Genomic DNA, 72,089 nt, shown 5'->3' on the forward strand with positions numbered 1-72,089 from the left:
GCAGGGCACTTACAATGCAATTGAATGGAGGAGGTGTATTCATGTACATTTGTATCATGTATGCCCCCTTCACATTAATGTCAAATGCATGGCTACTAGGGAAGTGGTCAATAGTGGGATTCCCTCCCACATGGGTTTGCTAAAGGCATGGAATTAACAGACCTATACACAAATTAACCTTCTAAAACATTGCCCATTCTTTGAGCTCTCTCTAGCTCTGATTTCCCCAATTCCAATAAGGGTCTAACTCTTACCATAATGTCAAGTGTCTTTTGAAAAGGGGAAAATATTGTTGAAGAGTCATTGTTTTGACACTGAGAGTAGACTATATCGGAAAGAATAAATATTATTGATTCAACAGCAGCATTTTTATCCTTATACAGAGTGGTATAATAATAATAATAATAATAATAATAATAATAATAATAATAATAATAATAATAATAATAATTTCAAGTAAGTGTGTGGACATTAAACCAGGAGTAGCTGACACAGTGCCTGCCAGATTTTCTTGGTCTGCAACTCTTGTCATTCCTGACTATTAATCATGCTGGCTGAAGTTGATGGACATTATGGTCCAAAAACATCTGGAGGGCAGCAGATTAGTTATCTCTGCTTTAAACTATCAAGGCTTAAAGAGGTCAGCCATTTTAGTTGGGAAAACTCTTTGCATTTTCTGAATCTAGAACAGGGATGGGATGCAGGCAACTAAACTTTCAAAAGAAGAGTAAGGTTTTGCCAGTTATGGGAAAGTTAAGGGCCTCTCTACTAGGACTGCCAGCTTTAAGATTTAATCACAGTGATTAATCAGGGGGGAAATGTAGCAACGTTCTAAAAATTTGTCCTCAGTTAATTAGTGGGGCTGACAATAAGAGAAGATGCCAGGAGGTTGTCTCTTGAATGGTCTGTCACATTGTCAGCTGCAAAGAAACAGCAGTTTCCGGCTGCATTGCTAGGCTAAAAGCCCACCAAGCCAAATGTTTAAACTGCCCTATCAGGGGCATGCAAGTGCGAAGGGCCTGGATGGCAGAACAGAGTAGCAAAGATGGGCCATAAAGCTTCCAGCAGAGGTCTAGGGATTGCCTCTTTGATAAATTACCATCTTAGGGAGGCCTTCATCCTTAGCACTACCCTGTTGAAATTTCAGCTGTCCATTAGGAGCCTGAATACACCCAGTGCTTGAGCCAAAGTCCACCTACAGTTCTAATCAATAAAGTTGTGGCCAATGTTTACCCCAGATTGTCTGTTCCTTTACTCCTAACTATTGCTCTCTCACCTTCGTACTGGGGAGGGGGCGCTGTGACTGGGTCTGCAACACCATCTGGCATGGATTTAACATGCCTTTCTTTCTGTTAAGCTTATTGTTTTACATTTTCAGCCATATCCAGGGCTGTTTATCAACAGGAACGTGCTGGAACTCAGTTCCAGCACCTCTCAGGTGGACACCATTGCCATTCTAAGACAATGAAGGAGGCATTCATCATGAAATCCAGCACCTCCCCCCCCCTTTTCAAAGAAAAATAGCACTGGTATCCATACTAAAAAACAACAACAACAAAATAATAATCAAAAACCAACAATGTGGATAGTTATATTTCTGGCATACCCTTCTTTTATCTAGACTTTTTAATAAATAAATAAATAAATAAATAAATGAAACCTTCTTAATCAATAATTAAAGATATGCGATGCTCCCTCTAAGCGATGTGCACCACACATCTTTAGCGCTGAGTGCTTTGACACCCAACTGTGTCTCTCTGCGGGAATTGTCCTTTTCTGTCCCCTTTTTTTGATTAATGTTATGCTCTGCAGAAATGATGCATGGTGATAATCGTCGCTAAATAATCAGCCGTCAATACTGCATGGAAACTGGGGGGTGGGGACAGCAGAAGTATGCTTATCACTATTGTTGCGAAACAATTAACAATGCAACATAACTGGAAGAATAAGTCATCTTCTGGCTGGAAGAGAAAGCAGGATGTGTAAGCACATGTGTCATGTGTGGTCCTGAGCATTGTCCAGGAAGGTTTGCCTCATCTATATAGGAGTTGGGCCACATGGTTCAATCGTGGTTCTTTTTTATAGTGGAAAGAGACAAAAGCTGTCTGGGTAGCTGAAAACTAGAGATTCACATGCACCCATGAACTGATCAGAGAGGTTCTGGGAACCTGGTGGAGGTGAGACAAAAAAGAGAGGACTTAGGCCGGATCCTAAGCTTGTTCATTTTGGTCACATGGCTTGGTATAAAACACAGTGTAAAGGCTTATTTTCTTTCTGCCAGGATTAGATACAGCAGCAGCAGCAGCAGCAGCCCCATTGCTGAACTGGTTTTGAATCTTTGACTGGACTTAACTGCCCAGTGTTCCTTTACCTTTACCTTTTACCTGTGTATACAACCCCTATGCCAGGAGTAGAAACCCTTTTACATTCTGAGCACTGCATTCTCTCTTGGACAACTTTCTGAGGGCCACATGCCAGTGGTGATCAGGGCAAGAGGCAAAGCAAGGGGTGCAGCCCTTACTTTGCACAGTAGGTTACATTCTAGCCATGTGAAGCCAAATGTTTCTACTCACACGCCTACATTCTCCATCCAGGGAAGCAGGAGGCATGATCACAGTGCAAGGACACATTTAATGCAAGGAATAGCACTTCAAGAGGGGGCCGAGTTAGGTTGATGATGAGTGTGTCATATGGGTGCTGCCTGGGCAAAGTCCCAAAGGCCAGATAAAGAGGCCTGGGGGCACTTCAGTCATCCCCAGGCTTGAGGCTCTCTACTCTAACCCTAGGTTGCCTGAAATGGCACCATCAGATGAGTGCTGCCCTCCACAAGGGCATCCCTCTGTGCATTGCCGGCATGCTCATTTGGGTATCACCTTAAGTGTGTGACGCAGCCCATACACTTCATTTAAGAGAAGAGAAGAGGTGCCTGCAGTGAAGCTGCAATCTCCCTGCATATGCTGCGAAGAGCATTTTGCGTCTCAAATCAGCTAGCTATTTCCTGATTAGGCGTGACAGCTCAGTTGCTGACATTCTTAATTAACTTGTGGGATAAAATATTTCCTCCAGGGGATAAGAAACAATTTAATCTCCCAAGACTGGGATTTATCTGGGACAGAGAAGTTTACTTACTCTCTTACCCTTCAAAAATGGCTGTGTCAAGTTATTTTTGGCTCGCACTCATTTGATTATCCATTACTACTATGAAAGTCAATGTGGGGAACCCCTACATTGCCAGGGGTTTATGAACTACAGCTCCTATCATCCATGGCTATTGGCCCTACTTGCTGGGACTGATGGGAATTATAGTCCAGCAAAATATGGAGGGCCAGAAGTTCCCTGTCAGGGAACTGACATTGGAGCGAGAGGCGAAGAGAAGGCTCCCAGATGATGCTGGCGAAGGACCCAGCAGCAGGGGGAGAAACAGCTCAGTAGAGGGGGAAGCTAATCAGCGCAACACCAGGGATAAAGGGGGGCAGACGGGGGAATTGGAGAGAGGGCTCCAGGACTCTTCACTGGACATCAGTGAGGAGAGCCCAGGTCCTCCACTACCCACGCCTTCCCTGCGCAGAAGACTCCCGCGCAGTGAGAGGAGGAGAAGACTGGGTGTCAAACAACTTTTATGTTGGAAGAGGTTCAAGAAACGCCCACTGACGGATTCTGCCAGTGACTGAGGCAGCCACGATGAGAAGGGGCTGTGCAGTCAGAAAGGTTTAACAAGGCAAATTAACCGAGAAAGGCACCAGTTTACACACAAGTAACTCATACCTATTACATTCCCCATGAGTGGACTCCCGCTCATTAAGAGGATGCTTTCAGCATTTCTAAGGTGGTACAGAAGCATAATTGGGGTTATTGCTGACGTATGTAAACTCTAGGCCTTTGCTCAAGTACTGTGGCTAGCATTGATAATTAGGAGATTTGAATCAGGACATTGCTAGTTTAAAACACATTCTCTTTACTGCAGCTACCACAAGCTATACTATAATATAATCATGGCGTTGGAAGAGAAACCATGGATCATCTAGTCTCGTGGTTCCCAATATGGGGCACATGTCCCAGAGGGGGGGCAATTTGATATTTTTTTTTGGGGGGGGGCAATTCGAAAATGAGTTAGATCAAGTTAATGGCCTTTTAGGCTTCCTCCATGTGAATAGGAGTTCACTTTTTGATTCATAAGAATTATATGTGACGGCGGGGGTGGGGGTGGGATCAGGATTTTAGAGATGCTTAGGTGGGGCATGGCCAAAAAGAGGTAGGGAACCACTGATCTAGTCCAACTCCCACAATGCAGAAATATACACCCGTACGGGGTTTGAACCCATGACCTTGGGGTTATCAGCACCACTCTTTAACCAGCTGAGCTATCATTTTGACATCTTGAACCAAATAGTCTGTTGTCCAGAAATGCTGTTGTCCACTCCAAAATTCAACATACTTGTGACAAATCAATTCAGAAGTCATCCTTGACTCATGGGTGGAACAGCCTGGTCCTACCACTTTTATTTCGCCAAAGTTGGCTGAGTAAAGGAGGGTGTAAATTACATAAAGGGGGTGGGTGAGTGGATTTAGACTGAATGCTAAGCCCATTCACGTAACCTGGCAACCTGGTGCAAAACACTTTTAAACACTTGTCTTTCCCGTGTTTAAGCAAGACAGCACAGGACAGAAGACCTGTATGCAAAGCAGATGGTCCAATCCTGCACTATGGAGACCACTATCCTGCTTTGAAGGATGTGGGGATGGTCTCCCTTTGGAAATGGGCTGCAGGAAGAATGATGTGAAATCTGCGAAGAGAAGATGCAGCCCAGATGCAGGTGGAACAGCAGGTGCCTCCAAGTATTGACAGAGGAGCATCACCTCTCAGGAGGGGCCTGGTCCAGGTGGGAGGGTTGCCATGGTGACAAGGACCTGCCCTCCTTTGTGACAACTCTTTGTTGTTCTTGTTGTTTAGTCGTTTAGTCGTGTCCGACTCTTCGTGACCCCATGGACCAGAGCACGCCAGGCACTTCTGTCCTCCACTGCCTCCCGCAGTTTGATCAAACTCATGCTAGTAGCTTCAAGAACACCATCCAACCATCTCATTCTCTGTCGTCCCCTTCTCCTTGTGCCCTCCATCTTTCCCAACATCAGGGTCTTTTCCAGGGAGTCTTCTCTTCTCATGAGGTGGCCAAAGTATTGGAGCCTCAGCTTCACGATCTGTCCTTCCAGTGAGCGCTCAGGGCTGATTTCCTTCAGAATGGAGAGGTTTGATCTTCTTGCAGTCCATGGGACTCTCAAGAGTCTCCTCCAGCACCATAATTCAAAAGCATCAATTCTTCGGCGATCAGCCTTCTTTATGGTCCAGCTCTCACTTCCATACATCACTACTGGGAAAACCATAGCTTTTACTATACGGACCTTTGTTGGCAAGGTGATGTTTCTGCTTTTTAAGATGCTGTCTAGGTTTGTCATTGCTTTTCTCCCAAGGAGCAGGCGTCTTTTAATTTCGTGACTGCTGTCACCATCTGCACTGATCATGGAGCCCAAGAAAGTAAAATCTCTCACTGCCTCCATTTCTTCCCCATCTATTTGCCAGGAGGTGATGGGCCCAGTGGCCATGATCTTCGTTTTTTTGATGTTGAGCTTCAGACCATATTTTGCGCTCTCCTCTTTCACCCTCATTAAAAGGTTCTTTAATTCCTCCTCACTTTCTGCCATCAAGGTTGTGTCATCTGCATATCTGAGGTTGTTGATGTTTCTTCCGGCAATCTTAATTCCGGCTTGGGATTCATCCAGCCCAGCCTTTCGCATGATGAATTCTGCATATAAGTTAAATAAGCAGGGAGACAATATACAGCCTTGCCGTACTCCTTTCCCAATTTGGAACCAATCAGTTGTTCCATATCCAGTTCTAACTGTAGCTTCTTGTCCCACATAGAGATTTCGCAGGAGGCAGATGAGGTGATCAGGCACTCCCATTTCTTTAAGAACTTGCCATAGTTTGCTGTGGTCAACACAGTCTAAGGCTTTTGCATAGTCAATGAAGCAGAAGTAGATGTCTTTCTGGAACTCTCTAGCTTTCTCCATAATCCAGCGCATGTTTGCAATTTGGTCTCTGGTTCCTCTGCCTCTTCTAAATCCAGCTTGCACTTCTGGGAGTTCTCGGTCCACATACTGCTTGAGCCTTCCTTGTAGAATTTTAAGCATAACCTTGCTAGCATGTGAAATGAGTGAAATTGTGCGGTAGTTGGAGCATTCTTTGGCACTGCCCTTCTTTGGGATTGGGATGTAGACTGATCTTCTCCAATCCTCTGGCCACTGCTGAGTTATCCAAACTTGCTGGCATATTGAGTGTAGCACCTTAACAGCATCATCTTTTAAAATTTTAAACAGTTCAGCTGGAATACCATCACTTCCACTGGCCTTGTTATTTGCAGTGCTTTCTAAGGCCCATTTGACTTCACTCTCCAGGATGTCTGGCTCAAGGTCAGCAACCACACTACCTGGGGTGTACGAGACATCCATATCTTTCTGGTATAATTCCTCTGTGTATTCTTGCCACCTCTTCTTGATGTCTTCTGCTTCAGTTAGATCTTTACCACTTTTGTCCTTTATTATGGTAATCTTTGTACGAAATGTTCCTTTCATATTTCTGATTTTCTTGAACAGATCTCTGGTTCTTCCCATTCTGTTGCTTTCCTCTATTTCTTTGCATTGCTCGTTTAAGAAGGCCTTCTTGTCTCTCCTTGCTATTCTTTGGAAATCTGCATTCAATTTCCTGTATCTTTCCCTATCTCCCTCGCATTTTGCTTGCCTTCTCTCCCCCGCTATTTGTAAGGCCTCGTTGGACAGCCACTTTGCTTTCTTGCATTTCTTTTTCCTTGGAATGGTTTTAGTTGCTGCCTCCTGTGTAATGTTGCGAGCCTCCACCCATAGTTCTTCAGGCACTCTGTCCACCAAGTCTAAATCCTTAAACCTGTTCCTCATTCCACTGTTTATTCATAAGGGATTTGGTTTAGATTGTATCTTACCGGCCCAGTGGTTTTTCCTGCTTTCTTCAGTTTAAGCTGGAATTTTGCTATAAGAAGCTGATGATCTGAGCCACAGTCAGCTCCAGGTCTGGTTTTTGCTGACTGTATAGAGCTTCTCCATCTTTGGCTGCAGAGAATATAATCAATCTGATTTCGATGTTGCCCATCTGGTGATGTCCATGTGTAGAGTCGTCTCTTGTGTTGTTGGAAAAGCATGTTTGTGATGACCAGCTTGTTCTCTTGACAGAACTCTATTAGCCTTTGCCCTGCTTCGTTTTGATCTCCAAGGCCAAACTTGCCAGTTGTTCCTTTTATCTCTTGATTCCCTACTTTAGCATTCCAATCCCCTATAATGAGAAGAACATCCTTCTTTGGTGTCACTTCTATAAGGTCTTGTAAGTCTTCATAGAATTGGTCAATTTCAGTTTCTTCAGCACCAGTAGTTGGTGCATAAACTTGGATTACTGTGATGTTAAAAGGTCTGCCTTGGATTCGTATCGAGATCATTCTATCATTTTTGAGATTGCATCCCAGTACAGCTTTCGCCACTCTTTTGTTGACTATGAGGGCCACTCCATTTCTTTTACGGGTTTCTTGCCCACAGTAGTAGATATGATAGTCATCCAAACTGAATTTGCCCATTCCCGTCCATTTTAGTTCACTGATGCCCAGGATGTCAATATTTATTCTTGCCATCTCATTTTTGACCACATCCAACTTACCCAGGTTCATGGTTCTTACATTCCAGATTCCTATGCAATATTTTTCTTTACAGCATTGGACTTTCCTTTCGCTTCCATGCATATCCGCAACTGAGCGTCCTTTCAGCTTTGGCCCAGCCGCTTCATCAGCTCTGGATCTACTTGTACTTGTCCTCTGCTCTTCCCCAGTAGCATGTTGGACACCTTCCGACCTGAGGGGCTCATCTTCCAGCGTCATAACTTTTATATGCCTATTGTCTTTGTCCATGGAGTTTTCTTGGCAGGGATACTGGAGTGGCTTGCCGGTTTGGTCAAAACTCTCCACTATGACCTGTTCATCTTGGGTGCCCTGCTCGGCATAGTTCATAGCTTCTCTGAGTTATTCAAGCCCCTTCACCACGGCAAGGCAGTGATCCATGAAGGGGTTCAAGGTGAGTACAGCCACCTTTTTTTCTTCTTCTTTTTGGTAACAGAAAAGCACTGAATATAGGGATTTATTTTCAATCCTCATTACAGGGGGGGGGGGAGAAGAGAAAAGAAAAGAAGCAAAAAAAGAACTTGCAATCAATACACGCACAAACACACATCTGATAAAATTCTATTGTTGGATCAATGGCTGCACAAACGGTGGGAATTTCTCATTATTGAGAAAGTGCCACATCAATTGAGTGAAACAATGGACCTTGCTAATCCTGAAGACTTCCTTCTAACATGGAAGCATTTTCTAGCCTGCAGATGCAAATACGTTCTTCAGCTTCACAGCCCCCGTTACTTGGGAGGTATTTTGAGTGCTACAAAGGCACACATTTCCTAAAGCAGAGTTCCCCAAACTTTGGTCTGTGAGCTTCACTCAGGTGGCCTGCGGCATACCCACATTAAATATTCATATCGACTTCTAATTGTATTCTTACTGCCCTTTTTATTTCTTATATTGTATTTTTTTTAATTACAATTTGGGTTTTATGGAATGTAAATTGTAACCCAAGAAAATGCAACGAGAGAAATAAAAGGAGTAATTAAAGCACAATTAAAAATCGTTCCACTCCTAGCACAGCACATGATGATTGCTGCAACAGGCGGGGGAATTATGGGGTCCTCTAAGGCCATCAGCAGTTTTCAGGTTGTCCATGGGAACCACTGTCCTAAGAGGGGACAGGGAGTAGGACTTTTTCCCCACTCAGATTTTTCAGAATGCTTATGAGGCGTTCTCCTTAGTGGCAGATTGCAATAAGAGAGAGAGGGGAAGGAGTGTTTTCCTAGTCATGGTTAGCCAATGAATAGAGTTCTGTCTGCATTGTTCTTCTTCTTCTTCAGAAGAAGAGTTTTGATTTGATATCCCGCTTTATCACTACCTGAAGGAGTCTCAAAACGGCTAACATTCTCCTTTCTCTTCTTTCCCTGCAACAAACACCCTGCAATAAAAGGTAAAAATCCCCATCTGCCTATGACCCTGCCTACCACTAATATGTGGGCCCCTAGAAGGCTATCCTGAATAGTGTGCCCCCCCAGGCTGTAAGATGTACCCCAGCTTGGTGCAAAAGAAGAAAAGTCTTTTCCTTTTCCTTTCTTCTTCCCTGCTATTTAGCATAATATAACTAATCCACTTTATTCTCTACCAGTCTCCAAAATCCACATTAGTGGCCTCATTTCCATTGATCAAATAAGTGCAAATTCCTGTTTGGAATTCATCTAATGTTGCTGAATCCATTTAAGGCTTCTTTAATAGTGTTAAATAGATTTAGCAATTTGGATACGATCAGTGCTTTCTCCTAAATTACAGATTTCCCTCCCTTCTCACATTGTCCCAGATTTTCCTTTAATTCACATCCAGAGTGTTATTTCCAATAATGCAGCATATGATTACTCTTTAATTAAAGTAAAATGAAAAATCCACTGTGAAGAAAATGGCCGGGACAAAATCTCACGTCTTTGTTCTGTACTATTTTTTTTTTTTACAGTGAAGGAAATCAGCATTGCTTTGAAATGGGGAGAGGGGGGAATCAGCCTACATTTTGCATTTATCACATGGGAACAACTCAGACATATATATATTACCTGGCCTCTGAAATGTATGTACCGGGTAACAACTGTTTTTCTTCCTCATCACAAAATGCATTTCTACACCAGTGTCACCCACTGCATGTAGGTTTTTGCCAGTGGACAGCAAAAGAGGTTTAAAGAAGCTCTCAAGGCAAATCTTTGAAAATGACAACTGGGAAACATTGGCCTGCAAGCACTCCAGTTGGAGAATAGCCTCTACCAAAGGTGTCATGGACTTTGAAGAAGCACAAACTCAGGATGAAAGGGAGATTGAGCTAAGAGGAAGGCACATTTGAAAAATCCTCACCATGATCATAGCTCAGAAACCTATGTCCCCACTGTGGAAGGACGTGTGGATCTAGAACTGGCCTCCACAGTCACTTACGGACTCACTGCTAAAACTGTGATTATGGAAGACAATCTTACTTGGCTACAAGTGATAAAGAAAGAAAGAAAGAAAGAAAGAAAGAAAGAAAGAAAGAAAGAAGAAAAGAGTTTAGATTTGATATCCCGCTTTATCACTACCCGAAGGAGTTTCAAAGAGGCTAAACTTCTCCTTTCCCTTCCTCCCCCGCAACAAACACTCTGTGAGGTGAGTGGGGCTGAGAGACTTCAAAGAAGTGTGACTAGCCCAAGGTCACCCAGCAGCTGCATGTGGAGGAGCAGGGAAGCGAACCCGGTTCACCAGATTACGAGTCCACCTCTCTTAACCACTCGGTCCAGTGCCGAGGGCCTTCTGGTGGTTCCCTCACTGCAAGAAAGAAAGATGTCTGCAGATGCTCCATGTAACCTGGAAGAATATATGTCACTATATGTTTTTGTATTGTGGCAGCCAGATTAGCAATATCTAAACATTGGATAACCTTTTTATTAAATGTTCAAATTTTAAAAATTCTTTTAAGCAACACTCAGAACAAATTTCTCATACCCACTGACTTCCCCTCCACTCCTCCATGGTGCTCTTTTCTTACTATATAAACCTGCTCTATTACTTATATTTTACCCATTATATACATTGATTCTAACTTATTAAATTTTGCTTCAAATCAAACATACGTTTTGCCATAACCATGATTCCCCCCCCCTCCAAAAAAAATCTAAACCTTGGAGGACTTCATCTGGGGACCTGATTCTTGAATGAACCTCTCAGATTTGGTCTTTGATGCAGAAGTTGGCATATAAAGTAGGTGCAAGAAGAAAGAACTGCACAATAGATACATTTTGTGATGTTTGGCCAGACTTCATTTCTTCTTGCTCTAGTTATCTCTTGCTTGGACTACTGCAATGTGCTCTACGTTGGGCTACCTTTGAAGGTGACCTGGAAACTACAACTAATCCAGAATGCAGCAGCTAAACTGGTGACTGGGAGCAGCCGCCAAGACCATATAACACCAGTCCTGAAAGTCCTACATTGGCTTCCAGTACGTTTCCGAGCACAATTCAAAGAGTTGGTGTTGACCTTTAAAGCCCTAAACAACCTCGGCCCAGTATACCTGAAAGAGTGTCTCCACGCCCATCGTTCAGCCCTGACACTGAAGTCCAGCGCCGAGGGCCTTCTGGCAGTTCCCTCACTGCAATAAGCAAAGCTACAGGGAACCAGGCAGAGGGCCTTCTTGGTAGTGGCGCCCGCCCTGTGGAACGCCCCCCTCCCATCAGATGTCAAAGAGACAAACAACTAACTGGCATTTAGAAGGATCTGAAGGCAGCCCGGTTTAGGGACGTTTTTAATGTGTGACATTTTAATGTATTTTTAATCTTTGTTGGAAGCTGCCCAGAGTGGCTGGAGAGGCCCAGCCAGATGGGCAAGGTACAAATATATTATTATTATTATTATTATTATTATTATTATTATTATTATTATTATTATTATTTATTTATTATTATTATTAATTATATGTGTGTGTATCAGTGACTAACAAAACATACGTTTAAAATTCCTATTGCAAATTATTGCTTCAGCATCTGCCGTCATCAGTTGCTCTGATAACAATGATGTCATTTCAAAGGTGGCAGTTATAGATCTTTGAGGACAGAATGCTCAGGAGACCTTCAGACCTTCTCTGAAGCTAAGCAATCCTGCTGCTCTCCCCTGTGTTGAAGCCAGGCAGTGTTAATGTGTCTGGCATGTACATCTAAAGGTTCTCCCTTTCTACTAACATTTTTGGATCTGTTGGCAGCTCCAGAGCAATTACTGCCGGGCTGCGGTTCTGAGAATTCAGATGTTTACCACCAGGGATATATTAGCCATATGCATGCTCCTAATAGTTAAATCGATTTTTTTATTTTTAAGAGAGCTATTGTATGTCAGAAGAAAGCATGTTAAACTTACACCGGAAACCCATGGCTGCAAAAACCCTGCACTCTCTCTACACAACTGGGAGTACCGTTCCACATGACCGTTTCCATTCACTTCAATAGAGGGACCGCTCTCCTGCACATTTTTGGTGAGTATTAGTTGACTGCTATGTGAATGCTTTACAGTAATGGGTGTCCACAGGAGGGGGCAATGGTTAAATGCTTGGGCCAACTCTGTACTTGCCTCGTGAGGTTGTTATGAGGAGGATTAAGCAAAAGACCCAATTCCAGAGAATACAGGCATTGCTTTCCAAATGCAACAATGATATACAGCAACTACGAACCCATGCTAACGATTTTCCAATCATGCTTTAGCTAAACATTCCTGAGGGGCTGTTCTGTTGTTCTCATTTATTTGTTTTACCCCATAATTGCCTTCCATCTTTGTCTGTTTAAGACAACAAGGAATAAAAAGGCGCTCATAATTGAATTCAAGGAAGAAATGATACCATGCGGATTGATGCCAACCTTCCCCTGAGATAATAACATGGTGAACACAAGAATACAGCTGAAGGATCATGTATTTTATTATGAGAAGCATCATTCAAAGCAACTGGGAAATTAGTAAGAATCACCACATTTCAGTATACTAACATGGTGGTGCAGTTCTATGAGTTATGCATAATAGTAATTTTGTGAAGAACATTGCAGAATTACAAAGCCTTTTAGGAGTAACAGGTGACTTAAATGTGTCTAGTAAAGGAGAATGATATTGGCTTCACTTTAAGGAGAAAGTGAAGCTCTTTATGGATATGATTAGTTGTTCTTGTGGTGCTGGAGGAGACTCTTGAGAGTCCCACAGACTGCAAGAAGATCAAACCTATCCATTCTTAAGGAAGTCAGCCCTGAGTGCTCACTGGAAGGACAGATCCTGAAGCTGAGCCTCCAATACTTTGGCCACCTCATGAGAAGAGAAAACTCCCTGGAAAAGACCCTGATGTTGGGAAAGATGGAGGGCCCAAGGAGAAGGGGACGACAGAGGACGAGATGGTTGGATAGTGTTTTCGAAGCTACGAGCATGAGTTTGACCAAACTGTGGGAGGCGGTGGAAGACAGGAGTGCCTGGCATGCTCTGGTCCATGGGGTCACGAAGAGTCGGACACGACTAAACAACTAAACAACAAAACAACAACAAAGTTGTTCTTGAAAAAGGCATAGATTGAAGCATTTGTGTCTCAGGGTACTGCATCAGTTATTACTGTTTAAGAGAAATGTTCAGCTGCACTTTAGTCCATCTTCACATGAAGAAGAAGAAGAAGAGGAGGAGGAGGAGGAGGAGGAAGAAGAAGAATTCAAGTTATTTGGACAAATTGTAAACATTTCAGAGATCTGAAAGTGTCTGTGTGAGAGCCTCAGCTAATTTGTAGGCTTGCCTGTATTAGGTCCTAATTTCCAGCATCTGTAGCTAAAGAATCTTGGGTAGCAAGGTTGAAAAATGCATTTACTTGTGTCTCTGCTGCCAGTCAGACTTGACAGTACTGAGGTGGATGGACCAATGTTGTGACTTGGTTTCAAGTAGATTCAGATGTTCATGAACCTTTGTGTAGGCTATATCACTGCAGGTGGGAGCTCATGGCACTGAATCCTCTACCCTTCAAAAAAAAAAAAAAACCCCTACGTCCTGCTCAGCTGGCCACAGGGACACTGCAAGGAGTTGACAAACTGAGTTTTATCATTCCCCTGCAGAACTCACTTCACCATCGACCCCATTCAATAAATGCCATGTTTGCCTTTTCATGCTTCCTTGAGGGCTCAAAGATAGAAATCCCCTGCTTTGTTACTCATCTCAGCTGACTCCATGCTGGGAAATTGTGGCCAGTGAGTTTTTCATGATGGTAGTCTGGGCGAAGGGCCTGCATATTGCTCATGGTGCATGGATGAAATAAATGGGAGACCCCAAACAACTCAGTGACACCTCAGCAGCTCTGCAGTTTCTGCTGATATACTGCGTCAAGCAAGGGAAGAAGCTTGTTAGGTTGGTGAATGAGCAAACACTGGACCTAGGACCATCTGTCTACTTTGTACTTTACCACTAGGGAATAGACCTACAGTGGGCCTCTTTAGTTTGGATATGGCTATATTGCTATTCTCTTTGGAGGTTGAAACACAGGATGAGGTAGAAGGTAGTGTTCCACAGGCCAAGCACCCAAGATGCAACAGACAATTTACCATTAGTCTAGTTCCCATGCTGTGGCTGTGGGGTTAGGGAGTGACTTTGCATAGTGAGAATTTCGGGCTTTTGACCTCCTGCTCACATTTCTATTTGGCATCCTTGGCAAAAACACCCACTGACTTCCATCGCAGCTATAAGGCAGCTTGTGGTGCTGGCCTATGAGCTTTTTCTTGTGATATATGTCATCTTTATTCATCAAGCTGACATCTTGTTCCTCCACACAGGGGGCACTAAACAGTGCAGAGTTTAGTAGGAGCTTTGGATCCATAGCAGAATCTGAACCACGATTCTGGAAACTCCATAAGATCTCCACACTTTCTTCTTACCTAATGGACGTGAAGCTTGATGTATGGTGTTCTTGTAATGGTAGTCCTTTGTACTCTGTCTAGAGTGTTAGCTATTTGCATGCTGTCTGTGTTTCTGCTGCTAGGGGACATGAGTTCCTACCTGCAGAAGTCCTTGAGGTCTATGGTTTGTCCATTGCTGTTTGCCCTCCTACCCATTCCATGGTGGTAGCCTGCACTGGAAAAGAAGCACCTTCTTGCTGCATGCTTGTACTGTATATTGTATATACATGGAGGTTCAGGACACAGTGACAACGCTCTGCATTGATTGGTGTCTCCCATACATGTCCAATATGGAAGGCATTACCAGCTGGTGTTGGTGTGTCTGTCAGGGTTGCTGTTAGCCCCTTGTTTCTGTAACTGTTGTGGCGCTTCTGACTTCAATCATGATTCCATTATGTCAGGATTCCATTCAGAGCCATGGTTCCTGACGTAGACTGTTGTTTATCTGTTGTTTAAAAATAAATTGTAACTTAGAAATAACAACAGTAGTCACTTACAAACAACCCAGTTCTCACAAAATATCCAACGGTTTGGGAAAGCATATAATTAAGATTGTCTCCAAAACTTCAGCTAAACTATTTCAAGTAATTAATCACTTGTACTCATTTTTTTGTTATGTATTCAAAGTTTGATATACCTTTAAACAAGTTTTTTTTAATAGACTGTTAGCTTCCCTACTGTTGCAATTTCCCACATCTTCAGGAGCTATTCATCTTTGGCCAGTGAGCTATTTGCTGAGTGTTTTGAAAAAACAAGTCTAGCAATCAGATTACATATTACTTCCTGATTACTTTTTGATGCACATATAAACTAATATGTCGAGACTGCTTTCTACACTTTTGAGATATCAAAGCTGTGAAGGTTGAACATTACTGAATAATCCAAGTGCCCAATTCAGAATGCCAAAGATTTTTCAAAATATAGCAACTGTAATTCCAATTTCTTTGGAGCTGTAAGAACACTGAGGCTATGTTTTGTAGCATCTTTTGATCAAATCCCACTGGGACTTACTTTTGTGTAGACACATACAGGATTGTGCTGTGATTCTCTTTTCAACAGTGCCATCAATAAGCCTGTGCAAAACAGTAAAATGATAAACATGGATCAGGGCCTATCTCCACCATTGTTGTTCCTCACTGAAACCATTGAAAATCATTCCCACTCATTGATGTCCCTTCTACCCATTCATACAGATCTTAGTTGGGCTTTAGATGTTCACATCCATGATTTGTAGTACGCTGCTGGGATCACATTCTGGGTCTACCTCTCCTGTCTTGGAAAGGACTTTACCATCACCCCCTGGACCTTTCTTGCTATCATGGAAGCAGGACCCCGCAACACACCACCTTTCTCTGTCTCACTCCAAAAGCTTGTCTGAGAGCCTTTCACTTGTCTTGTTATTCCCTGCAGCTGGTTTCCTTACTTCACACCACTTCTGATACACAGACCTGTCACTTTCCACAAAACAGCTGGGGCTTTGGCGGTGAGGACTGCTGTTTCAAGTCTTTCATTACATGTAAAATCTGGCCAGTAGGAAATTGGCAGCACAAAGCTCTTTGGCAATGGTAATTTGACAGGGTTTCTATAATTCCTGGGACCTCCCTGCTCAAGCTAGAGACCAGCTGGATCTTGCTCGTCTTGGTGGGTCTTGCCATAAATTGCTCCCTAAGCATACTTAGGAATTGTGCTGCCTGTCTATTGCTGATGTATGAACCTGCATCCACATTTTGTGCTGTAATCTTCTTTGGAAAGAAAGAAAGGAAGGAAGGAAGGAAGGAAGGAAGGAAGGAAGGAAGGAAGGAAGGAAGGAAGGAAGGGAGGGTCTGGGGAGCTGGGGGTATAACTCTCTTTCTGTACCCTATATGAAAGTGCTGTCTGCAGCACTCCTCTGATCATTTCATAAGTTCATGGGTGAACCAGTCTCTAGTTTTGGGGTGGCAATATATCTCTTTCCTCTTTCCACTATTAAAAAGGAACTGCACTTAAGCTTAGTGGTCCAGTTCATATATGGGAGAGGCAAATCTTCCTTGCCATTACTCAGGACCGCATATGGCAAATAGGCCTACACATCACATTTCCTATTCTAACCAGGTAAAGGTAAAGGGACCCCTGACTGTTAAGTCCAGTTGCGGATGACTCTGGGGTTGCGATGCTCATCTCGCTTTACTGGCCGAGGGAGCCGGTGTTTCTCCGCAGACAGTTTCCGGGTCATGTGGCCAGCATGACATAACCCGCTTCTGGCGAACCAGAGCAGTGCACGGAAACGGCGTTTACCTTCCCGCCGGAGTGGTACCTATTTATCTGCTTGCACTTTGATGGGACCATCGGCTGGGTGAGGACTGCAGGGCCTGCTCCCTTCCAGGGCCTTCTCCAACTGGCCCAGGGGGCGTGGCCCAGGCCCTTTCTCCCGGCTATAAAGGGACTCCTGCTGCAGGGAAGCCTCGGACCATCGGCTGGGTGAGGACTGCAGGGCCTGCTCCCTTCCAGGGCCTTCTCCAACTGGCCCAGGGGGCGTGGCCCAGGCCCTTTCTCCCGGCTATAAAGGGACTCCTGCTGCAGGGAAGCCTCGGACCATCGGCTGGGTGAGGACTGCAGGGCCTGCTCCCTTCCAGGGCCTTCTCCAACTGGCCCAGGGGGCGTGGCCCAGGCCCTTTCTCCCGGCTATAAAGGGACTCCTGCTGCAGGGAAGCCTCGGACCATCGGCTGGGTGAGGACTGCAGGGCCTGCTCCCTTCCAGGGCCTTCTCCAACTGGCCCAGGGGGCGTGGCCCAGGCCCTTTCTCCCGGCTATAAAGGGACTCCTGCTGCAGGGAAGCCTCGGACCATCGGCTGGGTGAGGACTGCAGGGCCTGCTCCCTTCCAGGGCCTTCTCCAACTGGCCCAGGGGGCGTGGCCCAGGCCCTTTCTCCCGGCTATAAAGGGACTCCTGCTGCAGGGAAGCCTCGGACCATCGGCTGGGTGAGGACTGCAGGGCCTGCTCCCTTCCAGGGCCTTCTCCAACTGGCCCAGGGGGCGTGGCCCAGGCCCTTTCTCCCGGCTATAAAGGGACTCCTGCTGCAGGGAAGCCTCGGACCATCGGCTGGGTGAGGACTGCAGGGCCTGCTCCCTTCCAGGGCCTTCTCCAACTGGCCCAGGGGGCGTGGCCCAGGCCCTTTCTCCCGGCTATAAAGGGACTCCTGCTGCAGGGAAGCCTCGGACCATCGGCTGGGTGAGGACTGCAGGGCCTGCTCCCTTCCAGGGCCTTCTCCAACTGGCCCAGGGGGCGTGGCCCAGGCCCTTTCTCCCGGCTATAAAGGGACTCCTGCTGCAGGGAAGCCTCGGACCATCGGCTGGGTGAGGACTGCAGGGCCTGCTCCCTTCCAGGGCCTTCTCCAACTGGCCCAGGGGGCGTGGCCCAGGCCCTTTCTCCCGGCTATAAAGGGACTCCTGCTGCAGGGAAGCCTCGGACCATCGGCTGGGTGAGGACTGCAGGGCCTGCTCCCTTCCAGGGCCTTCTCCAACTGGCCCAGGGGGCGTGGCCCAGGCCCTTTCTCCCGGCTATAAAGGGACTCCTGCTGCAGGGAAGCCTCGGACCATCGGCTGGGTGAGGACTGCAGGGCCTGCTCCCTTCCAGGGCCTTCTCCAACTGGCCCAGGGGGCGTGGCCCAGGCCCTTTCTCCTGGCTATAAAGGGACTCCTGCTGCAGGGAAGCCTCGGACCATCGGCTGGGTGAGGACTGCAGGGCCTGCTCCCTTCCAGGGCCTTCTCCAACTGGCCCAGGGGGCGTGGCCCAGGCCCTTTCTCCCGGCTATAAAGGGACTCCTGCTGCAGGGAAGCCTCGGACCATCGGCTTGGTGAGGACTGCAGGGCCTGCTCCCTTCCAGGGCCTTCTCCAACTGGCCCAGGGGGCGTGGCCCAGGCCCTTTCTCCCGGCTATAAAGGGACTCCTGCTGCAGGGAAGCCTCGGACCATCGGCTGGGTGAGGACTGCAGGGCCTGCTCCCTTCCAGGGCCTTCTCCAACTGGCCCAGGGGGCGTGGCCCAGGCCCTTTCTCCCGGCTATAAAGGGACTCCTGCTGCAGGGAAGCCTCGGACCATCGGCTGGGTGAGGACTGCAGGGCCTGCTCCCTTCCAGGGCCTTCTCCAACTGGCCCAGGGGGCGTGGCCCAGGCCCTTTCTCCCAGCTATAAAGGGACTCCTGCTGCAGGGAAGCCTCGGACCATCGGCTGGGTGAGGACTGCAGGGCCTGCTCCCTTCCAGGGCCTTCTCCAACTGGCCCAGGGGGCGTGGCCCAGGCCCTTATTTGGAACAAACTTTTGGGGAAGCTGGGAAGTGTTCTGCAATTGCTTCCCTGTTCCAATGTGTTTTAAAATGTCCTCAAGCAGTCGGTGGCAATTTAAATTTGTATTTCTTTTTTTCCTTTTTTCTCTTGCTGGGGGTGGGTGGGTGTAATGGATATTTGGTTGGGGATTAATTTTAGTGTAATTGTTCTGTTTTTGTTTTCTGTTGTTTTATTGGTTCTGTATAGTTTGTGTTTTGTTTTTAAGGGTGGGATCAGGGCTGCCTGGGAGTGAGGCCCCAGCCAACACGATGGCTGGGACAAGTTCCACAGGGGGGGAAGCACTGGGACATCCGATCTCGGTGATCATGGGCAGGAGGCGGAGTTACGCTAAGACCAGACCATGTCATTACCGAGGAGGCAGGTTTAGTCGTTGTTTGAAGACTATCCCTGCCTCCGGGTCTGGCCTTGACCAGATGGATACTGGAATCAACAGGGGAAACCCACATAACCTGAAGGTGTTGCTGTGTAATGCCAGGTCAATAGTGAATAAAACCACTGCCATCCACGACCTGATTGTGGATGGAGGATTTGACCTGGCTTGTGTGACAGAGACCTGGTTGAATGAGACAGATGGGCCCGTCCTTGCTGCCGCTTGCCCACCAGGTTTCTCTTACGCACAGCAACCCAGGTCATGTGGGCGGGGAGGGGGGGTTGCAGTGATTTTTAGGAAGTCATTAGTCTGCACCAGGCGTCCTACTGGGAAGACCCAGTTTTCTGAGTGCATGTTCTGGAAGTTGGGCAATAGGGGCAGTACAGGATTCCTTTTGGTGTACCGACCTCCCCGCTGCACCAAGGATTCCCTGTCCGAGCTGCTTCAGGTCGTGGCGGATGTTCTCCTGGAGACACCTAGTTTGGTTGTCCTAGGGGATTTTAACATCCACGCCGACACGACCTTACAAGGGGCCGCTCGGGACTTCGTGGAAAGCATGGCCTCCATGGGGCTGTCCCTGAATAAGTTGGGCCCAACTCATAGTCATGGACATGCCTTAGACCTGGTATTCACCTCTAGCGACGTGGGTGATCTGACACTAAGTAAAAATGAAACCAAAGAAGTGCCATGGTCAGATCACTTCCTGGTGCAACTGGACTTCTCCGCGACCCTTCCCCTCTGCAGGGAGGTGGGACCAATTCGGATGGTCCGCCCCCGCCACTTAATGGATCCAAATGGTTTCCAGAGAGTGGTAGGGGATGCTTTATCCCGTGTTGATGGCCTTTCAGCTGATTCCCTGGTGGCCCGCTGGAATGCGGAGTTAACCAGGGCTATCGACTGTCTGGCTCCGAAGCGCCCTCTCCGATTGCATGGAGCCCGGACAGCCCCGTGGTTTTCTTCGGAGCTGAGGGCGATGAAACAATCGCTGAGACGGCTAGAGCGTCGGTGGCAGAAAACTCACTCCGAATCTGACCGGACACAGGTTAGAGCTCAACGTCGAGCCTACCAAGTGGCGATAGCGACGGCAAAGAAGACTTTCTTCGCCGCCTCTATTGCATCTGCAGAAAATAGTAGCAGGAGACTCTTTCAGGTGGTCCGCAATTTAACGGAACCACCTTTACCATCGGGGCCTTGTAAAGACCCCAAGATCTCCTGCAACGATTTTGCAAAGTTTTTTGCAGATAAAATCACTCATATTCGGAAGGAGCTAGACACCACCGTGGGAGCAGGGCTGGGGCGGGAGAGTGCTAGAGCCCTGTCTGGTCAAGTTGCATGGAATCAATTTCAATCCGTTACCCCCGAGGATGTGGACAGGCTGCTTGGACGAGTGAAACCAACCACCTGTCTCCTTGATCCTTGCCCATCCTGGCTTATAAAAGCTAGCCGGGAAGGGCTGGGCGATGGGCTCTGCGGGGTGGTGAATGCTTCCCTCTGTGAGGGAACATTCCCAGATCCGCTGAAAGAGGCAGTCATTAAACCGCTTCTTAAAAAACCATCTTTAGACCCGGCCAGTATGGCCAACTATCGCCCAGTTTCAAATCTTCCATTCTTGGGCAAGGTGATTGAGCGTGTGGTTGCTGAACAACTCCAGGCACGCCTGGAGGATGCGGACCATTTGGATCCCTTCCAATCAGGGTTCAGGCCTCATCATGGGACTGAAACTGCCTTGGTCGCACTGGTTGATGATCTCCGGCGAGCTAGGGACAAAGGTGAGAGTTGTTTCCTAGTTCTGCTGGATCTCTCAGCGGCCTTTGATACAATCGACCATAACATCCTTCTGGACCGTCTAGAGGGGTTGGGAGCTGGGGGCACTGTTATACAGTGGTTTCGCTCCTTTCTCCTGGGCCGTGTTCAGAAAGTGGTGGTGGGGGATGAGTGTTCAGACCCTTGGGCCCTCACTTGTGGGGTGCCTCAGGGTTCCGTCCTCTCCCCCATGCTTTTTAACATCTATATGAAGCCGCTGGGAGAGATCATCAGGGGGTTTGGACTGGGTGTCCATCAATATGCAGATGATACCCAGCTCTACCTTTCTTTCAAATCAGAACCAGTGAAGGCGGTGAAGGTCCTGTGTGAGTGCCTGGAGGCGGTTGGAGGATGGATGGCGGCTAATGGATTGAAGTTGAATCCTGACAAGACAGAAGTACTGTTTTTGGGGGACAGGGGGCGGGCTGGTGTGGAGAACTCCCTGGTCCTGAATGGGGTAACTGTGCCCCTGAAGGACCAGGTGCATAGCCTGGGAGTCATTTTGGACTCACAGCTGTCCATGGAGGCGCAGGTCAATTCTGTATCCAAGGCAGCTGTCTACCAACCCCACCTGGTACGCAGGCTGAGACCCTACCTGCCCGCTGACTGTCTGGCCAGAGTGGTGCATGCTCTAGTTATCTCCCGCTTGGACTACTGCAATGCGCTCTACGTGGGGCTACCTTTGAAGGTGACTCGGAAACTACAACTAATCCAGAATGCGGCAGCTAGACTGGTGACTGGGGGCGGCCGCCGAGACCACATAACACCGGTCTTGAAAGACCTACATTGGCTCCCAGTACGTTTCCGAGCACAATTCAAAGTGTTGGTGTTGACCTTTAAAGCCCTAAACGGCTTCGGCCCAGTATACCTGAAGGAGCGTCTCCACCCCCATCGTTCTGCCCGGACACTGAGGTCCAGCGCCGAGGGCCTTCTGGCGGTTCCCTCATTGCGAGAAGCGAAGCTACAGGGAACCAGGCAGAGGGCCTTTTCGGTGGTGGCGCCCGCCCTGTGGAATGCCCTCCCATCGGATGTCAAGGTGATGGACAACTACCTGACATTCAGAAAACATCTTAAGGCGGCCCTATTCAGGGAAGCTTTTAATGTATGATATTTTAGTGTTTTTTGGTTTCTGTGGAAGCCGCCCAGAGTGGCTGGGGAAACCCAGCCAGATGGGCGGGGTACAAATAATAAATTATTATTATTATTATTATTATTATTTGATGTGCTTTCAAACTGCTAGGTTGGCAGGAGCTGGGACCCAACAACAGGAGCTAGCCCCATCGCAGGGATTTGAACCACCGACCTTCTGATCGGCAAGCTCAAGGCTCAGTGGTTTAGACCACAGCACCACCCACCAGAGGGTGGCCAATTTCCCTGGCTATGTTACAGTGTCAAGTATATTTCACAACACTAATAGCAATAAGTATGCTTCTACTATGTTTCCCCCCAGTATCCATGCAGTGTTGAAGGCTGATTATTTAGCGACCATTATCACCGTGCATCATTTCTATGGCAAACAACATTAATCAAAGGAGAGACAGAAGAGGACAACTCCCGCAGAGAGACACAGTTGGGCGTCAAAGCTCACAGTGCTAAAGATGTGTGGTGTGCATAGCTTAGAGAGAGCATCTCATATCTTTAATTATTGATTAAGAAAACTCGATTAACGAAAATAAGTCTAGGTAAAAAGAAGGTATGCCAGTAATATAACCATCAGCATTGGGGGGGGGGGAGGGGTCTTTTTAATTGGAAATGGCTGAGAATGTAAAACAAAAGGCTTAGCAGAAATAAAGGTATTTGAAATCTATGACAAATGTTGTTTTACAATCAAGACAGGATTGAGAATTGATCCATGGTTTCAACAAATCACATTCCTTTCACAACACAGCAGTCTTCAATGTGCATACAGAGCAGGCTTTAACAAGCTGTGCTTTGAACTACAACTCCCATAAGCCCTAGCAGTAGAACAAAAAGGTAAAGGTAAAGGACCCCTGGACGGTTAAGTCCACTCAGAGGTGACTATGGGGTTGCAGCGCTCATCTTGCTTTCAGGCCAAGGGAGCCGGCGTTTGTCCACAGACAGCTTTCTGGGTCATGTGGCCAGCATGACTAAACTGCTTCTGGCACAATGGAACACCGTGATGGAAACCTGAGTACACAGAAATGCTGTTTACCTTCCTGCCACAGCGATACATATTTAACTACTTGCACTGGCATGCTTTCGAACTGCTAGGTTGGCAGGAGCAGGGACAGAGCAAAGGGAGCTCACCCCGTCATGGGGATTTGAACCGCCGACCTTCTGATCAGCAAGCCCAAGAGGCTCAGTGGTTTAGACCACAGCGCTACCCACGTCCTAGCCCCAGAAGTATTGCAGGTTTGCAAAGGGAAGGCTGACCTAAGAGACAGCATGCTTGAATATACCTCCTCCACAAAATCTACCTGGATGGGTAAGCTTAGCACATCTGGAGCAAGGCTTCTCATTGACTTGAGCTATGTAGGAATGATTAAAGCTAAAATGCTATGTGTGCATCTGATGTAGCGATACTCCTGCACTTTGTAATTGCCTGCTTCAGTGAAAACATGTGGTCTGCATCCAATACTTAAACTTTTATAGCATCCATCAGCTTTGAAAACCAAGAAAATAAAGGCAAGGGGAGGGCTTTGTGGTAATATATAGTCTCTGCCTAAGCTTCAGCTTATTTGGGTGAGAGAGCTTTGGTGTGTTTTGTCAAACAAGCTCAGATATTACATAGCTCCCTTGTTCCCAAATCTTTGAAGCATCCCTGGGTTTACCCATAGCTCTCTGAAGCCTTAGAAGATCACCCATTGGGGGCTTTTGCATGGCTCAGTCTGAGCTGTGATTAATGTCCAAGACTTGTTCTAGAAACATGGAATTTTCCGAGGGGCAGTTAATAAAGCAGTGTGTTAAGGTTGCCAGCACTATAAGCTGGGACAGATCTTTTTATTATTACTTTGGGAGAGGGTTAAACTTTTTCTTTCGGAGTTTTCTGAGAAAGCTCATGAATACCAAGCCAGAAATAAATTAAATGGGCGTGAGGGAGAGATGCAGTACTATGAGGATTCTACAAGGCGACCTTCTCCAATGGGGGCTCAGATATTTGTATTGTGGAATAAGTGACAACTGTGACTTACAAGTAATTGAATACTGCTCAAAGTTACACAGGTTTCTATAGAAGCTTTGGGTTTCATAAAGCAGAAAAATTAAGTGCCAACTGGGATGGGGAGGGGAATTCAGTTTGCATTCTAATGGAAACCTTTGTATTCTGAAACAGTACGCAAACTGAAACCCAGCTTTCCTTCCAAAATTCACACTTCTGCAATTCTTCCAAACTGTGTAAAAAAATGTATGTCTCAAGGGAAAGTATGCATAAAAATGCATATATCTGTGAAACCAACACACAGCTTTTTATTGGGGAAGTTGCTTGAAAAGGGTAAATATTAAGCAAAATTAAATACCAAAGTGTACCTAGAATGCTGGCCAATTTTCATGAGCGTTTTCTAAAAAAAATAATAATCAGTAAGTGATACATAAATATTGCAAACTGAACCTAAGGCTGAAAAACTGAGGAAAAACCACAGCTGCTTGATTCCTCCATCCTTGTTTCTAGCACTGCTAAACTGGTCCCTACAACTACACTAAGCTTTAAAGGAGCAATCCTATGCACACAAAGCTGGCATAAAGCAAGCCAGTATAAGTTAAACCAGTGTAAAATTGCACCAGATCTAAATCCCGCTCAGTAGTGGGGCTGCTGCTGGTCTATCTAAGCCTGGCAGAGAGAAAAGCAGCCTTTAAAATAGTGTTTTAACCTGGGTTGCCAGCTAACATGGTCAAGCTGAACAGACTCAGAATCCCTGCCTCTGAGTCCTGCCATGCTCAACAACTTTGGCCTGCCCCAATTGGGGGGGGGGGCGCTGGGCAGATCTTTGCACCCCAGTGGTGCATATGCTAAAGATGGCCCTGGCTGGACATCCCAATGGATCTTGCTCCCTTAAGTCTCATTCTTGACTTTTCCATCCTCACAGTATAGGAAAGAGTGTGCTTCCTTCCACTATGCAGAGAACATGTATTGGGAAATTGGGTCCTCCCTTAAAGAGGGCGCGTATTGCGGTGAGACCTGGAAACTGACACCCTGTGTTGTGGGTGGGTACAATTGGTCAGCCACAACACCCAATTGGTAGGTCCTTCATAGCTGGGTGCAATCTGGCCAATGGGATGCAGTCCAAACGGTTTGAGGGACCTATTTATACCCGTGCATGTGACCCAGAGCTTCCTCTTTTGGCGCATTTGGAACACCAGCCCACCTCTCCCTACTTTTAGGGCTTTGCGTTTGACCTTGCTATGCCGTTGTGTGTCATCTGTCATTGGGACAGGGGCATGGCAGGAATTTTGCCCGCTTGGCTGATTGGCTGTTGCCATTTGGGTTTCGCCTGCCGCGTAGCAAATCGTCACAACTTGTAAGGTTGCGGATAGGCTCTGGTTCAATTGATAGGGATGGGAGAATGCTCTCGCCATCCCTATGTGAAAGGTATTCCATTAAAGGAATCCAGGGACTCGATGATTTGGTCAACCCCTGAGAGTGGATTGTGCCCATGCCTGAGTCCAGGGGGACATTTGGGTGCTGGAGATAGCCTGTTCCTGGCTTTCCGCTTATCCAGGTGTTCACCTTTGACTGACCTATGCTGGAACCCTGGGTCAGTGCTGCCTGCAAGAGTGTAGGGAGCTAGTCGAACCAGAGCCTATGCAACCATTCACTTTCTGTAATCAATAAAGTTGTAGCCTAAATTCTGCCAAAAACCAAAACCAAAATTTGAGTGAATTTATTTAGTGGGGAGGTTTCTGGGTCTGAACACGCAAAAGCCTTTCATTGTTGGCAGGTCAGGCAGAGGGAGAGAATCTTGTAAACCAGATCCCTGCATGACTGATCCCAATTTTACTGGGACATCATTGATGTCCCAGCAGCTGTCCTGGCTTCTTATGTCAATCTGTGATGTCCTGCTTCCTCCACAGGGTCCCCACCAAGGCCTGGAGGCCTGCCACAGTCACTGACATGCTTCAGGAAGCTGGGCCGCACTTCCAGAAGCGCACTTTCTCTCCTCTCCCAATCTGAGCACTCAGCAGAGGCCTTTTGGAGATGGTGGGACTTCTGGTGGAGGCAGAGGGCGGGGGGATGAGTTGCGAGGTTGCACAGGGTAGTGGTGGTGGTGGCAGACCTGAGCGGGTGGGGGGCAGCGGCATGGATTTCAGTTAGAATAAGTTGGAGGGTGTGGCGATCACACAGGATCCCTGGACGTTTAATGGTCTATTGATCCCTGAGCCACCACTGTGCTTGCTTCCGCACTGCCACCAACCAGTTACTCTCTGGTAAAACACTGAGTCCAGTCAGTTGTCAAAAGTGAACCAAAAAAAACCCCAGGTTTATTTTACAAACATTAACAAGTTTATGGTTTCTCAGATAATATTCCTGTCAGTACTTTAGTTTCTTTACCAGCAGAGCCTAGGACGGTTCGAATCGCTGCAATGGGGTGAGCTCCCATTGTTTGGTCCCAGCTCCTGCCCACCTAGCAGTTTGAAAGCACGTCAAAGTGCAAATAGATAAATAGGTACCGCTCCAGCGGGAAGGTAAACGGCGTTTCCGTGTGCTGCTCTAGTTCGCCAGAAGCGGCTTAGTCATGTTGGCCACATGACCCGGAATCTGTACGCCGGCTCCCTCGGCCAATAAAGCGAGATGAGCGCCGCAACTCCAGAGTCGGCCACGACTGGACCTAATGATCAGGAGTCCCTTTACCTTTAATACCCTCCTAATACCTTCTGACTGATTAGCTCAACTGTTTGACTGACTCCTCTTAACAAATTCTCTCACTGTCTCACACCAGACTAGCGCAACCAACAGACTCATCCTCTCTGTCCCTTCTAACTCCAGACTGTCTTCTCAACAACTCTAACTAACTTAAAAACCCCTCTGTGCTTAAACCTTATACCCAGTTACCGTATTTTTCGCCCTATAGGACGCACCGTCCCATAAGACGCACCTAGTTTTTTGGGGGGGAAATAAAGGGGAAAAAATTATTTTCCCCCCAGGCGCGGGGCTGGGGCAGCCCGAGCTTCCCCCGACCCCAGCCCCCAAACAGGCAGCTCTCTGCAAGCCGTGGGAGCCCAGCGGTGGCTCCCGCTGCTTGAGAAGAGGTCCGCGAAGCCTGGACGCACTGAGATCAGCGCGCGCAGGCTTCGGGATGCCGGCAACTCTCCCCAAGCAGCGGGAGCGTTCCCGCTGCTTGAGGAGAGATCCGCGAAGCCTGGACGCACTGAGATCAGCGCGCGCAGGCTTCGGGATGCCGGCAACTCTCCCCAAGCAGCGGGAACGTTCCCGCTGCTTGGGGAGAGATCCGCGAAGCCTGGATGCGCTGAGATCAGTGCGCGCAGGCTTCGGGATGCCGGCAACTCTCCCCAAGCAGCGGGAGCGTTCCCGCTGCTTGAGGAGAGGTCCGCAAAGCCTGGAGAGCGAGAGGGGTCGGTGCGCACCTACCGCTCTCGCTCTCCAGGCTTCAGCGAAAGCCTGCATTCGCCCCATAGGACGCACCCACATTTCCCCTTCATTTTTGGAGGGGAAAAAGTGCGTCTTATAGGGCGAAAAATACGGTAACTCTGCCCCCTGGGTTCCCATTGGTTAGACATTTTACAATTAGTTAACCCTTTCCCTATGAGCCCAGTATGATGTCACACACATAGGAGGGCAAACGCCACAGAGGGTTTACCCTTGATGGCATCTCTGTGCTGAAAGAGAGCGCAGTGATCCTGCTCATCTAACATGCAAGAAAGTGACTACACTGTCAAAATGTATGAAGCTGAAAAGCAAAAGGAAAGAAAAAAGGCACCAGTGAAATGGAGAAAAGGAGGGAGATGGAATCTGAAGGGTGTGCTTTTGAAGTAAGCCTGGGGCAGGGGGACTGCATTTTGCTATGGTCAGTAAAACTTTGTGCACATTTGAGAATTAATATCCCCCCTTTCCCTCTTTTTAAATGTATGAAGGAGGTTGCGAGACTCTGAAATTCAACAACTCTTGTTCTATATAGCAATAGCAGCAGAAAATATGATTAATAGGCGGCCTGATTTCTGAGCAGTAGAAGAAAGGTAGAGTGTGATTGTAATGAAGAAGAAATGATACACGTCACACAACCCAACTTTCTAAAATGCTTCCAAACTCCAAACCATTCCGGATGCCCAAATTCAGAACACAGAGGGGAATTTCTCTGGTCAGCATGTTTAAACAGTGAATCAGACAGCCGAGGGTTTATTGATCTGGCATGGATTTTACCAAAAGGGGTCAAACCTGAAATACTGTAGGTTAAATATTGTGGGGGATGTTTCTCTTTTGTGAAAACATATTTCGCTTCAGGCAAAACTGGTAGCTCTACACTTTGTGTTTGAAAACACAGTTTGTGTGACACTAATAAAGGGAGACTATGACTCAGACACCTTATTTATGCTACAACATGCTAGAAATATAATTCAATGAGTATCCTCACCTGGCAATAGCTATATATGTGCACTGAAGAATTTTGTGGTATTGTCTGAAAGAACATGTTATATATCAAATAAAGAGAAGACCCTGAAACTTCAGGATTTTCTCCCCTCCCCACCCCCCAAGCAGACAGTGGGTAACATTTCAATTTTGCCTCTACTTACCTTTACCCTGTGTGGGATGACGGTGACTTCTTTAGCATAGAATTGTAGATTTGGAATTAATATAAAATTGCATAGTTGGAAGGTACCACCAGGGCCATCTAGTCCAATTCCCTGCAACACAGGAATCTTTTGCCCCAGGTGGGGCTCAAATCCACACTCAAAATAGTCAGTCTTGGCTTTTTATTTGCATTGAATGTTATTTAAGCTAAAGCTTTTGATTTATTGCCATCCATCTTTGAAAGCTAATCCTACACTTTCAAATGTTATCAAAAAGGATCTCTGCTGTTTTTTTTTTTTTAAAAAAAGACTGGAGTTCTGATTTTTTAATTTCATATTTTTTTGCTCACTTTGACTCATCTCTTTGAAAAGAAAATTGCAAGGGTGAAGTAATCTAACAATTTTATATGCATTTTAAGCAAGTTGGTGCGGGAGTATCACAGTACTTTTGGATTATAGAATGTGAAACTTCTTTTTTTAAAGTACTGTGGTAAACATTTTATTTCAGTGGTTTTATTTTGAATTGTGTTTTAAGATGCTCTAAGTATTTCACATGTATTGGTTCTGAGTTAGCTTTGCATCAGGTTTCAAAGATAGGGCATTTTTAGCTGTACATTCTCCCCACCCTTATTATTCTCATAGATCATAATGATCTTGCAACAGTTCAGAAAGATACTTAGCATACATTGCTGTTTACCCATATTTCTCAGATGTTTCAGAAATGGGAGACCTGGAATGGAATCAGCTGTTATGAAGGATCTGAAAATCAAATCCATGTGGCACAGATCTAAAATGCAGAGCAGATCACTATGGATGTCTGTCTTGCTAGTGTCTTCAAATCCTGAATGGAATTTGGATCTCATGTACTTTGCATTATCTTAACTTATGATGGGCTTGTTTTACAGCAGCTTTTTGTGTATCCGATTTAACAGGATTGTTAAAATCTCCTTACCTTTGGAATACATGAAAACTTTCATCAGAGCATCTAAAGGCATACAACTGCAACACACACACACACATTCTTATTACAAAATCTAAACTGTCAGTATAAGAAATGTAAGATATATTTTGGGTGGACAAAACAATGGTGTGAATACAGTAGTCAAAAGCGAACTTTTAAAATTGCTTAAACTCAGCCAGTGATGTCACCCCCCCCCCCCCAGGGATGAAACCCGGGGCAGACCACACTCACTGCAACCCCCCTTCCTATGCCAGTGAACTCAGCTATTCTTCATGACTTCCCTGAAATCTGTTAGATCATACCTCTCAACTGATTCTCCATTCCAAATTCCATTGGTTGCAAGCTCACAATCAATACATAATCAGAATGAATTGTGTTTGTTTTTAGTGCCTCGGGTGGCACTATTATCGCCACTGTTATTTTATTCACCACTTAATACCAAAATAGGAGTCCATTTTGGTAACAGCACATCAGAGGCATCCCTTGCTACCCCCATCAAGGAGCTGTATCTGCACACACCCCAGAAATATATATATATCAATTTACAGCAATATCCACATTAGAAATTACTACGTTTTACATGTCTCAAATACTTGAAGCATCCAGAGTGAAGGCAAGGCAAGGAGGAAGGGCGAACAAATTTGCATGCCTTTGTGCCACAGTGCACGAAGGATGAGAAGCTTCTCCTGTGTTTGATCTCTCCATAACAGCAGCATTGTGTCACCACACACATATATGCATCAGACACCCCATAGTCTGATTTTTGCGCCCAACTGGGCATGCACCCTTGCCGGGGGCAAGATTCACCAACCCCTAGGGACGCCTCTGCACCACATGCTTCTAGATCTTCTTGTTTATCATTATTATTGGTTTTCCATCTGACAAGGCTTATCGCTGGCTATTCCACTGGTGATAGTTTTTTGTTGTTTTTTTAAGCCCTTTATTAGAAAAGTTGCCATTGTATATAATTGACCTCCAATAGTAGCAAGGGTCAGTTCATTAGGGGAAACTGGTTGCAAGTCTTCTATGAACATTCTGTTCTCATACTGCCCATTAGCAGTTGCTAATGTATATTAATGATTGAATGTGCATTAATGAGCCATTGATTTTTATTTTTTTAAAAAAGAATTAAACAGCGCTCTTAAATTATATCAAGGGAAATGGTCTGTTAGTATGATGCAAATTAATGCTTACCACTTCCCCCCAAAGAGAAAAGAAAGTGGAACATTAAGACCAGGCTGTTTGGTGTCTTTCAGAGCCCTACCCTGGCAAGAGGCACAGAGAGAGAGAAAGAAAGAAAGAAAGAAAGAAAGAAAGAAAGAAAGAAAGAAAGAAAGAAAGAAAGAAAAAGACATCAAAAGTGCAATGTCACCATCTCAATGTGCTATCAGACTGAGCAGAAGCTAACTGCAGCTTTGATCATATTGCCGCCTCAGCCTTAAACTTAGTGCAGAATAAGGGAGAAGCGGATGATGCTGTCAGAAATTCCTTTTAATCTTTGAAAGAAGAAAGGAAAGAAACTGTAACTGCAGCAGTAGTAAATCAAAGTTAGACTCCCAGATAAGAACTGTTAGCTGATAGATTCAGAATTATTAAGTGAATTGTAAGATCGGATGGGGTGTTGTACATTTTCTTCATGTATATCAAACCAGCAGTGTAATGTTCTTAACATTAATATATTTTTAAACCATGCAATAAGGTTCAGTGGGGCATTCCATGGTAATTGAGCATAAGATAGCAGCCTTAATTATCTGTCTTTGTTTCTTGGTTCCTGTATGATAATAAATAAAACAAATAAATGTGATCCAAAAAGTTTAGTGGCACTCGAAATCACCCCTGAGCATTATTTCCTAAGAAATAAATTTGTCTGATTTTAATGCAATTTACTTCCAAGTTAGCACACAGAGGATCCTGGCGTAACGCTGCGGCATTCAGGTAGCTTAAACCAGTTGATTTCTATTGCCTTTAACTGAACTCAGAACAATTTAGCATGGACGTTTCCAGTGGTTTGTTTGTTTTTTGTCAGCACAATAACCTCGTAATAAGGAAATGTAATCATCATGGTGCATTCTGCCTGTCTTAGACTTCCAAAAAGGAGAGTCATCCAAAGCCCTTAACCTGATCAGGCCAATATAAGCAGCAGTAACTGTCCTGTTCCAAATTACACCCTCATGCAGGAAACTCGTATGTAACCAGGGGATGCATGCATTTGTCCATTTTGGCTCTCTAAAGGAGCAAGCCAACGCAAGGGAAGGTAGCAAAAGTTATATTGGTATGCCAAAACCAAACTCCATTCAGGAGTGGGGCTACTGCAGACTGAGCCAGTCAAAGCCTGGCAGAAGGAAAATAAGCCTTTAAATTGTTTGACTTACAGCACATCTTTTGAGCTCTGAGGCGACCAAGCCCTTCCCCCAAGTAAATAACTTCACACTGACACATATTTTTGGTTTAAGTTGTTGGGCAAAATCTAGGCCACAACTTTATTGATTACAACAAAGTGAGTGGTATTGGCTTAAGCATTGGCAACTGACTATAACTGACTCCTACCTTTCTGGCAGGTAGTCTGGAAGGGTAAACAAACGAGGGAGCCACATCAATGAAGACCAACCGAAGCTCACCCCGGGGTTCCTGTGGTTCTGGCATGGCCCTAGCCCCTCAAGTGGACTTCGGATGAGATCTAGGACCCCCAGATTCCTTTACCAGAATACCCTATTCATGGAGGGGCAGGTGATGGCCGCACCTCCCCTCCCACACACCTCACTAAGCCAATGCCTAACTGCCAAACCTTACAGAGTTGTGACAATTGCTAAGGGGGTAGGTAGGCGAAAACCAAGTGGCTAGTGCCAATTTGCCCAAAGGACAAAATTCCTACCCGGCCCCTGTTCCAAAACAGGCAACCAACCAACATCCGAAGCAAGGCCAAAGCAGCAACCTATAAATAGGGACGGGAGGGCAGGTGTTGGGCAGCACAAAGCAAGTGTCTTGGCCATGTCACGCTGCCACTTTTAAAGCCCCCCCCCCAATCACACCACCTGCCTCGGATTGGCTCAAATGGCCTGGTGTGTGTGTGTCTCAGGGTGTGTGTGTGTCTCAGGGCCCAAGCACAACCAGGGCCCTCATTAGGATCCAGCCTAAGTTTCTACTACCACCACCACTTTCTGGTCCCCCTGTCATACCTGTGGAACACATTGAGCTTGGCTCAGCGTGTTGGGTTCTGGCTGGGAATGGGGGAGAGATGCTGAACATTCCTGTGGCTGAGTCAGGGGTGAAGGAGTTAAGACAGCATAGCCTGGGTTCACCAGATAAGAAACTGGCTGACAAGTCCTCAGCAAAACTTTCAGTGTAATCGAACTTACATGGTTGAGAGAATAAAATGGGTAGCCCACATCTGCTACCTGAACACATTGAAAGGAAGGGTGGCATGCAAATGGTTTTAACCAAGCAAATGGATCAATTATTCATTTAAAAACAATAGATTTTGCTAATTAAAAACCTTTCGAAAGTTGACTGAGAAATCCATTATAAAGCTAATATAGTCTGAGGAAATGGTTCCTACAGCTATCCCAGAGTGATTAACTGGACACATTCTTATCTGTCACTTAAAAGGAGACTTGGCAATCACGGTGTCTGATTTTGACTCTTTATGAAAAGAATTAAATATAACATATGGTTTGTTTATTTCTCTTTCTCTTTCTAGTTGAGAAGGCAGATGCTTAATGGCAAGACTTTGAGAAAGAGCCTTTCTAAAAGTCACTTTTAGAGTTATCTGTCAATTTGATTTGAGAATGTAAGATGGCCATTCTTCTTAATATGAAGCCCAGTATTATGATAGAATGAATGCAATTTCTGACATAAGCATTTACATCATTACCTCGGCTTCTTCATAGCTATAGCATATTAGTCAACCAGAAGTCTTGGGAAGATAAATCACTGTCAGCATAGGAGGGAGATGTGATTTATATTCCACTTCCACATATTTATTTAGAATGGAACTATGAGATTAAACAAAAAGCTAAATTGGCTGTTGACTCAACAAGCGAAAAAATGAACACTTGTAAATAAATTGTGCTTCACAGACCAGTACTTGGGACATTAAATGTAAGCTCTGCCCCTTTCTCTCCACCAACTAACTGCCAAACAGCATGTAGAAAATAAATTACGAGGGGAGGGGGGAATCACAATTTGCTAATGTTCTCCAAAGGGCTGTGCCAAGTTATGAATAGAGGTTATAATTCTTGTGGCTTGATTTGGCAATAATATGGGAAGTGATGTTTTGCTTAAGAAGCAGTCTGATAAAAATGTTAACTTCGTTGCTCTGTTATTTTTGTTTTAAAATGCATCCTGTTTTCAAAAGCACGGGACTGCTATCCTATTTCTGGGAATATTCAGTCATTCATCTGTGTATGCAAGAAATTATTTTTTACTAGTGCCATGTGTTAGAAGCTCTATGCCAGACCTTCCCAGCCATGCAACAAAACAGTTCACCAGAATGTCCTGTTTCTACATCCTGGCTATGTATGTAAGAACCAGGAAATTGCCAAGTACCAAGTAGGTTAGTGTAATGGGTTCTCCTTGTTGATCAAACGGTGTATGGGGCTGCTCTTTAGTAATCATATAATTTTCAATTAATAAATATATTTTTAGAGAGGTATAATCTAGAATTCCCAAGTTCTTTCTGAGTTTGCCCTGAAAAACTCAGACACACCTAATAAATCATGACAATAACATCACCTAGCCTGGTAAAAGCCTGGAATACATAGAACTCAGTTTCCTTCTGTACTGGGCTCTAGATAGAAATAATTTACTAGGACAATTGAAGCTATTCAGCTCCATAGTCAAATTAACAAAGCTGTTGTTAGGGAAGAAAAAATATAATCTGTGGTTATCATGATCTTTCTCCACAGGAGTAGAGACAGCTTCAGGTTTAAGAACATAAACAGGATTAGCCCAGTGGCTCATCTACAGTAGTACGGCATCCTGTTTTCACAGGGGCCAACCAGGTGCTTATGGGAAGCCCACAAGCAGAAACTGAGGTCCAGTATTCCTGTGGTTTCCAGCACGTAGTATTCAGAAGCTTACTGCCTCTGTCAGTGGATGCTTGACGTAGTGTTCTCTTCTGAGCCATATTCTATTCCAGTGCTTTCTCTAAATGTGGAACTCCATGGTGGAACCATTGCAGAATTGCTTGCTCACTGTGATCTGTCCAGGGTGCTGAATGACCTTTTTTCCCCCAGTCACTGATTCGTGATCCTGAATGGGACCTGCAACTCTTATCTCTGCATGGCAGGCTTGCATTTAGAGTGCGAACCTTACTTGGGAGTAAGGCACACTGAACTTTCATTTTTATAGGCTTGGTGTGTTGGACAGGCAAGCTGGTAAATAGCCTATTTTCATTTGAGGGACCAAACCTAGAGAGCAATTGGATTAATCCTGGAGCCTTTAGTGGACACAGGTTATATCATTTCCAAAAAACAAATCGTGCCAAGTACTATACAGCACAGGGTACAGGTTATTTGCCTGATGTGACATTCCATACAATTTGCTGTTTATTAGGACTTGAGCTAGGGAGAGCTAAATACTCTAGGTAGGTAAAATCTATTAGATGTACTGCAGCAGCTACCCCCTGTCAATAAGATTGTGCTGCTCAACTGGTGGAGACCATTTGTAGCTAATAAGAATCAGTGCATCAAATTGTGTTAAGACTATGATTTGATAAGTCAAATACACCATCAGTGTATCAAACACCTAGCAGACCAAAAAGAAAAACGTAGGTGTCCTTATTGGGATGAACCTTAAATTCTACAGCTAAGTCAAGACTGAGAGAAAGGAAGGGGGAAAGAGTTAAGGAAACACAAAACAGAGAAAGTAATAGCTAATATCAGTAGCTATTAGCTGTGGTGGCTAAATGAAACATCTCTTTTCAGAGGCAGTATAGCATACAGCCCAACTAAACCTTGCGGGGTGGGGTGGCAAGAGGTGGAGAGGGGGCTTAATCTGTTCCCTTCATGCTGTTTCTTTTCTCCACATAGCTTGCAGAAGGCAATTTGTAGTAGAAAAGCAGCATGAGGAGAGCACGTTAAGTCCCTCTTTCCCCTCTTCATGTCAGTCTTCATTTTAGTTTGCAGTGTTCAGTTGTGCATTTTGAAAAACAAAACCCACCCAAGTCGGGGTTCAGATCCCTGCGGCTAAGCTTCATGTATAGCCTGACCTTCAGGGTCAATTGCTCAAGAACATCAGATTGGGTCTCATTTTCATGCCCTGTTTCACCTTCCAGAAGCATCTGGCTGTTACCTGTATGCAGGCAGGTGCAGAAAGGCGGACCTTTGACCCGATCCATCAGGGCTCTTCTTTTGTTCCCAGGCTCTTATTCAGGGTTTGATAAGGGGCTTAAAGGATGAAATAATCTAGCCACAACTAAATTGTGCCTTCTTGTGAGAACCTATGTTTTCCCATAGCATTGTGAAGCACTGGTGGCTTGCCAAATAATCTCTTGATTTGCTATCGGTTCATTCACGTATCTTTAAACATCACACCCTTGTTGTTATACAGAATGGGGCACCTCATGCCTTGCTTACATTATTCAAATATTAAAAACATTGCTGCTTTGCTTTCTTCAGTAGTCCTTCTTCCACAAACATCTTAAATGGCTATAACAAGAAACTATTGCCGATTCACCAGAAAGATTTGAGAGCCTATGATTGTGGGTAAACAGGTTAAACTTATTCAATATAATGAATTAATTATCTAGAATAACTGGAAGAGTACAGGGTGGAGCTGACAAACAGCCTAGTTTCTTCCTCTTTCCCACTGAATGATGGCATTGTCATTTTCTCTCTTTTTTTTCTTTTTAGTCTCTTTTGCATTTAAAAAAAATTACAAAGAAAGCATATATTAAGCATTACATCCAAATATTCAAAACTAAAAAGAAAAAAAATACAAAACCAAATATATATATAACAGGAGGGGGGAGAATTTTTTTAAAAAAATGAAAGATTGATGAAGAACACCAAATTATTCAAAGGATACAAACATTGATTTGATTATTCTATATGGCAAGTTACCAGAAAGAGATTGCATTTGTACTCCTTCCTTCCTTCCTTCCTTCCTTCCTTTCTCTCTCTCTCTCTCTCTCTCTCTTTCTTTCTTTCTTTCTTTCTTTCTTTCTTTCTTTGCAGTCACTTTCTTTCTGCTCTGGAGAACTGGTTTGAATCCTTTCTATGTTGGATGACTTCCCTCTATCCCTTTGCAGTTTCAATACTTTCCTTAAGTAATGAGTATTCTGTATTCATTTATTAAAATCAGTTTTCCCCATATCACTTGAAATTAATCTAAGTACAACCAAGTATTATTTTTGGAACCATATTTTATCAGGTAGTTTTTGAAGCAACCCCATTCTTTTTTTACCTTATCGCCTGAGTGGTTTCTTATTAGGTAAGTCATTTTGGCTAGTTCGAGTTACTCGCACAACTTTAATTGCCACTCATCTTTTTTTGGTGTTAACTCGCTTTTCCAATATTTCACTATTAGCACTCTATTGTCGCATAGAGAAACACTCTTTTATTTTCATTGACATTGTCGCTTTCTTTGCCCAGCTAAACAAACTCTCCTCTTTTTTTCCAGGTGAGGAAGATATGGCAAAGGAGATCACCATCTGAGGCCATTCTTCATGCGCCTCCTCCATGAGAGGTCCAGAGGGTGGCAACATGAGAGCAGGGCCTTCTCTGCAGTGGCTCCCATCTGTGGAATGCTCTCCCCAGGGAGGTTCACCTGGCACCTTCATTATACACCTTTAGGTGCCAGGCAAAAATGTAGTTCAGATTGTAATAGTAATAATAATCCTGCTCTAGAGTAAATGCTTAGTGGATTGTAGCAAAAACAACAACAACAACAACAACAACAACAATCCACCCTCAATTTTTTATTAATTCTCATTTTTTAATGAGCCCAATACACTAATTCGTTTTTCTAAAAGTGCCAGGCCCTGCAAAGCTGATTTGTGCACGTGTTGCTATTTTACAAAAACCAAATTAAGCTTCTTAATTATAATTAAAACAGAATCACATGGATGCTTATTAATTTCAAGTGAACCATATTTAAATATTGCAGATGATAAGGGCAATGTTTTGTAAATGTTTCAGTTTCCTTTTACGGTTTTTAACAGGAGATGCATTTTAATATTTTCTACTTGAAACAACTATTTAATTCTTTTAAATAAATGTTTACTGTAAATATATTTGGAGTTGAAATATGCATTCTGCTATTCAAGACCCATCAGCTACTCTTCAGAAATATCTCAACATTCTCATGGCATCAATTATGTTCCCTTACATTATCATATTGCCGTAATAGTGCATTCAATTCAGTGAATAGCATGGAAACAATCCGTTACTTCTACTGCAGGCTATACCATATCCACTACTTATTCTGTACCTTAACAAATAGATACATTTCATAAAATGTAGCTATATTATATATGGAATCCTTGCAACAGCACTGACTGTTTGCATGGCTGGTGATAGTGATGTGCATCACAAATCCAATAACAGTAGACACAAATTCAAATGTCAGTTAATAAGACAGTGTAGGTTCTCAGTATCTTCTGCCTAGCATTCCTTGAAGAAATATTGAAATTTATTTTAATTGCCTTGTCAGTTGTTTTTCCAAGAGGATATTGGAAGTATATATGCCTTTCCTGCAAACAAATGTCCTTAAACAGTTTGAAAAAGAATACTCCCACTGTTTAGATGCAGCTTCTGCCCTCTCTGATGTTATTCAGATGCACAATTGCCAGCACACACACAAAAAGGACCCAAGATGCAAAAATTAAGCGCTAAATTATGGTTATATTTATTAAATGTAGCAAAATCAGAATATCTGGAAAACCAATCAACCAGATTTAACCAAATCGTGTAAGTCTGGTCAAGTGGGTATATGTAATAAGGAAATATATAATCCCTTCCATCTCCTGGGCATGTTTACAGTTGCAACCTGTGGCCATGGGATCAAGGTTTGGGGAAAAAAAATCTGTCTCCTTGCTATGTGAACCTTGTGTATATGAACCTAGCATTGCCCCTCGGTGTTAGAGACTGGGCAGAGGAGGAATGGTGGAGACCGCCTCCCCATCCTGACCCTTCCAGGGAGGAGGACCATTTAGATTTATGGTCTTGAGGGAGATTTGTGGTTTGAGGGAGGTAGCACCTCAGAGGCAGATGAAGGAAAAGCTGGGAAATCATGGGAGAGCCAGAACAACACCCAGCTGATACGTTGTGATGAGAAAGCATTCCAGACCCTCCATCTCCCAGAACCCGGAGAACTTTAAAAGTAGGAGAGCAAAGAGCTCAAAGACAGAGGGCATGTAGCATCACCCATAGAGGAGATGATGAGAATGGCGAGTGAGGAAGTGGGAGAGACAGGGGTGGAGATTCACTCGGGACAATCCCATTATCCAAGAGGCTTTGGTATGTAAAACTGCAGTCAAGTACAACATTCCTACAGTGGACATATTAGGGGATGTTTTGTACCACTCAGGAGAAGACTTTCTGTTTCCTCCTGAGCTGGGACAGGCTTCCACTACATGTGACTTGAAGAGGGTGTGGTCCGTTGCAATAGCATGGAGGAGCACATGGCCTCCATGCTCTGATCAGTGTGTGTTTTCCATTTTGTATGTTGCTGTGTGTTTGGAGAAGTGACTGCTTAGTTGCAGTCACTTGGGATTAACTTATTTATGGAATAGTTCTAGTTGTTATGTAAGCTAAGCCTGCCTTCAGGGATATTACTGTGAACCTGAATGAATCTGTGAGTAAACTACTTTTATATTAACATTAATCTTGTGTTTATTCTTTTTAAGAGGGATTAGAAGGGATTTTACCAGGAAGGAATCTTTAATAGTAAGACTCAGATGAGTCAGCAACAAGCTGATCGCTGCGTAATTTAAAAGGGGGGGATATTTGGAACTCTGCTAGAATATGGAGCTTGCTAGCGCAAGTTATGAAGGATATGATTAAATAATATATCCTCTCCTGCCTCTCTAATTATCCCCACGGAGGCTGGGTTCTATAGCCACTCTCTGTAAAGATTAAAATAAAAATGGACGGTAAGAAACTTTTCATTGTCTTTATACTTTCCTGGGCAACCAACTGGGAGCAGCTGACAGCATCCTGACACTGGGTGAACACTGGATTGGGTGAACACTGAAAAAGCATCAGTGCTTTTTTTCCTGATGGGACGCAGGGGTATGCATACACCTAAACATTTTGTGAATCTTTGTACTTTTGTCCATAAAGGTAAAAGTAAAGGGACCCCTGACCATTAGGTCCAGTCGTGACCGACTCTGGGGATGCGCCACTCATCTGGCTCTATAGGCCATGGGAGACGGCGTTTGTCCGCAGACAGCTTCCAGGTCATGTGGCCAGCATGACTAAGCTGCTTCTGGAGAACCAGAGCAGCGCACAGAAATGCCGTTCACCTTTCCGCTGGAGTGCTACCTATTTATCTACTTGCACTTTGATGTACTTTCAAACTGCTAGGTTGGCAGGAGCTGAGACCGAGCAACGGGAGCTCGCCCCATTGCGGGGATTCAAACCACCGACCTTCTGATCAGCAAGTCCTAGGCTCTGTGTTTTAACCCACAGCGCCACCCACGTCCCTTCTACTTTTGTCCATATACTGTATCTCTTTTCCCCAATTCGAACTATAAAATGGTGAATTTCTTGAGTCAAAATGGAGTACCCCTAAACATTTTTTTTTTAGAAAAAAGCACTGGATAGCATAGTCTAAAGGACACCCCAAGGGTACCCTAAGCCAATGACAATGAGAAGTGACTAAAGAACATTCCTCACCTTTAACGCAATAGTGCCTCAGGTGTTCAACAACCAATTTCTTAAAATTCTCTCATCAAATGGCCAAATAACAAATACCCACATATGCCACTCTTCTAAACCAATTAGAATCACCCAGCAGTGCGAAGGAGGTGAAAAAGAAGAATTCCAAAGGCCAATCAGGGATTCCTTGCAAACTTCCAGTGAGTCAAGTAGCGAAGCCCACATAGTGAGGGGAAGAGTGCTGCAGGAAGGAAGAAGAGCTGGAGGCAGGAAGAGCTGGCTTCAGAAGGCTGATACCACTCCTTATCTGGACTAGCCAGCCTCTTATGTCTCTAGGGAACTCCTCCCCTTGGAGTAACCACTTGGGTCTTCTCTGTAAGAGGAATGCGCGTGGCACAATCTGAGAATGGGAGTTGCACTTCTGTCGTGCTGTGCTTTGGAAATGTCTAAACTTTAAAACACTGTTGAGTTAGCAGCCTCACAGAACCTACTATGCACGTTCAAGTACACATAGAAAACTCCTCTTTGGGGGGGGGGAGTAGTTTCATCCCATAAACAAACAGCAAAATTTGGCATTGTGTGATAGGAGTTACTTGGGTGGAAAAGGTTCATGCCTCCTGGGTGGAGGGGGGGGGGCTAGTTTATAAATAAAATTTGAAATGGGTCTACTTATTTCACAAAAGTTATTTTTGCTTCCTTGGTATCACAGCAGCTCGTGGCTTCCACAACATGTCAACATGAGTGCAATTTCCCTGTACATAGATAAATTTCTAATAGTGGATGATGGCGATGATGATGATGATGTTGATTTTCTTAAATTGCAAACTGCTTTGCAACTGCTTTGCATGTGCATTATTTATTTGATACATCTGAATCATAATTAGATCTTTAACACCCATGACTCAAGTTTCTCGGAGCACGGTGAGGATTTCACAGTGCAAGCGGAGCCTTTCTGCCTTGCCAAAAGGGGACTTGGGATGCATGCTGCAGCATACTGTTTTGATTTCGTTCCAGCCCAAGCCATATTTACACGGTTCTGTCAATTTGTTAATATTGTTTGTGCCACAAGACAATCACCCTTGATTTCCAGATACGTGCAATTTTCACTGCGGCTGCGATAATAAAAATTGTGTAATTTGGACAGTGTCCTCAAGCTGTTCTTCTCTTTCCTCCTGAATGAGATCCCTGTGCTGTCTTGGAATGGCAGAATAGCAAAGCTTAAACTAGAATATACTGCTGCCATAACCACGTTGTAAGGCAGAGGATTGTAGCCAGTGTTCGCTTCCATTTCAATGTACACCCATTGAAATTAATAGGCAAGGCTATGTCATTGATCCCAGATGTGTCCTATTTAGCTGTTTAACAAAGAACCCGAAGAAGTACCAGAAAAAGTCATTTTGTAACCAGTTGTGAACAGTGTGAATTATGCTTTTGAAGGAAATGTTTTGAGACAATATCCATGATCTTGGAGCCTGTGCTGGAAAAAACATGAACTCAAACTTGCTAAGCAAACTTGAATTCCTGAATGGTGAGAGTAGCCAGAGATATAAGCTCAAGAGGAAGGAGAGAGAGGAGTGTTGATATAGAGACCAAGGGAGCAATCCTATACACAAGAAGCTGGCATAAAATAAAGGTAAAGGGACCCCTGACCATTAGGTCCCGTCATGACCAACTCTGGAGCTGCAGCGCTTATCTCGCTTTATTGGCCAAGGGAGCCGGTGTACAGCTTCCGGGTCATGTGGCCAGCATGACTAAGCCGCTTCTGGCGAACCAGAGCAGCACATGGAAACGCCGTTCACCTTCCCGCTGGAGCAGAACCTATTTATCTACTTGCACTTTGACGTGCTTTCGAACTGCTAGGTGGGCAGGAGCAGGGACCAAGCAACAGGAGCTCACTCCGTCACAGGGATTCGAACCGCCGACCTTCTGATTGGCAAGCCCTAGGCTCTGTTTTACTGTGAGTTTAACCCACAGCGTCACCCGCATCCCTAGGCATAAAGTAAGATGGTGTAAATTAAACAGGAATAAAATTACACCAGATCCAAACTCCATTCAGCATTGGGGCTAACTGCTAGCTGAGCCAGCCTAAGTCTGGTAGAGGGAAATAAGGCTTTAAAATTGTGTCTGGGTTAATTTATGTCTAGTTGCTAGGTTACATGACCAGAACAGACTTAGGAGCCAGCTTCAGTCCTACCTCTCTGGTAGTGCCCCCATGCCTCCAGAATGTCCCCTTTCAGGGCTTTAAAAATGCAAAGGACCCCTGACAGTTAAGTCCAGTAGTGAATGTCTCTGGGGTTGCAGCGTTCATCTCGCTTTACTGGCGGAGGGAGCCGACGTTTGCCCACAGACAGTTTTTCCGGGTCATGTGGCCAGCATGACTAAGCCGCTTGTGGCGAACCAGAGCAGTGCATGGAAATGCTGTTTACCTTCCCACCGGTACGGTACCTATATATCTACTTGCACTTTGACGTACTTTCGAACTGCTAGGTTGGCAGGAACAGGGATCGAATAACAGGAGCTCACCCCATCATGGGGATTTGAACCGCCAACCTTCTGATCGGCAAGCCCCAGGCTCAGTGGTTTAGACCACAGCGCCACCCGTGTCCCTGAGGGCTTTCAGGGCTTTGGCTAGGTTAAAATTCACCGGGCTTGATGCAGGCAGCTGGGTCCTGGCTGAGCTGGCATGGGGAGAGATATCCTGGTGTATATTTGGCTGTGCTCAGGATGAGGCTGTTAATTCTTCATAGGCCAGATGAGTCAGGAACCTCCTGATCCAGTCAGAGTTCTGATGAATCTGAACTTGCATATACTGGTTTGTTTTGCTTTAGCATTGCTCTCTGAGATGGGAAGTGGGGGGATCACAGATTTATTTATTTTTTGCATTGATATTATGATTGGGACAAAGAGGAGCGGAATTAAACAATTAATTAAGTATATTTAAATAGAATCTTATCTTTGCATCTATCTTTCCTTTTTTTGCCTGTTGTAATCACTCCTTTTCTTTTTTCTTTGTCAAAGTAGGGCTCTGTTCTGGTATGGGTCACTTAAGACTAGTTGCCTTCTTGTCCCTGGGAAAGTTGAGCCTTGTAACAGTGCTGGGAATCCCAAATTCTAAGGAAAGTCTGTTACTCAAGTAAGGCCTTTCAATCTCTGACATTAATCAGGTAGGGGATTAAAGGATTTCTTACCCATTAATTTCAAATACCTATCTTTTTATAGTAAGTAGAATAAGGATAAAAATAATTGGCTTCTCCCCCCCCCCCTTAAATGGAGAGGTTGATCATGCTAGTAGGACCAAAGCAGTGTTGTGGACAAGAGTTTTGGGGAGCAGAAATGGGAAATTTATGTTCAGGTGCCATCAAACCACATGATGTCGTCGGGCAAATCAATATACTGCAACTGAACCTAATTATGAAGACAAAGGGGATATGAATTATAAATTTTGTACATGGAAAGCTGTCACTGAAGCAATCAAGACACTTGTCATTTAACAGATTCTATTTATTTGTTTTTAAAAATGGGGGGTTTCAGCCCACACTTACAAAACAAAATAAAATAAGTGTAAGCCACACAAGGCTGTAATGGCTTCAGGTCAACAGATAATAATTAGTCCGAGAATTATTGTTTCCAGTGTTGGGAATATCTGTAAGGGAATACAGTATTTGGATTTGTGTGAGAGAGAGAATCTGAAGTTTATATTATAGGGTTTTTGGTTGAGTGAAAATTCACTTAAAGCAAAAATTCAAGGTGCATTTTATAACCCTTTTGGGAGCGAACCATATGAGAATTTTCACAGCATTTCACAAGAGGGTTTTTGTTTTTTGGGTGTGTGTTTTTTTGATTCTGCAAAGGTGTGTAGAACCCAAACTTAAAATGGGTGGAGGGATTCGACTGACACGAGTTGACAGATTTATCCACACAGAAGTCTTCAATTAACCAGACTCTTATGTACTTTCTGTTGTCTGCAGTATGTCTCACAGTGGGCTTAGAGTCATCACCAAAATGTCTCCTAAAGCTACATCCGAAGTTAATTTGAGGTACGTATTCAGAAGGAATGCTTGATGAATTTGGTGAGAGGGCAAAATAATGTTGCTATGGATGGGATAGTGGATCTCTGCATCCCTAGGCTGTCACCAGATCATGCATGAATTAAAATTTGAAATAAATTTGGATCTTTGGCTGAACATCTGATAAACTGTGACAAAAAAAAGTTTAATAGGCTATGAAATTTCTCAGGGAGGTTTCACACGCTTCTTCGTGTGAACTATCCACTACAAAACAGGCTTATTTTCTTTAGTTTGGCACTTTGTGTGTGCACGCATCTCTGAATTTTAATAATGGGTTCATTAAGTGTTTCATTAAGCATAAACAAGAAAAGGCAAAGAAGCAGAATGTCCAATTGTGATTTTGTGGATACAGCATTAATGTCAGATACTATAATATCATCTTAGTGTGCATGATGTAAACATATTGTTTCCCCTCTGAAACAGCTTTCTTCCCATTTTTCATGTCCGCTCAACACATAAATCAAACTTTGCAGTTTATCCATGCCAATATTTAATTATTTTGTGCCTTTGTGGTCTTTAATCTGCTTAATCACATATTATTGGTAAATTGATAGGAAATGAACATATTGCAAATGTAGAATAGAAATCAGATCTAGTAATGGAATCTTGTACTTATCACTCAAATGTCAAAATCCATCTTGCTTGTCGTTTAAGTAGTGTATGACAAGTGGAAGGAATTCAGGAATGACATCTGTCATTTAGTTGAGCCATCTGGATCTGTTTTACCAATGCAGAAACTCCAACACATTTCTTGTGATGTACAACAGCAAACCTAGATAATACATCTGTTGCTGGACTGCTATACAGAGAGAGATTCAGATCCTATATCTGAATATTGGGGGCGGTGGGGAATTCGCTGTGGTATATGCTTTAACATTCTTAACTAGGAACTGAGAGATCAGGGTTGAAAGCCTCTCTTGGACATAAAACTCACTGGGCGAATTTGGGCTTTTCAATCATACATGTCTTTAGGCATGAGGTGAAAACATTCCTCTTTACTCAAGCCTATCACTATTAAGCAATCTATGGCCTGTGAAAGTGTGGGAGAGAGGACTGTTATTTTTTCCCCCCTTCAAATTTTTAAATTAATTTTCCAGCCAATTATTCAAACAAACAAACATACATACATCTCAACTGCAATTAAACCAAACTTCATAACATTGTTAAGTGACTTCCTCGTATCCCCCTGGTTGAATTTCAGTGTATATCATTTTAACAGTTTTCCAAAACCTAAATTCTTAAAAAATTACCTTAATCACTTAATATCTTTTTTTCTTTACAATTCAACTTTAAACATGTTGGTTCATCACATTACGTATTTAAATCCTAAGCCTATCTGCTGCTTTCCAATTAAGTTAATTTGACATATTTAACTAAATAGTCTTTAAATTTCATCCATTCTTCCTGGTAATCCGCTTCCTTCTGGTCGTGGACTCTTCCAGTCAGGTTGGCTAGCTCCGAAAAGTTCATCATCTTCATCTGCCAATCTTCCACTGTTGGTACTTCTTGTGTTTTCCATTTCTTAGCTAGTAAAATTCGAGCAGCAGTTGTGGCACACAAAAATAATTTAACATCTTTCTTGGGCAATTCCAGACCTGTTATTCCAAGAAGAAAGGCCTCTGGTTTCTTAATAAATGTATATTTCAACCTTTGAAAAAGACGCCTTTTTGGACTCCACAAAGATAAAAAACTTGGGGTTTTCCTACTGGCTTCCCCGAGTAAAAGCAGTCAAAATCTGTGCCAACTACTTGGTGGAGATCACTGATCCCACCCTTCGGAGAGCTTTCACTATGGCACGGTTTCAAACATTGCCAACTGCATATCTGACCGGTAGATTCACAAAAACCGCAGTAGAACATCGTTTATGTCCTTGCCTTATGAAAACTAAAGAGGATCTTACACATTACCTCCTCTATTGCCCCATCTACTCGGGCTTTAGAGACGCATTGCTGCAAATTATACCCAACTCTATAACCAATCCTGAAGATAGAGTAAAATTCTTGTTAGTTGATGCAAACCCACGTATTACCCATGTGGTAGCGGTTTTTGTGATGAAGGCCATGAAAGCCAGTGAAAGATTTATGGATGACAATGTAAAGACCCCTTCATCGTCTGTTTAACTCGTTGCTTGTTTTCCCTCTCTTTCTATTTTGTGGGATGAAGGTATTTGTTGGCATAGTATCTAATGAATTTTAATATTTTTAACTATTGTGGTGTTGATGTTTGTGTACAGGCATGGTCCTCACAATAAACGGATTTGTTTGTTGTTTGTATATTTCAACATTTCCCCCCCAATTCATTATAAATCTTCTCCCAGAAGTCTTTCACCTTGGGGGAGAGAGGACTGTTATTAACTATTTTATTATTTGTCTGTCAGTTTGCTTTTTATTATGTTCTTATTATGTTTTTATTATTGATGTTCTGTAAGGTGTTTTTAATGTTGCACACCACCCTGGTATCTTTTGATAAAGGGTGGTATATCATTTGAAATAATAATAATACTTTATCAGTGGTTTAACTGTAGGCTTCCTGACTGCTTTCCTAATCTATTTTTAAAACATTGTGCTGCCTTTTAGTTATTGTCCCTCTTCTAATTTTTATTATTTGTAATATTTATGTTGTAACTGTTTTTATTGTATTTTTATGTAAACTGCAGGGTGACCAAGACCGATTCAGGCCCAAAAGGGTTCTGAACTCAGACTGAAATAAGTCTGGGTTATCAGTTTCCTCCAGTAAAACTTATGGTTGCATCTTTATAGAAGACAGAGGTGGCATTCATGAAATCAATTATCAAACTTCTCAAGGGAGAATGCAGAAGATTATTGCATTCCATCGCTGTGTCCTAGATAGCTTGTTTCTGAATGAGGATTTGAATTCAGATCCACCTGAGTCCAAAGTCGAACACTCCGCCACTATACCATACAAACTGTGGAATGTGAGGTGGTGAATGGAATTCTGTACCCCAGGAGGTATGCTTTGGGCGTGCATACTTAAATGCCCATAGCCTTTCAGTTGTAAAACAAACCTAAACTGGATTACCTCATAAACTGAAATATTATGTGGTTTTAGGCATTTTCCATTTGCCTATTTGAAGCCTTCAAAATGATTCTTCTTACCTCATTTTCCCTGATACAGATCTAGATAGCAGAGGTGTTGTATCAACTGAATTGCTTGTACAGATTTCTAAGCCACTCTGAAATCATAGTTTTGTTTACTCTATTCCACTATCTTAGAGATTTCCGGAAACTATGTTTCCTGGGAACCACTCAGGAAAAAAATCAGCTGCAATATCTTTGTATCTGCTAGATTCACCATGAACCAATTGCCTGAGATGGAAGGAAAAATGAATCAGGATGGAAGGAAGACAAGAATGGAAGAGATCAAAAGGTCAGGGGATACTTTTCAACTGAAGTCAGACATGTCCGGAATAGGATATTGCAACTATAAATTAAAATTGTTGAGTAAACCTTATCATTTTTTTATGATGCAGCTAATTGTGGTTTGTTTGTTTTTTTGAAGACAACTAATCCATGTGCTTTGCTGCCCCAGTTTGTACTGAGGCAAAGGGAATCAATTAATAAGGTGAAAATCCCTTTATTCACTGATATGTTTGAAAGCTTTTAGCAATATTGCATTAACCTTGACTTTCAATCTATGCTTTCCTGACACCAGTCTCCTCGAACTGACTTTTAATCAAAGGGGAGGGAAGTTATGCTGCCCAAACCAACAAGAAGAGGCTCATAATCATAGCAATGGTATATCAAGGTGGATTTTCGGAGCGCAGTGCACACTTTTTACTAATTAAGTATTAAAAGACTATTAAATATTAATTACAATTAAAAGCTTGGCTGCACCAGCAGCCATTTTTAAGCAATATGTATCTCTAGGCAAAACTGGATATGGGCCATATTCAGTCTACACAAGCAAGAGGATGGAAGAAGCTGCTATATCTAGAGCAAAAAATTCAAATTGTGCAATATTGCATTGAATTCTTCCATATATATATATTTTAAAAATGATACTACAATTACAATACAAAACAAAACAAAACAAGAGTACATTAAAAAAAATCAGATTTCACCCATGGACACATCTGCAAATTGAAGAAACTTTTGTGAACACCACACAAAGAAACTTAACACAGATTGCAACATATTATATGGGTTATGATAGAGTGCTTCTTACAAACCTACTTTCTTCAAGGGAAGAGAGCCCTGTGGCAATAAAGGCCTCTAAGGGGACATATGTGCCTATGGATGTCATGTCAACAGTGTCATGGGACAAAGGTTCTTGACAGCAGAAGAAGCAGTAAGGCCTACAAGGTCTACACAATCATTCAAGCCTAAGTCTACTAACTGTTAACTGTTAACAGCAAACTGCTAAGTCACTGTGACTTGTGACTCATCTTGGGTGATGACTCATTCTCCCTATAAAAAGTAGCCAGCCTCTCTATGGGCCTCAGTTAGTGTGTCTCATCCAGTGTGTGTGTTGTGTTGTTGCAGACAGAGTGGCTCCAAGACTCTAGTAAATCAGTAACTAAGACTATGCCTCTGTGAAGAGTCAGATAGCTGCTATGACCTCTCTGTGTATGCTCTTTGACTAAGCTGTCTATGAACAAGTTTATTTTCTTCAGTAAAGTTTTACTAAGTTTATGAAGAAGACTCTGCTTGATTAATTTACCGCTACGCGATAAGCAGCCCCTGATACACCTCATTCCTTGTATTTCCAAATCATGGAGTGAATGGCAATGCTTATGTAGCCAAAATGGCAGCAGATTGAGAATAAAAAACCTACCCCAGGTTTGCATAAGTAAAGAAAAGGTAAAAACGAAACAAAAACCCACATATCCCAAACCCAAAGGAGGCCAACTCTTCCTGCTGCTAAAAAACAAAACAAAACAAACATCAAAATTGTGTGTGTATGATTCAGTTACACAAGTTTGCTACTATAAAAATCTGTTGGAATCAGAGCTCACATGGCAGACCTCCAAAATCCATTAGGCAGGCAGCTGGCGCAGTGAGTTAGTAGATCTTGATATATGTGGGGGTTGGGGGGTTGGGGGGGGCATTAGACTAATTAATTAATCCATGCAACATCAACAAATTATTGTTCTTTTATCAGATAAGCATCTTTGCTACCAGCACATTCATACACAGAAGAATCGAAAGGCCATTGGACCTGCAATCCTATGCCCAATGACCTGGGAGGAAACCCCATGAAACTCAATAACTTACTTCCGAGTAGACATGTCTAGGTTTACACTACTGATCACATCTCATCATATGAGATATGGGTTTGTAAACTGGTTTGTTGAGGGAGAGGGGAAAGTGGATGGATGAAATGTTTCCCTTGTCTATTCACTGTTAGGTTTAAAGGCCAACACTTGAGAGGGGATGTTGGGGAATTCCGATGGAAACAGAAGTGGAAGCTGCAATATCCTTTCCACTGAACTGAATGGTGTGAAATAACACAATAGTAACATAATTAATTAGGTAAAAATCCACGACAGCAGACAGCAAGATGAATAGCATAGGTTTTGTCAAAGGCTGAACTGTAGAGGAAGGGAAACATTGCTACGTGGGTCCAAATGAAAATGGCTGCCATCTTACATCCCAACTCTTGAGTGCAGTCAAGACTACATTGCACAGATGCAATGATAAGAGCATCTTTTGCTACTTTGACATTGGCATAGATTACAACCCCCACCCCACCCCACAGTCTGCTAGCCAGAAATAAAAGAGGCCTTCAGGAAAAAACCAAACACATATGTAAAGAAACTATGGGCTTGGGAGCCACAGCAGTGTGGCTCCTTCCCATGCCATGAAGGCCACCTGGAGGAAGCCCATGGTACAGTTTATGAAATGGGCAATGTTTGAATAGCAAAGAATGGCAGTCAGGGATTACATTTGTGTGACTTGGAGCTTCTGATGTGTCGATTGCAGCATGGAGAGAAGCCACAATCCAGTGGCTCCTTCCCATGTTGTGAAGGCATACCCTCCAACATTTCTCCGATGAAAATAGGGACGCCCTATTCCATAATGATAATTTTATTCTTTATACCCCACACATCTTACTGGGTTGCCCCAGTTCCTCTGGGCAGCTTCCAACATATATAAAAAACATAATACAACATTAAACAAAACACCTTCCCTATACAGGATTGCCTTCAGTCAGCTCAGGAGTCGAATAACTCCATACCTTCCAACATTTCTCCAATGAAAATAAGGAAAAGCAGGACATTCTGGGATCAAATCAGAAACTGGGATAGCTTCCCTAAATCAGGGACATCCATGGAAAATAGGGACACTTGGAGGGTCTGTGAAGGGGTCCAGAGATGGGTGGTTGTGATAGGCATGCCCTCCTTAAATAGCATTTTTGTGCAATACAGGATGGAATCCTTACTGGGCTAGAACACAGGATACAAAAGAAGTCATATTACAACTGATGTGATTATGTTGCATCACTTAAATGAGGCAAATGCTGTGCTCAAGAAATCCAATATGCTGCAGCTTTTCTTTTCATTTAAATATTGTATAGACCATTAAAAATGAGAGGGCAGGAAATTAAGAAAATGAGGCTGACGGGGAGAGCTGAACTTTGATCTTGCAAAGGTAGGGATTTATTTTTTGCTTTCTTTGCCAGCCCTACGTCCTGCAACTCAGCAGCTTGTCTGCTTTCTCAATCAGCACTTCTCTGATAACTGCTTTAAAGTGTATGTTTGCTGCACATTCTTTCCCCATGGGACTGGGAGTTCAGAGGGGAAATTCAACCTAAAGAGACTGGGCAAAGCAGCTAAAATGAAAACAATGTGACAAATAGGCAGCAAGCAATTGTCTAACACTGAACTGTATGTTTGCACACACAGAGCAAAGTGTTGATTAGGCCTATCCTAACTCAGATTTCAAGAATCAGAAGGCATTTATTTGTTATACTGGTAGATGTATTTATATGTTTTATATACACACACACAAACACACAATTTATCTCCTAGCTTTTCTCCAGGGAGGTTAAGATAGCACACATTGGTCTCCCCCTCCCCATTTTATCCTCACAACAACCAAGGTCACCACATGAGCTTAATGGCAGACCCTCCAAGTATCCCTATTTTCCAGGGACAGTCCTAGATTTACAGAAGCCATTGTGGTTTCTGATTTGATCCTGGAATGTCCCATTTTCCCTTAGGACGTCCCTATTTTCATGAGATAAATGTTGGAGGGTATGGAGTTATACGACCCCTAAGCCAAGGAAATAAGTATACAACCTTTAGAAGACATCTAAAAGCAGCCCTGTATAGGGAAGGGTTGTTTTTTTAAAAATGTTTAATGTTTTATTATGTTTTTATATGTGTTGGAAGCCGCCCAGAGTGGCTGGGGCAACCCAGTCAAATGGGCAGGATTTAAATAATAAAATTATTATTATTATTATTGAATAAGGTATCTCTCTTGTCAGTGGAGAAATGTTGGAGGGTATTTAATGGCCAAGTTAAGATAGACCGACAATAGAAGATAGGTAGTGTTTCAAGTGTGTACATGGACTCACATGTGTGTAGCTAGCGCTCATGAATGTTCATAAATACAGTGGATGCTTGGGTTGCGAACGTGATCCGTGCGGGATGCACATTCGCAATCCGCAACCCGCAGCGTCCGCAACCCACAGCGTCGCATCTGCACACGTGCAGGTTGTGATTTGGCGTCTCTGCGCATGCGTGGCCACGAAAACCCAGAAGGAACCCATTCTGGTACTTCTGGGTTTCGGAGGTCCACAACCCGAAAAAATGCAACCTGAAGCATCTGTAACCCTAGGTATGACGGTACACTGCTGAGAGGTTTAGGATATTTTGCTGGAGTTATGGTGTGTGCTTCTTAGGGATGTGTGCTAATCCATAGCCTTATGCCCACAAGAAACTCTCACAGAAAGAAATGAAGAAAGCTTGGTTTATTATATGACATAGGAGTCACATAATATATAAAAATGCTGCTTCGGGCAGCAAAGTTGCGACCTAAACGGGTAGCAAGTTTTACAATACATACGCATCTTGATTAAAGGGTAAAATATTCCCTATTTTAGCCATCCACCTGAATCGAAGAGAGAGAGAGAGAGGCGGGGACGCATTTATTTGACCTGCACTAGAACCAGGGGCGACCCCCAAACCAGCTAGGGAGACAGTTTGCTGTCGTTTTTGCACCTCCACTAACCAAATCAAGGGAGGATAACTCTCCAGAGACAGACTGAGTGGGAATATATCCGCCTACACACCCATGAGTAGCAACAGATGGAAGCTTTCAAACCCTTCATTTGCACTCTCAAAAGCTACCCTAAAACCACTTTTCAAATCCTCTACCCTGATAGAATTCAAAAGAAGCCCACTGTGTTGATTGTTCCTATTATAAATATATTTTTAAAAGATCTCTGGAATGTTTTCATAGCAGGGGCAATTTACCATGGACGTGTTTTTGTGTGTTTTTTGTAGACCACCTACCTTTTTTCATTCATGATAACTTAACTAACACCCTTCTGTGGCTTTACAATATCCCCGAAACAATGGTAGAAATTGCTTGCATGGAGAGACAGAGAAAAAAAGGAAAATGTAAAGAAAGCATCTAATATGCTTTTCTCTGCATTATGAAGCCATTTAGTTGCAGGAAATAGGAAGGAGCAGCAGTAATCGAAAAACTCTCCACAGACCAGTAGCAAATGCTCTGTGAATTAATGCTTAGGAGCCAATACATGGGCTATTTGTCTCCTTCTTAAGAAGAGGTTTACTGGAATAATTGAGGTTAAAATTGTGTGTGTGTGTGTGTGTGTGTGTGTGTGTGCATGCCAGGGTCCATTACAGTATGTTTGTGTGTGTATTTATATATATGCAAATGACCAAATGCTACAGCTGCCCATTAGCATTGGCTAAATTGCGAGAAGCGAATTCCTGTGGGTGAAAATTGTTTTTCATGTTGGACTGAAATAGCTTGTCGACACTGACCACATCCAACAAATTCCAGGATTTGCTTATTATTTAAGCACGAAACCTCACATAGTATCCAAAAATGTTCATGCCGTTCATGTAGCAAAACAGCTAACAATGCGCGGGTAGCTAGGCATGGACTAAGAATTTTAAATATCAATAAAGAATGAAGAGCAGGTTCCCATGTTTGATGTTCGGGGACAACAACTATAAGTGAGCTTGTGCAGGGCTGGCCTGCCCATGAGGTGAAGCCAGGGTCACATTTTGCTGTGGCGGTGGCTTCTAGGGAGTAATTTTTTTAATTAGTTTTTATTAAAGTTTTACAAAAAGACTTTAATTTTAAAAATAAAACAAAGGAGCAAAATGTTAACAATAAAGGTGTGCTGTTTGACATTAAAGTTACCTACATCTTGATTAATTTTTGCTGGTGTGTGTGTGTGTGTGTGTGTGTGTGTATAGTATTACCTGGTAGGCAGGGGAGAGACTATGAAGAAATTTCCCTACTTGACAGTCAAAGTAGATGGATTTGTTTCATTGCATTGCATTTTGGAAAATGATATAGAGCATCTGAGAGGATTCTATTTATATGTGTGCGTGAATGATATTCATTGACAGAATTAATTTGCCACAAGTGTCAAGTGCAAAAATTTATAAATGTTGCTGTAAATGTCAGAAACTTGGTGAATGTTGACATTTGCAAATAATTCTTAAGAGTTTAGGAGGCCAGTGGGGGAAGTCAGAAACGGCCATTGGACGGGAAGCTTCCAGCTCATGAAGCTTGGGGGGGGGGGGAATCTAAATTTTACTTTTGCAAAGGAGTTGGGCATAAATTAAGAACACGGAAGACCTCAAGAGATTGTCTTCACAAGACAATAGGAGACAGGCTGCTTCTGAATTAGTCAGTAAATTACATATTTCCAATTAACCTGGTAGAACTGATGATTTGTTCTACTTGGATCTACCTCAATTTATAGCTGTAATTTGGTGCTGTTGAAAGAGACCAGCAGGTCGAAACATGTCTGCAGCTGTGCTATTTTTGCACAAACATTTTTGTGCAGGGTGGAAGCTGGGCACTGACAATTTCATGTGTATTCTCATGTAGGTTGACAGATGTGTGTTTTATTACCAATGCACAATGGGAGTTGTGTTTCGTCAATTCAGGAATGGCTTAGTTTTTGAAGGATGAAATATCTTTCAACATTATAGTTCATATATTTGATATTAATGGATGGTCTTTATACAATGTGTGGTGATCCTGAATAAGTCCATTTTGTGTAGTTTTGTATACTCTCGAGTATATTAGTGGGAAAGGAAGACATTCCCCATGGCAATAGGTATGACGGTTGAATATAAGCTCCTATTTTATTGTTGTTGTTACTCGGATAAAATTCTGACATCATTCCAAAGCCTGGTGTGAGTGTATTCACGGGTCATAGAACTGTAGAATTGGAAGGGAACATTCCCTTTCAATGTAAGAATCTTTGGTCCAATGTGGGACTTGAACACACAACTTTGAGATTAAGAGTCTCATGCGCCCGGGTTTGCGTCTCCGTTCCTCCACATGCAGCTGCTGGGTGACCTTGGGCTAGTCACACTTCTTTGAAGTCTCTAAGCCCCAGTCACCTCACAGAGTGTTTGTTGTGGGGGAGGAAGGGAAAGGAGAATGTTAGCCGTTTTGAGACTCCTTCGGGTGATGATAAAGCGGGATATCAAATCCAAACTCTTCTTCTTCTTCTTGTCGACTGAGCTATCTGTCCACCTGAGTAAATCAGCCATCCATTTCAAGTAAACCATTACTAGGTGTTACTATTTTCAAATAGTTTATAAAAAATGGTTTATAAAATAATCCCACATCCAATAGTACCTCGGTTTAAGAAATTAATCCATTCCGAAACCGTTCTTAAACCGAGGCACGCTTTCCCTAATGAGGCCTCCCGCCGCCAGTGCCCTTCCACCGTTCGGATTCCGTTCTTAGACTGAGGTAAAGTTATCAAACCAAGACACTATTTCCGGTTTTGCGGAGTTTGTAAACCAAATCGTTCTTAAACCGGACTGTTCATAAACCGAGTGTAATAGGTATAAGTTACTCGTGCGTAAACTGGTGCCTTTCTCGGTTAATTTGCCTTGTTAAACCTTTCTGACTGCACAGCCCCTTCTCATCGTGGCTGCCTCAGTCACTGGCAGAATCCGTCAGTGGGCGTTTCTTGAACCTCTTCCAACATAAAAGTTGTTTGACACCCAGTCTCCTCCTCCTCTCACTGCGCGGGAGTCTTCTGTGCAGGGAAGGCGTGGGTAACGGAGGACCTGGGCTCTCCTCACTGATGTCCAGTGAAGAGTCCTGGAGCCCTCTCTCCAATTCCCCCGTCTGCCCCCCTTTATCCCCGGTGTTGCGCTGATTGGCTTCCCCCTCTACTGAGCTGTTTCTCCCCCTGCTGCTGGTTCCTTCGCCAGCATCATCTGGGAGCCTCCCCTTCGCCTCTCGCTCCAATGTCAGTTCCCTGACACCGAGGTACCACTGTACTAAGGTATGAAAAATTCTAGCAATTGGATACACACACACACACATATACATATATATGCATATGCTTCTGTTGTTCTTAGTAGAAGACCCTTTCAATAATATTTATTGTGTGTGTCTCAGTGAAAATGATGGTTACGGTTTTTAGCAATTCAGGTGAGCATTTCATAAGCATTTTGTGGCTTCCATATACCTCGCATTTGAGAAATTGAGCTGTGTTTGTACAGCACAGTGGTACCTCAGGTTATAGATGCTTCAGGTTACAGATGCTTCAGGTTACAGACTTTGCTAACCTAGAAATAGTACCTTGGCTTAAGAACTTCAGGATGAGAACAGAAATTGCGGTGGTGACAGTGGGGCGGCAGCGGGAGGCCCCATTAGCTAAAGTGGTACCTCAGGTTAAGAACAGTTTCAGGTTAAGAACGGACCTCCAGAACGAATTAAGTTATTAACCCGAGGTACCACTGTACTCAGATATCTAACCAGCCACAATGAAACCCCTTGAAGGTTGGGTCAATTTTTCTGTTATGATGCAGTAAAGAATGAGGGCTATTTTAAAGAAAAACACTTTGAGAGCATTCCTATGCACACAAAAAATGGTGTAATGCAAGTCCAATATAAATTAAGCCAGAGTAAAGGATACCAGACGTGTTCAGGTGTGGGCTATTGCTGTCTGGCAGAGGGACAAGAAGCCTTTAAAATAGTGTTTGACTTACACAAACCTTTTTGCCAGCTGAATGTATGCTTGGATGCCTGGTCACATGATGAAGCTGAATGGGTTTAGGATTCAACCAAAGTCTTCCCTCTCCAGTCCTAGCCCAACCCTGCCTCTGGAACACCTTTTTTCAGGGCTTACACTGGCTGGGTCCTGTCTGACCAACATGGAAGAGTTATGCTGCCATTTCACTGTCTGAGCGGAGGGTGAGGTAGTTAAAACAGCATAGCCTGGCTACACCAGAAACCTAAAACGAATGGCACCATTTTTACAGAAGCACAGTTCATCTATCCATAAAACAGCGAGAACAACTTTAGTTTTAGATACAAACGTGTTATAGGAATGCAAAGCATCGTTGCCTGCTTTGAGTTGTTTGCCTTATCCTTAATCCAGGGTTACAGCACTCATTTTTGCAAGTAAAAATGTATGGATGTTGAATACTTGCTACCCTACTGTGCAGCAGATGGGAACATAAAATCTTTATTGAATAAAAATACATCACTATGCATATTTTATGTGTTGATTTCTTGGCACTCATTGCTAATAGTAATAAGAGATGAGAAATGCAAGCTTTTGCCACTTGCCTACATGAGTCCATTTGACGTGTTTATCACAGAATAGTAGAATTTCAGATTTGGAAGGGATACCAAGGGTCATCTAGTCCAACCCCCTGCTATGCAGGAATTTGTTCCAGCATCCTCTTTCCAGCTAGGTCAGGGTTGGATCTAGACACATCAAAAGAACATTTCAGGAAAACACGTTGTAAAGTTTGTAATGGGAAATCATGTTGCTGAAGGATAGAACTCTACAGCGCCATCTGGTGTTCACAAACTAATGCAGCTGAGTCCCAGGTGGCTCTGGGGCATTTCTAAGGCACTCCAATGTCTGATTCAGGGCATACCGGACCTGCCCAAAGCTGGCAATGGGTAGCTCAAGAGTTCCCCAATAATGCTACATAAGGTAATGGGTAATGGGACCCCTAACCATTAGGTCCAGTCGTGACCGACTCTGGGGTTGCAGTGCTCATCTCGCTTTATTGGCCAAGGGAGCCAGTGTACAGCTTCTGGGTCATGTGACCAGCATGACTAAGCCGCTTCTGGCGAACCAGAGCAGTGCACGCAAACGCCGTTTACCTTCCCGCCGGAGTGGTACCTATTTATCTACTTGCACTTTGACGTGCTTTCGAACTGCTAGGTTGGCAGGAGCAGGGACCGAGCAACGGAAGCTCACCCTGTCGCGGGGATTCAAACCGCCAACCTTCTGATCTGCAAGTCCTAGGCTCTGTGGTTTAACCCACAGCGTCACCCCAAAAAACATTTGGCTAAACACTTTCCTGCCTGGACTAACAGCCAATCACCCAATCAATCAGAAAACACACCACTCCAGAACAAGAAAACTCCCAGCAGTATGGAATAGGCCAAAAGAAGAGTCCTTGAGCCAATTTGGGGCTCTCTCAAAATTCCTATGCAGCTCCCCAAAACAAGTGAATAGCAAAGCTGATACTGGGTTGGTGCAAAAATTGGATCAAAGTGAGGCGCCCTGTCATAAACTACAGCTAACTCTCACACAGCATTGGCCTATTAGGACCTGTCTGTCATTGCCCACGCCTCTCCTGAGTAACAGTAGTGAGTCTTCTTTTTTCAGTGAGACCAGGGTGTGGCAAAGTTGCCCCCATTAAGCTGGATGTAATAGCACTGTGCAATAAGAGTGGGACAGAACCAAAGGAATCCTATCAAGGTTTTTAATCATCCATGCAAAACACTTTGAACTCACGGCTGCGTTCTCATAAAACTCTTTCTACTCCTCCTACCTAAGATATTCATAAAAAAAGAGGAAGGTTGGTCAAAAATTTATGGGACCACAAGGGAGTGTCTGCTGTGAGTGATTAATAAGAACTTTACTACGGATAGCAAGATGTAATAAAAATATAAGATCTTGAATTCACTAAGACCCTTGTAGTTAAAATTACTCAACAAGGTTAAGGGCTTTAACAAAGATTTCACGAGGGAAAGTAAGGCGAGTACGAAACCAAGCCCATAAGTAAACTGAGGGAAGAAAACAAAATCAATGATGATTTTAAAATGGATGAGCTGCTCAACTGCTTTATGAAATCAATATTTAACAAGAACAAAAAAAGGAAAGAAAAGGGGTATGTAGAATTACAAAGTAATAAAGACCTTGTCAATATTGATGTTGATGAAAAGCTGGTAAGGGGATACAGTGGTTGTAAAAACAATGCTATACAAATCACCACAGCCTGGATATGATCTGTGACACAAAAATGAATTGTATCTTGTATGTTGTCAACCGTTAGTAGTAGATTGCAAAATGCCACCATCCATGTCTTGGGCTAGAACCATAAATTACTGGAGGAAAAATCAGCATGGATGGTTCTCTTTGTCACATGCAGTGATTAAAATGGTAATTGTGATCTCCATGCTAAATTGAGAATATAACTTTCTTGCATTAGACAAGCTATTCAGATCATGGGCTTAAGAGTGGAATTTCAATTTGCCTAGGGATGCGGGTGGCGCTGTGGGTTAAACCACAGAGCCTAGGACTTGCTGATCAGAAGGTTGGCGGTTCAAATCCCTGCGACGGGGTGAGCTCCCGTTGCTCGGTCCCTGCTCCTGCCACCTAGCAGTTCGAAAGGACATCAAAGTGCAAGTAGATAAATAGGTACCGCTCCGGTGAGAAGGTAAACAGCGTTTCCGTGCGCTGCTCTGGTTCGCCAGAAGTGGCTTAGTCATGCTGGCTACATGACCCGGAAGCTGTACGCCGGCTCCCTTGGCCAATAAAGCAAGATGAGCGCTGCAACCCCAGAGTCGGCCATGACTGGACCTAATGATCAGGGGTCCCTTTACCTTTAATTTACTGATTTTAAGTAGATATGGTATAATGCAGGAAACTCCTTTATACCGAGTCAGATCATTTGTCCATCTAGCTCAATGGGCCAGAGTCCGGGTTGCCTCATCCCTTGTGGGCTATTTTGACAGGTTTGCAGAGCTCATCTACCTGGCAATCACTATGTTGTCAGGATGCCTATTTTTTCTCCCTTTTAAGCTGCATTAGAAAGGAAGTCCAAGCCTAGCAAACCAGTGCTTGACGTTACTGCCAATCAGCTTTCTGCAGAGGACTTCTTTATCATACCAGATGCCATAGAACATTAAATAAAATATTAAGTATCAATTTTATGCACATTGTAAGTGACATCAAAGACGACATCACCAAAATTCACTGGAATGAATGCCACATTTCAAAATGTATTATATGTATGCCTTACATCCTGACATGTATGGAATCAGTCTTCAGTTGCCTAATCTCAATAAAGATCAATGAATTAGTACATGCCAGCCCAAGTTAGGCATGCTTAAGTGCCATTAATTTTCAGTGGCTGAAATCAATTTGTTAACTTTGGCTGGGTTGTTCCTAATATTTGTATCCCTTGGTACTTACTTGCTGTAATCTCAGATATAGCAAAACTGAAATAAAGTTAAGATCTGATATCTTGGAGGGAAAGGATATAGAAATATATAACTTCTGGTTTTATATCGGCTCTGCCTTGAAGTCTCATGGAGAGATTTTTGCTTGACCTGTTACTTGCAGCCTTTTATCTAGGGGTTGGACCTGGGACGCTCTACACACAAATCTTGTTCTCTGTAGCTTAGTTTCAGCAGGAATTGCTATTTTGGTAGAGAGAGAAAAATATATATATATTTCAATAAACCAAAATAGGTTAGGTTGTGAGGATTTCGTGTATACAAGATCTTCACAACCTAACAAAGGTAGGCATATTTGTTACAAAGGGAAACAGATAAAAACTAAGATTTCCAAAGTAATAGTTTCCCCAAGGTGTTTTATCTATATGGAAGAAATGCTAATCTTCTACTTCAGCTGATCTCAGGAACTACTCACACTGTTGTTGTTTTTTAAAAGACTTTGGTGGGCACGTCTTAGTGCCATTTTACATCTATAATACAGGGTCAGAGGACAGCCACCCATATATATGCATGTTTACCTCTCAATAAGAGCTAGAGCCAAGCTCTTTTCAGGTGTTCTCATCTTCTACATGAGTGGAATCATAGGTGAGAAACTGGGGATAGGTCCATTAGGTCCACTCTCTCACCCACAAAGAGGCAAATGTCTGCAGTGGGTAGCCTGCTTTACTCATGACCTCTCCAAGCGCAATTTAAAAACTTGGAAGACTTAGAAAGGCACCCGGCTTCAGAGGTTGACCAGGATGGTGAAGGAGAGTGGAGCCAGTGTGGTTGTCCCTGCTTTCCTGTGAGAGAGTTTAGATCTGGACTTGAGTGATTACTCACATGTGTGAAACACCAACAATAAGTGCTTTTATTTTTTAATTTATTTTTGCAGATCAATTTCCTCACGGGTGAAGCCACCCACTTCACAACAATAAAGCGCTGTAGCCAGACGTGCAGGCTTTGTTTAGCAGACCGGTTACTGCTATTTATGAGGGTCGTAGTAGAGAAAAACTCTCACTCATACCATTCTCCAAGATCGTACCACGATTATGTGACGAACTCCTTGGATGTGAGCAGTCTGGTAACTAAGCATATTAAGGCCACAAGATGTGATGATGACCGCCAGTTTAAATGGCTTTAAAAAAGAATTAGGCAAATTCATGGAGTATAAGGCTATATTAATGGCTATGAGCTCAGAGACAAGCATACCATTGAATGTCAGTTGCTTGGGAACAAAAATGAGAGACAGAGATTGCGCAGCTTGTGGGCTTCTGAGAAGCATCTAGCTTGCCACTGGATGTTAGACTAGTTCGGCTCTTGGTCTGAACAAGCAGGGCACTTTTAACAGCCATCTTTGAGAACACTAACCTGCCCATCTCATTACAACCAACACTCAAGTTTTTGAACGGAGCATATATTGCTCCATAATGAGTTCCTTACTATTTATTGTGACACATTGTCAGTGGAGTCAAAACAGTGAATGCAAACTTTATACCTTCATCCCAAGTGGCTACACAGATGAGCACCTGACAATGTGAAAACATTATTATGATTTTTTGAAGGGCAAAGTAATTGAATGCTCATTAGTCATCTGCAGGGATATAACAATGTGAAGTGCTCAAGTAATTAATGTTATGACTTAACTTATAACACAAAGCCATGGTTCAAATTTATCGCCATTTTATTACCATATTAACACCTCCATATTGTTCCGAGTGATTATTTAAATTAATTCAGGGTCCTTTTCCAGCTAACTACTGTATGCATATAATTTGTCCCATGAGTCCAGTAATAGTTGCTGTAATTCACAAAAGATACATGCCTTGGAGGGGGACAGAGTTCCCCTTTTTTGAAATGAAGACTTTGTCACTTTCTTCGTTAAGTCTTGGAAGATTTGGAATAAAAAAAATACATATTATATATTTTAGTATAATGTATTAAACATAAGTCTTCTTCCTTCAGCTGGGGAACATGAATGCCATTAATTAATATGAGTCATGGAAATACACCCTTGTGTATATTTGTTACAGCAAATGTCCAAAATCTGGTGAAGGAAATATTCACATATTAATGTTGACTATTCAGAAATAATTTTGTGAATCTGTGGTGTATACCCACTCTGCTTAGAAATATGTCAGTGAATGTGGACAATCACATTTTGGAGATTGTCAGCATTTATTGGGGTAACTCATATTTTGTTTGGTGGGGGACTGTCCACTCATATTTTTGCTGTGGTTTGTCATTATTTGTATGTGAACGTCAATGTTCACCAGTCTGGGCCATTCACTACAATACACATATTCCAGAAATGCTATGGAAAAGGGTGGTCCAACTTTTCATTCCAAGTGGTATACGACACATTACTCACAGGCCACACACTGCCTTGCTATGCAGGTGGGGAGCAAGGCCAATATTTGGCACACACCTGCGCTCAGCTCTCACACTGCTGTCCCAAAACTATGGAGTGCTTCACCTAGAGTCCTTCCACCTCCTTCCCAAAGTGGAGAAAGCACTAACTAGGCATTGGACCACCTTGCTGCAGAAGATTCATTTGAGCTGAATGATTTCTGAAAGCTTTCTTGTATCCTCAGATTATCTGCTGGGGAGAAATACACTAACACTGGCCCAAGGAGTGTCACAACACCCTGAATCATCTTTCTTACAAGTTTCATAATAACTATTGGGTGATGAAATGGCACTCCTTCCACCACCCAAAGCATCCTTGTTGCTTACGTCCTTGTGCAGAAAGCACCACCTGCTTCTGATTTAATCTAACAGTGTATTTTAACCTTTTTTTGAACTGCAGTCTTGGGCACCTCTGTGATCAATTTGTTTTAAAGTTTGGATTGCTATCTTAATTAAAATATTATCCATGTGGCTTCCAGGGGCAGGTTAATTGCTTCTGCCGCACTTCGAAGCAGGCAGGTTAACAGCTCCTTGAACCACTGAGATGAATGCTGTACCACGCAAAAGACCAAAGAGCACACAAGCGGCATGAGATTTGGATTTTATAGATGCTGTCTAGGCTTACTTATTTGGAACATGGGTTAGTGGGACTTCTGAGTACACAGGATTAGGTTTTAAGCAATACCCCTTCTCTCACCCCAGGCTCGCTTTTTCTGATCCATGAAGACAAACTGCCCCCTCCTTTTCAAGGAATTGTATGAATCAGGAGACCCTAGGTCATCAATGACTGCTGGCATAGTAGAAGAAAGGGAGCATACCAGTGCTTCAAATATGTGAGCTGAATGCCTGAACTGGACCCCTATAAACAGAGTAAGACAAGCTGTATCTCAAAGCGATCTGCGAAATATAAGGAACAGTAAATCTGAAAGCTTGACTTCTAGGAAATGGACCGCCTAGAACAATGCACAAGAATGGTTAGTATTATCTATTTTCATTTAAGTGCTGGTTATTATTATTTCTTGATTATTATTATTTATTTAATTTATACCCGGAGGTCTCACATTTGGCCAAGTCTTTAGGAACTGATGAAGTAATAATAATAATAATAATAATAATAATAATAATAATAATATACTATTATTTATACCCCGCCCATCTGGCTGGGCTTCTCCAGCCACTCTGGGCGGCTCCCAACAAAATATTAAAATACAATAATGCATCAAACATTAAAAGCTTCCCTAAACAGGGCTGCCTTCAGATGTTTTCTAAAAGTCTGGTAGTTGTTGTTCTCTTTGACATCTGGTGGGAGGGTGTTCCACAGGGCAGGTGCCACTACTGAGAAGGCCCTCTGCCTGGTTCCCTGTAACTTGGCTTCTCACAGTGAGGGAACTGCCAGAAGGACCTCAGCGCTGGACCTCAGTGTCCAGGTAGAACGATGGGGGTGGAGATGCTTCTTCAGATATGAAGGAGCAAAGGAAACAATATGAAGATGGAAAAAGAGAGAGTTCCACCTACTTGTAGCAAGTAACAGAAGTGCACGCTATGCTCTGGTCCATGGGGTCACGAAGAGTCAGACACAACTAAATGACTAAACAACAACAACAACAAATTGTAGCAATGGTTTCCAAACTTTCTGCCTTCTTGGATCTTTTCCACATTGACTAAACTTCTAAGGAGCTTCAACGGATTCTAGGGCACACATATTCACTTGACCTCACCAACTACAGTGGTACCTCAGGTTAAGTACTTAATTTGTTCCGGAGGTCCGTTCTGAACCTGAAACTGTTCTTAACCTGAAGCACCACTTTAGCTAATGGGGCCTTCTGCTGCTGCTGCACCACCGGAGCATGATTTCTGTTCTTATCCTGAAGCAAAGTTCTTAACCCGAGGTAATATTTCTGGGTTAGCAGAGTATGTAACCTGAAGCATCTGTAACCTGAAGCATATGGAACCTGAGGTACCACTGTACCTTGCATTCACAGAATGTGTTGTGGAACATGTGCTTCTGCAGGTGCACTTTGTAGGTTGTCTCATGGACATTGTACTGTGGTCTCGAATACAATTCATGTCCCACATTCTCTCCACCAAGGAGCTGTACACAACCCTGTTAATAAACCATTTTGTTTCAACAAAGTCTTAGCTCTTTAACAGGATTTGCCGATAACACACATGAGAAAAAAATGGTAATAGATGACAAGGTAACTATTCCAGAAGCTTATCGGGTGCTCCTCAGGGAAAATATCAGTAATATCAGATAAGCTACCTTGGAACTGAAACACAAGATTTGAGATCCACTGTTCTATTGTTTTTAATTGTCCTATTCATATAGCTTACATTGGGAAATGTGCCATAGGCAGACCTTTTGACTGTACCGTCCATCAGGGTCCAAAAACTGTCAACAAAAGCTATGCATGTACATCTTAATACATATGCAAATCTAACAAGAGCACAAGTTGAATACATGTAGTCTCTTTCACCCTGTGAACATCTGAATTGGATGCAGGACCATTGGGACTAATCCCATCATCTGCCCTGTCCACATATTTATTCCATCATATGTTATTCCATTAGGGGACGCGGGTGGCGCTGTGGGTTAAACCACAGAGCCTAGGACTTGCTGATCAGGAGGTCGGCGGTTTGAATCCCCGTGACAGGGTGAGCTTCCATTGCTCAGTCCCTGCTCCTGCCAACCTAGCAGTTCGAAAGCACAAAGTAGATAAATCAATAATTGTGATCTCCATGCTAAATTGAGAATATAACTTTTTTGCATTAGACAAGCTATTCAGATCATGGGCTTAAGAGTGGAATTTCAATTTGCCTAGGGATGCGAGTGGTGCTGTGGGTTAAACCACAGAGCCTAGGACTTGCCGATCAGAAGGTCGGCGGTTCAAATCCCCGCAACGGGGTGAGCTCCTGTTGCTTGGTCCCTGCTCCTGCCAACCTAGCAGTTTGAAAGCATGTCAAAGTGCAAGTAGATAAATAGGTACCGCTCCGGTGGGAAGGTAAATGGTGTTTCCATGCACTGCTCTGGTTCGCCAGAAGCGGCTTAGTCATGCTGGCCACATGACCCGGAAGCTGTACGTTGGCTCCCTCGGCCAATAAAGCGAGATGAGTGCCGCAACCCCAGAGTCGGTCACGACTGGACCTAATGGCCAGGGATCCCTTTACCTTTACCTTTTATGTTATTCCATTAGGCTCAAAGCTGTGTAGGGAAGAGAAGCTACAGTGGTGCCCCACAAGACGAATGCCTCGCAAGACGAAAAACTCGCTAGACGAAAGGGTTTTGCGGTTTTTGAGCTGCTTCGCAAGACAAATTTCCCTATGGGCTTGCTTCGCAAGACGAAAACGTCTTGCAAGTTTGTTTCCTTTTTCTTAACACCGTTAATACAGTTGCGACTTGACTTCGAGGAGCAACTCATAGAACGTGGTGTGGTAGCCTTTTTTGGTGATTTTTGAAGCTTTTCCAAAACTTTTCCGACACCGTGCTTCGCAAGACGAAAAATTCGCTAGACGAAAAAACTCGCGGAACGAATTAATTTCATCTTGTGAGGCACCACTGTAGCTTCATCAAGCTTCTCCCTCCAGCAACTGTCACCTCACAGCAACCATACCATCAAGGTGCAACAGAGAAGGGAAGCAGGGCAACTCTATCAGCTCAGCCAAGATCAGCAAGTTTTGGTTTCTCATTTTGTTTCCATTTCAATATGTTATAGGAACTTTATAACCAAGTGTCTGAATCTGAATCCCCCCCCCCAATCTTCCTGTCCATTCCCCTCTCCTATTATGACTCCCTTTTTAATATGCAAGTCTGATGGCAGAGTCTGCCTTACTAGTGATCTTTCGAAGGCACTTTGGAAGTCTTCTTTTCCAGTTGAAGGCTAGGATAAAAATGCTTTAAATAAATAAGGGATTTGCCTGAATAGTGCTGCAGTTAGTTAATATGAAAGAAGACCATATTGAGCACCAAGATGTTCCCAATTTCAACCTGCACAGATGGGAACGGTAAGTGCCTTAAAATCTCACATGCAATATACTGCCTCAAGTAGACATTACTATTGGATGTCATGGTGTCCTTCAGTGCTCCAGATGAAATAGGAATGACACAAAGTTATTCACTGAATGCTTGCATTTTATATGCCACTCTATAAGTAGTACTATTATAATTTATCAGAGCTGCTATAAGAGCAACTATAAATTCACAATGAATTGCACAGGATATTTTCTACTCACTGTAAGGCAGATGGCAGTGCAGAACTGGAAGGCAAGGGTGATGATTACTGGCTCAAGTAGCTCATGAGTCATAAAGTTAACCTTTCTCTCAAAAAACTATCTTGACTCCATTGATGTTATGATTTCTCATTTGTCTCATTTGATGAATAACTTAAAGAGTTACAGACCTTGCTTACTTCTCTGACTCATTTGTCCCTAGTGCATTGATGGGAAACCTTAGGCTTACGTAAACAACCAAAGAAGACTAACTCTGAGTGTATGCACTATAACTTTTGAAGCAGCAATTAATCAACCATTCAAAAAGTAGACAGTGTAAGAATGTACAGTTCCTTCACTTGGGATCCGGCAAATACTCTGCTTAGCCAAAAGAGCTTTCAGCTGAATCCCATTCTTCACCTTGATATCCTGCTGCAGACTGAACCGGCAGAGTTACCAGGGGCTACAAGAATCAAGATAAGCATTGGCTGGCTTCACAGCCTTCCCCACGTTGTGACTTAATGCATCACACACACACACCATGGTTCATGATATATTGCCAAGTCAAAAATTATGAAATCGATATCACAATATGGACTTCAAACCAGTTTTGGATCATATCGTGATATATCACCCAACCCTATTCTCCAACCTGGTTTAGCTAAAGATATGCTGCTCTTAGTTGCTCATCCCAGCTAAGCTGAAGTTGGCTGAATTGAGCAGCAGCTGCCCACTGTTGAATGGAGTTTGGATTTGGTGTAATTTTATGCTAGTTTAGCTCATCCTGGCTTGCTGTACACCAGCCTCTTGTGCATAGGATTGCTCCCTAAAAGGCCTGGGGAGGGGGGGACAGTATTTGGCAGTGAATTTGCTGCCCCGGATTTGCTGCCAGGTGAGCCTCTCTGCAAAAAGTGTTCTACATACATGGAACCAACACTGAAAAGGCCTTCTTTATCATAACCACCTACCCCACCACACTTGGTGATGACACTCAAAGTGCCTCTAAAAATACATCAGGGTATAAAGGCTTACTGTGCTAATTTACCAGGATTTGGGCCATGGGAGAAGTGATGGGGGAGCCACAGTTACACAAACTTCCTACTCAGTTGTTTCACCCCAGCCTGTACTTCCAAACCCTCTAAACATACAGGACTTCACTGTGAATTTTAACTAACAGCCTTAAGTTACCCTCCTCAAATGCTTATATTGCTGCTTGGCAGAAGTAAGGTTTTGTATGAGAACTGTTTTACTTCAAGAAAAGAAAAGAAAAAGAAAAGAAAAGAAAAGAAAAGAAAAGAAAAGAAAAGAAAAGAAAAGAAAAGAAAAGAAAAAAGATTGATGAGCTTGGCCTCAATTTCCCCATGAAAATTCACAAGGTTTACAGTAGGTCATTGCATTTTCTGTGCAGAGTTAGTGATAGCAAAGAAGTGGTATCTTTGTAAAAGGTTCTGATATCAAGCTATATCTGTCAGCAGTTAAGACTTGAGTGTATTGATTCATCTGGAAGAGACAGAATGCCTGTGTACATTTCTTTGATGGTGAATTAAGTTATAACCATGTTGTTTCTGCACAGAGGGAGAAGAAAGGGACAGAGAGAGAGCATCAGACAATATGAATCGTGGAGTTTGGAAGTTTTATAGAGCAGGGAGGGGGAGGAAGAAAAGGTTGAAGAGCACGAGCTGAAAATGTGTGGCAAAGTGATACTTAGCGTTCTGCTTCAGTGAGCAGTGTGTTTATTTCAGTTAGAAAATCTGTCTAGATAAAAGAAAAAATTCATAAAAGGGCTCGCTTTTCTTCCTGCCCTCCTTTTAGATCTCGTACAACGTGTAGCACTGACCTTTGTAGAACCAGATGTATTGAGCAGCAATTTTGGTGTCTTACGTTTTTATAACCCATCCTTCGTAGGTCTCAGGACTTCCAAGTTTCGGTAGACTTTTCAAATCAGCAGTGAGGCTTCTAAAAATGTAACCCTAGCTGACTGAGGATCTAACAGATACACAGATTATGCTGTATATGGATGGGGGACTAATTCTATTGAATTTATATTTAATGGCAAATCAACCCAATTTGCACTAACTGAAACAATAAATGAACTGCAACACAGCCGCCCTTCCAAGGTCACACTTCTCTGAAATTTTGTAGTACGGTACTCTGGGCAAGTACCGCACCAAAAAATGCATGTACTAGGATAAAGCCTGCCCAAAATGCATATTAGTGAAAATTACAACATACAGAAATGCATTATATTAGGAGAAATACAAATATTAGGGAAATATGTTTTGCGAACATTGGAATATTAGTTAAAATTGCTTACAAAAATTGCACTAAAACGCTGATAAATTTTCATGAGGACTTTAAATATACATACATACATACATACATACATATACAGTGGTATCTCGGGTTACAGATGCTTCAGGTTACAGACGCTTCAGGTTACAGACTCCGCTAACCCAGAAATAGTACCTCAGGTTAAAAACTTTGCTTCAGGATGAGAACAGAAATCCTGCTCCTGCGGCGCTATGGCAGCGGGAGGCCCCATTAGCTAAAGTGGTGCTTCAGGTTAAAAACAGTTTCAGGTTAAGAATGGACCTCCAGAACAAATTAAGTTCTTAACCTGAGGTACCACTGTACATATATAATACATACATACAGTCGTACCTTGGAAGTTGAACGGAATCTGTTCCGGAAGTCCGTTCAACTTCTGAAATGTTCGGAAACCAAGGCACAGCTTCCGATTGGTTTCTAATTGTGCAGGCGTGCTGGAAACAATAGCAGAAGCTGCCCCAGACATTCAGCTTCCAAAAAAAGTTCAAAAACTGGAACACTCACTTCTGGTTTTCGATTGTTCGGGAGCCGGAACGTTCGACTCCCAAGGTGTTTGGGAGCCGAGGTACGATATCACAAACCAATGTAGAGAACTGAATTTAAGATTGGAAAAAATAGAAACAGAGAAACAAAAAATGAGAGATTCACTCATCCCTTCTGCTATTTAGATTGTTTTTCCGTGACTAAAAAGCCCCATCCGAAAGTTAGGAATTTATATCATATTTTAGGTGGTAGAACCAATCATCTATTTGTAAAGCTGGAAAAATGTGATTCAGACCCCTTCTTCCCTGTTCTGCTCCCAAACAGGTGATTGTTGTTCTTTCTGACTATCTGAATAGGGCTGGCTGCTGTATGGGACTTTTAAGACCTGGGAACCACTTGCAGAGCAGCTAGCTACTATAAAATCATATGTAATTGGATTATAGCCAATGTGTTCTTCAGAATTATGACTCAAAGATACATTACAACAAATGTAATGCTGGAATATCTGAATTCGACGTTTTCTAATGTCACTTGTTTTCACTAATATTATCAGGAAGAGGACCATGAAATTGTTTTAAAGTGCAGTAGCAGTGATAAAAGAGAAGAGAGATGGATATAGTAACAACAAATGAAGGCGCAACCCATGGTTGCATTTGATCCATGACTTGCAGAGATGAAGAATCTTGGAGACAATTCAAAAAGAAACCCCTGCTTCTTCTTATTCATAAACAGTAAATCAGTTATTATGCATCTGAGCAAATAACAAAGCATTTTCGATTCACATCCCCTGGAAAATGTTCTATGGCTAAACTATAACTGTTGCAGATTTGTTCTCCTTAGCCATGTCTGTAAAATGGTTACACGTAATGGTTATAATCCATCAAATGCAGCATATCTATGATGCATTTATTTCAATATATATACTCCAGAACACAATACTTAACATTTAAACAAATAGCTTCTGTTTAAATAGATGGAAATAGATCTGAACCAACCTAAAACCAAGCAGGAGCAGCTTACCTAGTAGGCTGGAGCCACACTATTGCCCTCCCAACAGTGGGGGTGGGGCAGGGGAGGGCGGCTGCGGGGTTAGGGCTGTGCAGTGGCAGAGCTAATCCAGAGTTCCTGTCATGTGCCACACAGTTCAGACCTCATTGCTACCCTGCCCCATGCATGCACCATCCTGGTAAACAGCAGCGTGGTGGGGCAATAACACTGGCACATTTGTGCTTCTGTTTCATCTCAAATATCTGAAAGACCATAACAGTGGAATGGATGAAGTGAATCTTGTTTTTATATAGCACACAGATGAATAACAACAGCAGAACCGGGCTCAGGGCGGCTAACACCAACAAAATTACAATAAAACTTAATAGGAAAGAAAACAAAACAAAACAAAACAAAACAAAAAACAGTTGATTAAAATACGGGTTAAAATACAGTTTAAAATGCAGCCTCATTTTAATAGTAGCCCATATGTTGCCTTATGTTGCCTAAATATAGATCTGGCCTCTCATTTAAATTATCAGGACAGACTCTATATACAAGACTACTGTATACACATATACACTTTCACATCTTATGTAAAAATTATGTAATTTCTATTAGATGAAAATGTTATTAACAAAAATTAGACTTCTTCTTCTTCTTCTTCTTCTTCTTCTTCTTCTTAATTTAGTAAATTCTTTATTTTCTGAATCTTTTTTTCAATCTTTCTCTTTTAAATTGTTCTTTCCTCCTTCCTTCCTTCCTTCCTTCCTTCCTTCCTTCCTTCCCTATTTCTCTTCTCACCTTTCCATGTTTTTATTGTATCTATGTAAAAGTTTTGTTTTTTTTTTTTTGTAAGATATTTATTACGGTTTTCTTTACATAACAGAAAAAGAAAAAACACCCAACATACAAAATTCCATCACCACAGAAATATAGAAATAGAGTTAGACAGAAAAAAAGATAAAAAAGATATAAAATACAGTTGTTAACTGATCGTATTTTCATAGTCTTAAGACTTCCTCTCATCTCCCTTCTCTGCATTCTCAGTTCAAAAGTTATCGACAGCAATTTATTACCTTGTTTCAGTTCATAACTTTTTTCTTAGATCTTAGATCTCAAAGTTTAAACATCTTTATCAGCTTATTTCTTATATCATAAAGTCAAGTTACTGCTGCCCAGTTAATTTCAAACTTGCCGCTTCCTAACATTCATACAATTTATAGTGTTTTTGTAGATAGTCCTTAAATTTCTTCCAGTCCTCTTCCATCGTCTCTTCTCCCAGGTCACGGATTCTGCTGGTCATCTCCGCATGCTCCATATATTCCATCAGTTGCA

At 43.2% G+C, this 72,089-nt stretch overlaps 1 protein-coding gene across 3 annotated transcripts; it reads left to right on the top strand.

The window, feature by feature from the left end:
• The first annotated feature begins 11,706 nt into the window (after positions 1-11,706).
• On the top strand, positions 11,707-50,123 carry LOC308589427 (uncharacterized protein). 3 transcript variants are annotated; one of them, XM_081198695.1, is made up of 6 exons: positions 11,707-11,889; positions 12,042-12,195; positions 43,622-43,733; positions 44,569-44,637; positions 47,974-48,054; positions 50,035-50,123. In XM_081198695.1, exons 2-6 carry the CDS (start codon positions 12,144-12,146, stop codon positions 50,114-50,116), a joined length of 396 nt encoding a protein of 131 aa, XP_081054821.1. In that variant the 5' UTR covers positions 11,707-11,889; positions 12,042-12,143; the 3' UTR covers positions 50,117-50,123. The 3 variants fall into 3 exon arrangements, 1 of the variants encoding a protein (XP_081054821.1); XR_014009221.1 differs by lacking the exons at positions 43,622-43,733; positions 44,569-44,637; positions 47,974-48,054; positions 50,035-50,123 and adding an exon at positions 31,037-31,606 and having other exon boundaries at positions 11,707-12,195; XR_014009222.1 differs by lacking the exons at positions 43,622-43,733; positions 44,569-44,637; positions 47,974-48,054; positions 50,035-50,123 and adding an exon at positions 22,569-22,776 and having other exon boundaries at positions 11,707-12,195.
• Positions 50,124-72,089: the final 21,966 nt, after the last annotated feature.

The sequence above is a fragment of the Podarcis bocagei genome, assembly GCF_964188305.1.
Source record: "Podarcis bocagei genome assembly, chromosome: 6".
Taxonomy (NCBI): Eukaryota; Metazoa; Chordata; class Lepidosauria; order Squamata; family Lacertidae; genus Podarcis; species Podarcis bocagei.

What these genes read in the sequence shown, in the direction of transcription:
- LOC308589427 (XM_081198695.1), top strand. Translation starts at nt 12,144, where the DNA reads ATGACCGTTTCCATTCACTTCAATAGAGGGACCGCTCTCCTGCACATT. An exon ending in CGCTCTCCTGCACATTTTTG is followed by an intron (nt 12,196 to 43,621) that starts GTGAGTATTAGT and finishes TTGTCAAAGTAG; the next exon opens with GGCTCTGTTCTGGTATGGGT. An exon ending in ACATCCGAAGTTAATTTGAG is followed by an intron (nt 44,638 to 47,973) that starts GTACGTATTCAG and finishes TGTATCTGCTAG; the next exon opens with ATTCACCATGAACCAATTGC.